The 72,089-nt window shown below is 43.6% G+C and overlaps 3 protein-coding genes across 3 annotated transcripts in view; 1 reads left to right on the top strand and 2 right to left on the bottom strand.

The window, feature by feature from the left end:
* Positions 1-9,036, top strand: part of lsamp (limbic system associated membrane protein) — a 261,334-nt gene extending 252,298 nt beyond the window's left edge. The window contains exons 5-6 of the mRNA XM_072690944.1: positions 4,460-4,608; positions 6,808-9,036. Coding sequence (XP_072547045.1) covers positions 4,460-4,608; positions 6,808-6,905 — 247 coding nt within the window. The 3' untranslated portion in view covers positions 6,906-9,036. The remainder of the gene's footprint in view (positions 1-4,459; positions 4,609-6,807) is intronic.
* Positions 9,037-14,203: 5,167 nt separating this feature from the next.
* On the bottom strand, positions 14,204-36,795 carry gap43 (growth associated protein 43). Its single transcript, XM_072690820.1, has 3 exons — positions 36,341-36,795; positions 19,857-20,460; positions 14,204-15,197 (listed from the first exon to the last, which is right to left on the bottom strand). Exons 1-3 carry the CDS (start codon positions 36,368-36,370, stop codon positions 15,118-15,120), a joined length of 714 nt encoding a protein of 237 aa, XP_072546921.1. The 5' UTR covers positions 36,371-36,795; the 3' UTR covers positions 14,204-15,117.
* A 12,090-nt stretch (positions 36,796-48,885) lies between these two features.
* mpzl3 (myelin protein zero-like 3) lies at positions 48,886-70,998 on the bottom strand. The gene is made up of 6 exons (XM_072691406.1): positions 70,880-70,998; positions 63,870-64,042; positions 54,726-54,939; positions 53,055-53,220; positions 52,755-52,824; positions 48,886-51,989 (listed from the first exon to the last, which is right to left on the bottom strand). Exons 1-6 carry the CDS (start codon positions 70,950-70,952, stop codon positions 51,918-51,920), a joined length of 768 nt encoding a protein of 255 aa, XP_072547507.1. The 5' UTR covers positions 70,953-70,998; the 3' UTR covers positions 48,886-51,917.
* Positions 70,999-72,089: the final 1,091 nt, after the last annotated feature.

Here is a 72,089-nt window from a genome sequence, read left to right as displayed (position 1 = left end):
ACTGAGGTAAATGCACTCACTACTGAAGTAAATACACTCACTACAGAAGTAAACACACTTAATACTGAGGTAAATACACTCACTACTGAGGTAAATACACTCACTATTGAGGTAAATACACTCACCACAGAGGTAAATACACTCACTACAGAAGTAAACACACTTAATACTGAGGTACATACACTCACTACTGAGGTACTCACTACACTCACTACACTCACTACTCACTCACTACACTCACTACTGAGGTAAACACACTCACTACTGAAGTAAACACACTCACTACTGAGGTAAATACACTCACTACAGAAGTAAACACACTTAATACTGAGGTAAATACACTCACTACTGAGGTAAATACATTCACTACTGAGGTAAACACATTCACTACTGAGGTAAACACACTCACTACAGAGGTAAATACACTCACTACTGAGGTAAATACACTCACTACAGAAGTAAACACACTCACTACAGAAGTAAACACACTTAATACTGAGGTAAATACACTCACTACTGAGGTAAATACACTCACTATTGAGGTAATACACTCACTACTGAGGTAAATGCACTCACTACTGAGGTAAATACACTCACTACAGAAGTAAACACACTTAATACTGAGGTAAATACACTCACTACTGAGGTAAATACACTCACTATTGAGGTAATACACTCACTACTGAGGTAAATGCACTCACTACTGAGGTAAATACACTCACTACAGAAGTAAACACACTTAATACTGAGGTAAATACACTCACTACTGAGGTAAATACACTCACAACAGAAGTAAACACACTCACTACTGAGGTAAATACACTCACTACAGAAGTAAACACACTTAATACTGAGGTAAATACACTCACTACTGAGGTAAATACACTCACTATTGAGGTAAATACACTCACCACAGAGGTAAATACACTTACTACTGAGGTAAATGCACTCACTACTGAGGTAAACACACTCACTACTGAAGTAAACACACTCACTACTGAGGTAAATGCACCCACTACTGAGGGAAATACACTCACTATTGAGGTAATACACTCACTACTGAGGTAAATGCACTCACTACTGAGGTAAATACACTCACTACAGAAGTAAACACACTTAATACTGAGGTAAATACACTCACTACTGAGGTAAATACACTCACTACAGAAGTAAACACACTTAATACTGAGGTAAATACACTCACTACTGAGGTAAATACACTCACTACTGAGGTAAACACACTCACTACTGAAGTAAACACACTCACTACTGAGGTAAATACACTCACTACAGAAGTAAACACACTTAATACTGAGGTAAATACACTCACTACAGAGGTAAATACACTCACTACAGAAGTAAACACACTTAATACTGAGGTAAATACACTCACTACTGAGGTAAATACACTCACTTTTGAGGTAAATACACTCACTACGGAAGTAAACACACTTAATACTGAGGTAAATACACTCACTACTGAGGTAAATACACTCACTATTGAGGTAAATACACTCACTACTGAGGTAAATGCACTCACTACTGAGGTAAATACACTCACTATTGAGGTAAATACACTCACTACAGAAGTAAACACACTCACTACTGAGGTAAATACACTCACTACAGAAGTAAACACACTTAATACTGAGGTAAATACACTCACTACAGAGGTAAATACACTCACTACAGAAGTAAACACACTTAATACTGAGGTAAATACACTCACTACTGAGGTAAATACACTCACTTTTGAGGTAAATACACTCACTACGGAAGTAAACACACTTAATACTGAGGTAAATACACTCACTACTGAGGTAAATACACTCACTATTGAGGTAAATACACTCACTACTGAGGTAAATGCACTCACTACTGAGGTAAATACACTCACTATTGAGGTAAATACACTCACTACAGAAGTAAACACACTCACTACTGAGGTAAATACACTCACTACAGAAGTAAACACACTTAATACTGAGGTAAATACACTCACTACTGAGGTAAATACACTCACAACAGAAGTAAACACACTCACTACTGAGGTAAATACACTCACTACAGAAGTAAACACACTTAATACTGAGGTAAATACACTCACTACTGAGGTAAATACACTCACTATTGAGGTAAATACACTCACCACAGAGGTAAATACACTCACTACAGAAGTAAACACACTTAATACTGAGGTACATACACTCACTACTGAGGTACTCACTACACTCACTACACTCACTACTCACTCACTACACTCACTACTGAGGTAAACACACTCACTACTGAAGTAAACACACTCACTACTGAGGTAAATACACTCACTACAGAAGTAAACACACTTAATACTGAGGTAAATACACTCACTACTGAGGTAAATACATTCACTACTGAGGTAAACACATTCACTACTGAGGTAAACACACTCACTACAGAGGTAAATACACTCACTACTGAGGTAAATACACTCACTACAGAAGTAAACACACTCACTACAGAAGTAAACACACTTAATACTGAGGTAAATACACTCACTACTGAGGTAAATACACTCACTACTGAGGTAAATACACTCACTACTGAGGTAAACACACTCACTACTGAAGTAAGCACACTCACTACTGAGGTAAATACACTTACTACAGAAGTAAACACACTTAATACTGAGGTAAATACACTCACTACTGAGGTAAATACACTCACTATTGAGGTAAATACACTCACTACTGAGGTAAATACACTCACTACAGAAGTAAACACACTTAATACTGAGGTAAATACACTCACTACTGAGGTAAATACACTCACTATTGAGGTAAATACACTCACTACAGAAGTAAACACACTCACTACTGAGGTAAATACACTCACTACAGAAGTAAACACACTTAATACTGAGGTAAATACACTCACTACTGAGGTAAATACACTCACCACAGAGGTAAATACACTTACCACAGAGGTAAATACACTCACTACTGAGGTAAATACACTCACTACTGAGGTAAATACACTCACTACAGAAGTAAACACACTTAATACTGAGGTAAATACACTCACTACTGAGGTAAATACACTCACTATTGAGGTAAATACACTCACTACAGAAGTAAACACACTTAATACTGAGGTAAATACACTCACTGCAGAAGTAAACACACTCACCACAGAAGTAAACACACTAAGCTCAGAGGTAAATACACTCACTACTGAAGTAAATACACTCACTACAGAAGTAAACACACTCACTACTGAGGTAAATACACTAAGCTCAGAGGTAAATACACATACTTTAAACATAAACACTTAATGTACACATAAATACACTTGCTATAGAAATGTAGACACTTACTATAGAGATGTTCATAGCATAGAGATAAGTACACTCACTATAGAGACGAACACACTCACCTAAGAGGTAAATACACTCAGTGTAGCATCTCTCTGCATCAGACGCTGGTTTATGAATGTCTTGTTTGTGAGGCAGCTTGTCTCACTTTAATTACAATTATCTTCTTTCTTCGTCTCGGCCTCGCTCTTAATTACAGTTCACGTCTTAATTGCGGTGTTGTTTTTAAAAACACCTCGTACAAATGCTGCTTTCTAGCGACAGCCCTTTTCACTGTGGCTTCAGCTGCTCATGAACAGTGCTGCAGATATGTTAGAGCTGAGGTTTCTCTGTGAGGGGATTTTACAGCTTCAGCTTTACGGCCAGTCGAGTGACCTTGTTGATCTCCATAAACTCACAGAACCCTCTTTACTGGCTACAAACACAGCAAACAAACAAGAAAGGCAAACAGGGACAGTGTGGGTGAATCAGTCCACCTGTGAAAGCAGCGAGGCTGAGAGACGAAATGGGACAGGGCAGGGACACTCACATACATATGACGGAAGGTGTCCATTATAGAGATTAGCTGCTCCACAGTGGTCCGTCCATGTACCTCTGTGTACCACCCTCTGGCACCAATGGTCGTGGGGAACAGCGTTATGCCACTGGGAGACACTCGATGTTCGAGGTTAGGTTACCTTCACTAGCAGTTACCGAGACGCTACCACCCTTTTTTGACGTCAGCCAAATTGCATAATTTGCCCATGTTGATGGTTTTGCACCTTGCTACAACTGACTGGTGTGCTCGCTTATTTATATACATGCAGCCGCCTCGGACCGAGTCCATTCATTTATTCATTCCAAACAAGGAGTGGTCATAATGTTCTGATATGACCATGACAGTGGGCGAAGGGAGGCAGTGTCTCGGAAATGAGATGTGAAGGTGGACCGAGAATGGACACTTCTTGCACACTGAGTGGTTCCCCACAGGCCACAACGTCTCACTAGGGTGGTCCGAGCCAAGGGTGGTTATTCCCACTATTAGGTGGGTGGTCATATTGTTCTGATATGACTGTGGATATAAAATTACCCATAATCACCTCTCTTTGTCTCTCTCTCTCTCGTCAGGCTGTCTAATATGCAGGGCGTTAGTATTCAGATCATCGGCACTCGTACTCTCTTGCTGGTTGCGAACGTCACGGAAGAAGACTACGGAAACTACACCTGCGTGGCCACCAACCGACTGGGAATACACAACGCTAGCGTGTTTCTTTACAGTAAGTAATCACACACACACACACACAGTGTGGATAACACACAGGTCAGAACACTGAAAATTGTGTATTTGGAGCATTTATTGGCGCCACCTAGTGGCTTCTTTGCAATATTTCACCTTTGGGTACTTGCACACCTGCCTTGTTTGGTCCGGACTTTCTGACTTTTTCGTTTGGTCCGAACTAAAATAGCAGGTGTGAAAGGTGGCGCGAACATCGGCCAAAAGCAAAGGACCAAAGTTTTAAGAGTGTGAAAACACGGTTTTTAGGATGGTTTGGACTTTCGGACCAGTTACAGGAAGTTGAGGCAGGCTGTCGTCATTTGAAAAGGTGCCCCAGGAAAGACCCGCCGAACTGACAGCACGCTGACACACTACGAGCCAATCAGTGTCAAATATAGGAAGATCAGCCATGTGGGTGACGACACCAGGACCTTGGTCCGGACTTAACACTACGTCTACTCTCTGTTTTGGACCACGACTGATCTGATTCTTTACTAATTGATGCCCAGGACAGGAACTAATCCTCTATTGACCAGAAGCGACTGGGACGGTTTGCAGTAAAGTAAAGATAATAAAGTTATAATTATTACAAAAAACCTTTGGTGCATTTCATATGTTGGCCACCAGATGTCAGTATGTACCAATAAATGACTGCACATACACACTTACACATCCAGTACTCATTGGACATACAGTGCATTGGAGTGGACAGTACCCTGGTGATAAAAGAACTGAGCTAACAACTGGCAATGGTCGTTTACCAATTAGCACAATGTGGAGTATTTCTGTATTTCTGAACACCTCCACATTAAAGGAGAGTGTGTGATGATTTAGCCAGGTGGTTAGCATCATGCTAACTGCTGTACAGAAACATATAACTGAAGATGCACACTTCAGATATCAACATTGTCTTGGTTGATTGACTGGGTTGGGGGGGTGGGTAGTGCGGTGACCATGGTGGTCCTACTCCAGGGTAGTCCGTCTGGCATCAGATGCTCTTAAACAAATTTTTGCTGCTCTAATGCTAGATAGCATTTTACTTCTACCAATAGCCCCACTTGATTAGCTAGCCATAGCCATGCCTTCTGACAGTAACCTAGTCCTTAGTAGTAATAATAATAATTATTATTATTGTTATTATTATTCATCCATAGTCTTTCACATAGCCCCACTTCCTGATGATTAGCTTGCCATAGCCACACTTTCTGATGACTAGCTGGGACTAGGTACCCTTACCTCCTGTTAGCTAAGCTAAAACGTTTAGCCATAGCGCTGCTTTTGGATAGCTACCCTTAGGGTTCGAAGTTTTAGCAAGAGCCTCACTTCCTAATGATTAGCTTGCCATAGCCATGCCTTGTGATGACTACTTACTAGCAACCTCATCTCCTGCGAGCTGAACTAAAACGTCTAGCCATGGCCCTGCTTTTGGATAGCCACCCCTACCACCACATTCAGGGCTAGTACTTAGCCCCACTTCCTGACGATTAGCTTGCCGTATCCACACTTTCTGATGACTAGCTGGGTCTAGGTACCCCTACCTCCTGTTAGCTAAGCTAAAACGTCTAACCATGGCCCTGCTTCTGGATAGCCACCCCTACCACCACATTCAGGATCCTGATGATTAGCAATCCTGATGATTAGCTTGCCGTAGCCACTCCATGTGATGACTCCTGTTTGCTGAGCTAAAACATCAAGCCATGACCCTGCTTCCAGTAAGCAGTCAGGGCTAGTATTCAGAGCAATTGTCCCACTTTCTAATAACTAGCTTACCATAGCCGTGCCTTGTGATGACTACTGACTAGCTGAGCTAAAAACCTCTAGCCATAGTCCTGCTTCTGGACAGCTACCCATAACACCACTTCCAGGGCTAGCAGGGCTACAATTTCTAGCAATAGCCCCACTTCCCCATGATTTACTTTCCGTCGCCGCTTCTTCTGATGAGTAGCAATCGTAATCCTGCCTCCAGGCCTGGCTGAACTAGAACCTCTGGCAGTAGCTCTGCTTCCTGAAGATTAGCTAGCCAGAGGACAGCTTCCAGAGAGATTGCTGTAGACCAAAAACACATGGTAAGAGTTAACTAAACAAGCCCCCAGCTTGACAGGGGGGACCACCACAGTCACCTCAGGGGAAAAAACAACTAGCGAATCTGATTATTTTGCTTAACTAATTCTTACCTCTCTTTATTTCCTCTTCCCTCAAGGACCTGGTACCGGACGGGACATCAACGGCTCGGCATGCGTTTCCCAGTCCGTGTGGCTCCTCGTCCTGTCCTTCCTCCTGCCTCTACTCAAGTGTTAATACTCAGCGCTGCACTCGTTCACCACCACACCTCCTTCTATATCTTCTCCATTTCTGCTCTCTCTCTCTCTCTCTTTCTCTTTCCCTCTCTATCTCTCTCTCTCTCTCCCAGACTGTTCGCATTCCCATCCAGAACGAACCGTGCCTCCATGCACGCCAAACTAGGTACACTTACAATTCACGACAGAGGAACGGGACGGGGCTATTAGCGTCGAACAAGTACGAAACAAAAGAAAAGGAATACCCGAGAGGAAGTGCAAAGAAGACCGTGCTCTTCATAGGATATGATAATTATCTTCAATACTCCTCAAATCCTCCTGGTTTTCCACTGTCCTGGAATTTCCTTTCCTTTCCTTTCCTTTGTTTGGTTTCGCTCGTCTTTCTCTCCCACCATCTCGAGAACAAGCAGAGCAGAGAACTTGCACATTAGCGAGAGTTCAAATCTTCGACTCTTAGCCGCGGCGCTCAACAATCATCCAGATATCCCGACATAGCTACTGAACGCTAATTTTGATATTGTAATCCCGAATCCTAATCCCGAAGTGTCCTCGGCTTTTTTGCCAGACGTGTAACTTAAGCAGCGCTAATTTCAAAAATCAATCAATCAATCAATAAATGGATAAACAAACATGGCCGTTTCTCAGCAGGAAGACCTACTGTATAAGCTACAGCAACCAGCCAGCGCTAAGCATCACCAAATGGAAAATAGCCAGATATTAGCCAGTTCTTCAACGTTTTGAGCAACGTAGACCTCGTAGAGGACTTATCATCACTATTTACAAGACAGACGCCAAACCGTACCGCATTAGTCCGCTAGCCTGCTAAACCTGTAGCTGGAAGCGCCAAAACAGTCCCAAGTGGGTGTTAGCTTAGCTTAGCCTCGCGTGAGTACCACACTCGCTCAGTTCACCATGCTAACTTATGAGGCTCAGCCCTCAAATTTTCATCGAAGGCGATGTTTGGGCTAAAGCACCAGTCAGGAATGGAAAAGCCAAACTGCAGGACAATTTGTGGAATTAGCATTCTGCTAATTTGCAGGAACGTTTCCCCCATACTCAAAAAATGTAGCCGATTAGCCTAGACAGTGCGTACACGTGGGATTTGGGCGGTAGCACTAGGTTTAGCAGCCGGAAATTGTTACCTATAAGCTGTCCATTTAACAGTAGGTCACCTAAGCAAGCCTATTTGCCATTGATTAATCCGTAAATTGTATTATTTTTGACGCTGGAGCATCTTTAATCTGTGGGAATGCTAGCACTAGTGTAATGAGGCTAAAAACAAAAACTAAATATTCTATTCCAAGTCATTTTGGAGTATTTCTATTGGTCCGTTCATCAGGAAATTCTGACTCTGAATCATATGATGTCAAAAAGTGAAAAAATTGCTAAGTTGTAGCTAGCTAGGTTCTCCTCAGATGAGCTAATGAGCTAACAGACGCCGGTCTTGGCCATGATTTCTTTACTCCTCCGTGGAAAACCTAGTGCTAACGTCAGTTTATAGAGAGTCTAGTTAGCAAAATAGCTGCCTTCTGAGGTAAGCTCTTAAGAACGTGCTAACTCTAGCTAGGTTGCTTGGTGTAAACTAATTAGCTAGCTAGCTAGCTACATACTTTCACACAAATATGAGCAAAACTCACATTTTACAGCCCTTTTTAAACATAAAATCAGTGTTCCACTGAGTCACAGTCCTCACAGTCTGAGGAAAGCAGTTAGCCGTTAGTTAGCAAGCTGCATTATTAGCCGCAGCCTAACACGTCTCGGATAATTGACTACTTTTGCTGTGAGGGGAGAGTTATTATATAGTAAACTGGGTACAATTACATGTTTTGTCCAAATCTGATTTAAAAAATGGGGGTTTAGAGGTTTGCTAACACACCTTCTTGCTAACATAGCTGGCCTGCTGTTGTCAAAGTCAAAGCTGGTGAACCTGGTAGCTGGTGCTAACGTGAGCAGTTTAGCAGGATGAGCTAACTCCTGATGAAGGGAGTTGCACGGATTCTAGGCGAACTATCAAACTTTCAAAATAAAAGTCTTTCAAATCTCTGGTCGCTCTACCTTTGGGAAGGGCGGCTCGTGCCGTGGGATGCTAACAGGATTTTTTTTTTTTTTTTTTTTGGGGGGGGGGGGGGGGTTGTTGTGTTTTTATCCACAAGTGGAAACGAAACAGTTGGCTGTCTTTGTCACTTCACTTTTAACAAACGTTCCCGACTGTAATACCTGCACCAGATTAACAGGTGTTCTAAGCAAGGCGGGCTTGGTTTCTTGGTCACTAACTTTTAACTGTGAAAAACTCTACTCCCATCCGCTCCCAGTCGTCATCCGCCATTCGTGGACTATGTACCATACGGCTAAATCTGTGTGTGACTTTTAGACTGAAATGTATGACACCAATGAATGCTTTGCTTGATGTTTTTTATTTTATTTTATTATTTTTTAATGAATTCATTTTCTCTATTTTCCTCCTCTTTCCCGTGTATTTGTTTGGACGGAAATCTCAGAAAGCGGATTGTTTTTGTTTGTTTGCTTGTTTGTTGTTGTTATTTTATCCGTTTATTCATCCATTTCGATTAATGTTGTATATATCTACTTGAATCCATTGTCCTTAAATATATATATATATATATTAAAAATAATAATAATAATAATGATAATGATAATAATATATTACGTCCATGTTTCTTAATAGGCTAGTGAATTTGTTGAGGATTAACTTGTAGCTATCTATCATTGGCGCCTCCGGGGGTGCCCTGTAAGTGTTAAAAAAAATATAATAAAAATAGGGTACAAAACTAAAGATTTTTAATATCGATAATTTAACACTATTATGACCTGTTGGACAACCGATAGATCGTCGGCCCCTTCCTGTTGTCCTTTTTTTATATAGAATGTAATAACCTCCATTATGGAGATGTTAGCATTGAAATGGGAATACCTATATGCTTATTGCCAAAACACAAAACACAAGTTCAGAAAAGTTCAAGACCTTTTTCTCTCCTTTGATCTGGATTTATGTTTGGTATCATGTTTCAACGCGAGTATATGCTTTTAACATGCGTATTCGGTCACGGACGGCGTCCAGTAGGCCAGCCGTTTAGCGCAGCCTTGCCTGGCTTTGGTCCCACCCACACCCAAAGCCTCTTGGGTCGACTGACCATGCCGTCAGCCTGCCCGCATTCTCCACCAGTGTCCTGATGCCTTGTTACACCCTCCTACTCACCTCCTGCTTTGTGTGTGTGTGATGAGAATGGACCACTTCTTGGACCGTCACACTTTAGAGTAGGCTAGGCTATGTGCTAAGCTGGTCAGAACACGAAGGGCTAGCGTTCCCCTTTAGACTAATATCCCTACAAGAGGCCCAGGTTTCGTCGGAACCACTGTCGCTCGGTCTGGAGTAGCAATCAGATCCTCCTGCTCTAAAATGTGACCGCGGGGCGTATCGTAGCCGAATCCCTGGTGAATGCCAATATGTAAACCTGCGTACATGTGTGGGTGTGTTTTGTTTGATTGTACGTTAAGACACTCACACAAGCTGTAAAAGCTCCTGCCCATGGCTGTGTGTGTTTCAAGCCAGGACGCCCAGCTAACCAGAGTTGCTTCATGTATAGCTTTCCATTTTCCTGTCGCTCATTTGATCGATTCCTAATTTCTTGTGAGCCAAGGAGGCTTCAGGAGGACTTTCCGTTCTTTTTCCATCCGTGTCCGTGAACCTTATTCGGCTGTTGAGCGCTCCTGGAAATGGGAACGTCGTCCATCGGACTTCTCATGTCAGTAGTAAATTCCAAGAAGTTTCCGCACCCTCATTTCAATGCAATGAACATTTTATAATGGCTTTGGTTTACTCTAAGATTACTGCAATCAATTTCTAAAAATCGTACGTACTGTAAAGTACCCATGAAATGTTCGGAAAATGAAATAAAGTCATTTGAATTTGACGTGCTGTGTTTGATTGAATGTTAGCTGAAGATGAAACAAGGTAAACCACTATGAAGACTGTTATTACTGTTATTGTAAAATACAGAGCAAAGGGAAGGTCGTCGTGGAACGAACCATGAAAATTCCGGTCATGCTGCTAGCCGCCATCGGCAGTCGGCGACCGGACAGAGCACAGTTAGCCTCGGCACTAATGCTGGCTGGTTTTGGCGTCTACTGGCAAGGTATGCGACGCTTTCCTCCGAACGGGTTGGCTGCCAGGTGACGTTGCATCGGTGGCAGGTCGGAAAATAAGGTGCTGGCTGGCTGTGCACGTGTCGGAGGAGGCATGTTTCGGTCTTCACCCTCCCAGTGTCAGGAGCATTGCATGTGATAGAGGTAGCATATGTATAGGTTGGGTAATTGGCGATTCAAAATGGGGAGACAATTGGTAAAATAAGAGAAAAGGGGTTCTAAATGGTTCTGAAAAAGGGGTTCTTGGACCCTTTTTGGTGCTATGAAGTATTTTTTTAATCGAAAAGGTCAATAAAGAACCATGTATAAGTGTTTTTTCTCATGGAGAATTATGATGAAAAAAGAACTGGAAAGAACTATTTTTTAATCGAGTCAAGAACCCTTGGTTCTCCGGCTCTGAAATGATTAATTAATTAAAGTTTTTAGGATTTTTGTACAAATAAATAAAACAAATATATTTCTGAATATTAACCATGATGACACTTGGTAACAATAAACCAGCATGTTGGATCAGCATCCTCTTCCACACCTTCTGACACTTGTTGCCAAGGTTGCCAAGAATAATAAAACCAGCCCATAATAGTCAGAGAGACTCCTCACCACCAAGGGCTTTCACAATCAAAACCTTGGTGTACATCATTTGGCTTGGTTGCCAAAAGCGAATATAATGAAAGCAAGTGGGGTCCTAGAACAGAGCCTTGTGGTACACCACAAGTTTTATTGCTACATTCATGAATTAGCGAATAGCAATCACACAGGCAGGACTTTAACCTAAAGAGCGGCATTCTTCTGGCCCTAATGAACCCGTCTGGTGGAGTGTTTGTGATTCATGGTGTCAGATGATGCCAAGCTAGAGGTCAAGAGGCTCTTTCAGTAGTGTTGTTCAATTGTGTAGTCATTTAACATGGCCCAACTCCTCAATATACTTAATGTATGTGATTCTAATGGATGTTTAAACTTTCAGAAGGATCTTGGAGGTAGTGGGTAGATTTGAGATTGCCCTCTTATTGGACCCAGTTTCTGTCTTTTTCATATCGATCATGGTTCTCTATACAAATGTATGATTATTAAAATTGTACAAACCCTTCAAAACCTGCAGACCCTACCTGCTTAGTCCAGACTTTGGTGAAGTTCAGGTCCTCCAGCGTCTTCTGTGAAATCATGGGTATTAACAGGAGGTTCGACAAAGGCTTTGCACATTGCTGTGAGGAGAATTTCATTGCATGCAGCCTCATTAGAACATCACTGAGGTCAGGTACTGGTGTTGCATGATTAGGTTGGATGATCTGGCGCCCCAACTCATCCGAAAGGTATTGGCTGGAGCTTCACCTTTTCTGGGAGGGCTTTGTACCCCTCACCACACTCAGGTTTGGGCTTTTGGGTGCTTATCAGAGTTACACCCAAGCTCTGCCGAATAAACAATTTTCTACGCTGTGAGCAGCAATTCTGAGAGCTACCTCTTGATGGCAGCAGAGGCAAAGAAACCGTGCTGCCATCGGCGTGCAATTATACAAGCGGCCAATGTTCTTAGCAGGGAGCCTTGCTTTTCTGGGGGGGTTTGGATGGCAGTGATTTGAAGCATCAGAAGGGCAAAATATATATATATATATATATATATATATATATATATATATACATATATATATATATATATATATATATATATATATATATATATACATATATATATATATATATATATAGGTGTGTCAAAAGTTTGGACACACCTGCTTCAATGTGTCGCAGTCATCATCTTAAAAACATCTGACTTTTGACCCTGGGGAGGGTTCAAGTAGGCCTAAGTGGTAAGCTGACCTGAAAGGAGATGATTGGGTCATACAGGCCTACATGAAACCCTCCAGCCACGACAGCCTAACTACCCCTGTATCCCCAGGGTCAAAAGTCAGATGTTTTTAAAATGACCTATATATATGTTTTGCCAGGATCAGACGTATTTAGGACGATAGTCAGCACGCATTCAACCATGTGTGTATATATGTGTGTGTGTGTGCATACACTGTTCAGCCATAACATTAGTACCACTTACCTAATATTGAGAAGGTCGCCTCGCCACAACAACTCTGACCATTCGAGGTACAGACTCCACAAGACCGTTGGTCCCCAGTGTCAGATCAGACGTATTTAAGACGATCGTCAGCACACATTTGACCAGGTGTGTCCAAACTTTTGACCGGTTTGGTATATATAGACCTCTGAAGGTCTAAAGGTGTCCTTTGGCACCAAGACTCACATTAGCAGCAGATCCTTTGAGTCCTGTAAGTTAGGAGGCGGGGCCTCCATGGATCGCGTCGATGAGCCTTCAGTATATATATATATGTGTGTGTGTGTGTATGATAATATATGATAATATATATATATGTAGTCTTATGCAAAAGTTTGGGTAACCTTGGTCAACCTTGGTCCATGTATTACTGACACATTTACATTCTACAGTATAAAGGTATATAATGGTAATATAATGGTATATGTATATGTGTGTATATATATATATATATATATATATATATATATATATATGTGTGTGTGTGTGTGTGTGTGTATGTAGTCTTATGCAAAAGTTTGGGTAACCTTGGTCAACCTTGGTCTATGTATTACTGACACACATTTACACTGTACGTGAAATAGTTTGGGTATAATGTATAATGGTATATAATGGTAATATATATATATGTAGTCGTATGCAAAAGTTTGGGTAACCTTGGTCAACCTTGGTCCATGTATTACTGACACACATTTACATTCTACAGTATAAAGGTATATAATGGTAATATATATATATATATATTTGATGTGCTGTACACATATATGTGTGTGCGTTTGTGTGTGTGTATGTATGTAGTCTTCTGCAAACGTTTGTATAACCTTGGTCTATGTATTACTGACACACATTTACACTGTAAGTAAAATAGTTTGGGTATAATGTATAATGGTATATAATGGTCATAATAATTAACATTATAATTATCATTATATACACTTATACATTATACCCAACCTAACTATTTTACCCCACTAACATAATTTTTTATTCTTGATCACGCTGAAAATTAACACACTTCACACACATCCCTGACAACACACACACCCCCACACACACACACACGAGTACACGTGTTGTGATGATAATTGGCACATTTCTTTATTTCGAAAACAGACACTGAAACTTTTTTTTTCCACAATTGAACTCCTTTTTAGATTCAAACTCGACATTGCACTCACGTGAACATAGGAAAGAGGCTGAGTTTCACTCTTTATTTCTTTTTTCTTTTCTTTTTTTGTTTAACTCTTCTTCTTATTATTATTATTCTAAGTTGTTGGTTTTGACTTTTTCTCTTTTCATTTTTAACATCAGCGCAGGAATAAATCTCCAATTTGATATCAAACTGTCATAACAACACCAAGGACATCGAAAAAAGAAGCCACACGTTTTGGTTACCGTGACTGCGAGAAGGTTCCCCTCTCAGGAGGAATTCCCATGCAAGGAGTCGGATGGGTTCAAGCTATCCATGAAATGCTGGCCAAAACAATGCATCAACATAGAAACACTGGGAGGGAATAATACGCCTCCCCGGTAAATAGCAGTGCACTACTACTATGGTCAATGGAAAAGGTGTGTGTTTGTCTCTATGTGTGTGTGTGTGTGTTTGTGTGTTTATATGTGTGTGTGTGTGTGAGAGAGAGAGAATAACTCTGAATAAATGCAAACCAGGGTCAAACAGGTCGGCTGGGAGTAAGAAAGTGTGTCGTCTGTCCTTTGGTGAAGTTGATGAAAGTACGGGGTTCGGACTCTCGCGTGTTGAAGCAGCACCAGATCACTTCACTGCTAGCTTGAGCCGCAAGTTGCATATGGAAACTCCCCCCCAACCCCGGCCCGCCCTCCCCTCCCACCACCCCGAAGATGTAAGAAAAATCATTGCCACACGAGAAAATAGGACAAACAAATAAAAACTGACCGTCTCACAATCAGAGGTCAAAGAGCAACCTTTCCTAATTATTTGTTACCATTTTACAACTCTGTCTCCGTCGTCTTAAGCGTTCTCGTCCTTCTCCTCTTCCTTGCCCGCTTCCGAAACAGCGCCGTCCGCCGCTCCGGAGTCGTCTGCAGCATCTGCGGACCCCGAAAAAGACGGGACAAGGTTAGGTTACGACGCGCTTACGAGCCACCTGACGAACAAACTGGAGGCACGTTAGCAATCAAGCAAGCTAACCATATTAGCACTGATGCTAACAGACCACGTTAGCGATTAACGCTGCCTGAGCAAATTACCGATAAGTCTGACTGACCACGTTAGCCGCAATGCTAAGCAAATTACCGATAAGTCTGACTGACCATGTTAGCCACAAGCTAAGCAAATTACCGATAAGTCTGACTGACCACGTTAGCCGCAATGCTAAGCAAATTACCGATAAGTCTGACTGACCACGTTAGACGCAATGCTAAGCAAATTATCAATAAGTCTGACTGACCACGTTAGACGCAATGCTAAGCAAATTACAGATAAGTCTGACTGACCACGTTAGTCGCAATGCTAAGCAAATTACCGATAAGTCTGACTGACCACGTTAGCCGCAAGCTAAGGAAATTACGTATAAGTCTGACTGACCACGTTAGTCGCAATGCTAAGCAAATTATCAATAAGTCTGACTGACCACGTTAGACGCAATGCTAAGCAAATTACGTATAAGTCTGACTGACCACGTTAGACGCAATGCTAAGCAAATTACCGATAAGTCTGACTGACCATGTTAGCCGCAATGCTAAGCAAATTATCAATAAGTCTGACTGACCACGTTAGACGCAATGCTAAGCAAATTACAGATAAGTCTGACTGACCACGTTAGACGCAATGCTAAGCAAATTACTGATAAGTCTAACTGACCACGTTAGTTGCAATGCTAAGGAAATTACCGATAAGTCTGACTGACCACGTTAGCCGCAATGCTAAGCAAATTACCGATAAGTCTGACTGATCACGTTAGCCGCAATGCTAAGCAAATTACCGATAAGTCTGACTGACCACGTTAGTCGCAATGCTAAGCAAATTACCGATAAGTCTGACTGACCATGTTAGATGCAATGCTAAGCAAATTACCGATAAGTCTGACTGACCACGTTAGCCGTAATGCTAAGCTCAAGACTAAATTAGCAGTTTGCTAGCGAAGTCCAGGACGGCTTCCCTGTGGTCTGCGCGAGGAGCTGGACTCGTTGGTGTGGTCGGTGATGGACGAAAGGATGGACGCAAGTTTGGGGCGTGGTCGTAACTCCGCTAAGAGTAACTGACCGTGCTACCAATGCTAACAGGTGAGCATTGCAGGTGAGTGAGCAAATTAGCAGCAACGTCAATTTAGCAAATCGAAAAAGTTGCTAACTGGCTAAATTAGCAATAATGACTGTCTAAGCTAATGGCTACAATGCTAAATGACCAAATTCGATATTCGATATTTACCGAACAAATACCGATATTTAGCTCACAAATAATATAATATAAAAAATAAAGCTTGGCGAACAAGTTAGCAATAACGTTAACTAAACATGTTGTATAGCAAACGCGCTAACTGGCCTAACTGGCTATAACATTACCTTGGCATCAGTGAAAGCTAGTCAAATTTTATTAATAATATTTATTAATAACGTTTAACGACCAAATTAGCAAAAAACTCTTGCCAAAATAGACCAACAAAAAAAACATTAGTGATAATCTGAAGTGGTCAAATTAGCAACTATGCTAAGTGACAAGATTATCAGAGAGGCTAATGAACCAAAATAGCAATGAAGCTAAATTAGCAAATTAGCAATAATGCTCTAAGCTGGTCTTTGATGGTCAAGCTGGCTTAAGAGCTGGTCACCAAGGCGAAAACGTATATACCCTATACTGGTAGATTTTATTTTGGTCAGGCATGGTCACTGCTGATCGCCTGGCTTGGTGACCAGCGTAGCCAACTGGTCACGTTGTTCATCCAGCTTAGTGATGATGATGATGATGATGGTCAGGCTGGTCAAGCATGGTCGAGCTGTTTAACTCTCGACGCCCCTAATTCATCTACTAGCATAATGAACCTGACCAAGCTAGCTGGACAACCGGTATGACCAGGCCAGACTTGTCTTCAAGCACTCGTTTATCACTAACAGCCTCAATGACCAGTCCACTTCACGTGAGGTCTGAGTGGTCGAAGTTTCTTGGCTGCGATTTCACTAATGGCGGGGGGTCGTATGTCAGGCGATTGGTCAATGAAGCGACGGTAAACGCTGTCCTTCATGGTTGCTAAGTGTTGTTGCAGAATCTGAGAGAACATCTATAAAGCCTGATTGTGGTCAAGGCGTGCACTTTAGATTGAATCGGGGAGCCCGCATCAGTATAGATCTCTGACCAAACCGCCGCGCACTTAAAGCAGGAACTATAAGATCTAGAGGGAAGAAATCGATCGGCTAATTCAGTTAGACCCAAGCTCATCCTCTTCTCCCTTCAGGAATCATCCATGCGCTACAACAACCGTTCCTGAAGCCTCGGGCTAATTACCGCCGAGCTGAAACGCAGCTCTAGCCCTCCAGCTCGGCCGTATCAAGGCTGAAGAAGCTTCTTCCTTCTTTCCCACCTCAAAGGCGACGGCCATTAACAGCGTTCCTCTGCGCTAGCGATTCGGTTTCGGCTGATGAAGGTTTTTGATGCTGCTGTCCTCTCTCGCAATTAGAAAGCGCTAATGAAGTCTTCCTCCCCTTCCTTTCACACTTTTTAACGGCCTGAAGCCACTGACGTGTTGAAGTTTCATTCAACTGACCAAATTAGCTACGCTGATCAAATTACACTAACTGACCAGATTAGCTACGCACACCAAGCTACGCTACGCTAACTGTCCAAGTTAGCAACACAACTGACCAAATTAGCTATGCTGACCAAACTACACTAACTGATCAAACTACACTAACTGATCAAACTACACTAACTGACCAAATTAGCTACGCTAACTGTCCAAGTTAGCAACACAACTGACCAAATTAGCTATGCTGACCAAACTACACTAACTGATCAAACTACACTAACTAATCAAACTACACTAACTGACCAAATTAGCTACGCTAACTGTCCAAGTTAGCAACACAACTGACTAAATTAGCTGCGCTAACTGTCCAAGTTAGCAACACAACTGACCAAAATAACTATGCTGACCAAACTACTCTAACTGACCAAATCAGCTACACTAACTGACCAAATTAGCTGCGCTAACTGTCCAAGTTAGCAACACAACTGACCAAAATAACTATGCTGACCAAACTACTCTAACTGACCAAATTAGCTACACTAACTGACCAAATTAGCTATGCTAACTGTCCAAGTTAGCAACACAACTGACCAAGTTAGCAACACAACTGACCAAATTAGCTACGCTAACTGTCCAAGTTAGCAACACAACTGACCAAATAGCTACGCTGACCAAACTACATTCCCTGACCACATTAGCTACACCAACTGTGCAAGTTAGCAACACAACGGACCAAACTAGCAACAATGCTAAAGTACTAAGTTAACTAACCAAAACAAATGTAGACAAATGTAGTATTGCTATAATATAATAATAAATGTAATGATTATTTGGTCTGCATGTAAAACTTAGCATGTTGATATATATATATATATACACACACAACACGGCAAGTTTTATACATATTATATATATATATATATATATATATTTAGATTTTTTTTTAAATATATATTTAGATTTAGATTTTTATATATATATACACACACAACACGCCAAGTTTTATACATATATATATATATATATATATATATATATATTTAGATTTTTTTTTAAATATATATTTAGATTTAGATTTTTATATATATATACACACACAACACGCCAAGTTTTATACATATATATATATATATATATATATTTAGATTTTTTTTTAAATATATATTTAGATTTAGATTTATATATATATATACACACACAACACGCCAAGTTTTATACATATATATATATATATATATATATATATATTTAGATTTTTTTTTAAATATATATTTAGATTTAGATTTATATATATATATACACACACAACACGCCAAGTTTTATACATATATATATATATATATATATATATTTAGATTTTTTTAAAAATATATATTTAGATTTAGATTTTTATATATATATACACACACACAACACGGCAAGTTTTATACATATTTTATATATATATTATTATAAATATATATATATATATATATATATATATATATATATATATATATATATAATTTTTATTAGTTATTTGGTCTACATTATATATAGTATTATATATATTTAAATTATGTAAATAAATATAAAATATATATACATACATACATGCAGACCAAATAACTAATAAATATATATATATATATATATATATATATATATATATATATATATATAATTTTTATTAGTTATTTGGTCTACATTATATATAGTATTATATATATTTAAATTATGTAAATAAATATAAAATATATATACATACATACATGCAGACCAAATAACTAATAAATATATATATATATATATATATATATATATATATATATATATATATATTTTTTTATAATAATATATATATATATATAAAATATGTATTAAACTTGGCGTGTTGTGTGTGTATATATATATATATCAACACGCTAAGTTTTACATGCAGACCAAATAACTAATAATTACTTATATTTTTAATTAAATATATATAACTTTTTTATCGTTTATTGTCCTGCTGTCTTTCCTGACGCACCTTGTTTGTCTTGTGTTTGGTTTGCTTCCTCACAATCAGCTGTCTCGCTAGCATCGGCAGGCACGTCGGCTTGTTTGGCTTCCGCCTTCTCCTCTTCCTCCTTCTTGTCAGCATTTACATTCTCGTCGGCCTCAGCGGCCTCAGCGGCGGCGGGTGCTTCTCCGGGTTTCTCCGCTTCCTTGGCCTCCTCTTTGGCCTCCTGCTTGGCAGGCGCTTCTGAGGGGGAGGTGGCCGCCGGGGCTTCGGCCTTGGCTTCGTCGGCCGCGGCTGGAGAGTTGGCGGGTGGCTCAGCCACGGGGCTTTTGGCCTTCTCCTCGCCGGCCTCCTCAGCTGGCTTCTCCGCGGCAGGAGAGGCGGCTTCCTCCTTCTTCTTCTCCTCCTCGCCCTCCCCTTCCTTGGGCGCCTCCGCGGCTGCCTCGGCAGCTTCCGCCGACTCCTCGGGGACGGCTGGACTGTCCTCCTCCTTGTCGTCGTCCTTCATTTTTTTCCGGATTATGTGTCCCCGGAAGCTGGCCTGGATCTTGGTGGCCGCCTTGTGGGCTTTGTCTTCTGGTTTGGTGCCATCTTGCTTGATCTCCTGGTCCGCCTCTTCATTCTTCTCCACCTGAGGGACAAAGAACCAGGGTTATGGTCAGAGCACACTGACTCAACGTTCTCCGACAAACTGGTCTGAAGGCCTGAGCGCACCTGGTCTGAAGGTTCTCCCTTCCTCTGTACCCTGTTCTAGAGTGTTCTCAACCATCCTGGTAGTGTACGTTTCTTGAGGAACTTTGGACTATATCCAATTAACTACAACTGTGAGGAAGTTGTGGGTGTAGTCCAAAGTAGCGCACTATATAGTGAATGAGGAACAGTGTAGTGCACTATGTAGTGTATGAGGAACAGTGTAGTGTACTATATAGTGTATGAGGAACCGTTTAGCGCACTATTTAGTGAATGAGGAACAGTTTAGTGCACTATGTAGTGAATGAGGAACAGTGTAGTGCACTATGTAGTGTATGAGGAACCGTTTAGTGCACTATTTAGTGAATGAGGAACAGTTTAGTGCACTATGTAGTGAATGAGGAACAGTTTAGTGTACTATATAGTGAGTGAGGAACAGTTTTGTGCATTATATAGAGAATGAGGAACAGTTTAATGCACCATATCGTGTATGAGGAAGAGTTTAGTGCACTATATAGTGAGGAGCAGTTTAGTGCACTATATAGTGAGTGAGGAAGAGTTTAGTGCACTATATAGTGAGTGAGGAAGTTTTGTGCACTATATAGAGAATGAGGAACAGTGTAGTGCACTATGTAGTGTATGAGGAACCGTTTAGTGCACTATTTAGTGAATGAGGAACAGTTTAGTGAACTATATAGTGAGTAAGGAACAGTTTAGTGCACTATGTAGTGAATGAGAAACAGTTTAGTGCACTATATAGAGAATAAGGAACCGTTTAGTGCACTATTTGGTGAATGAGGAACAGTTTAGTGCACTATTTAGCGAATGAGGCAGTTTTGAAAATAGTCTGAAATAGTGTACTATAAAGTGAATGAGGAACAGTTTAGTGCACTACTTAGTGAATAAGGTCGTCTGGATATAGTCTAAAGTAGTGCACTATATAGAGAATGAGGAACAGTTTAGTGTACTATATAGTGAGTAAGGAACCGTTTAGTGCACTACATAGTGTATGAGGAAGAGTCTAGTGCACTATATAGTGAGTGAGGAACAGTTTCGTGCACTATATTGTGTATGAGGAAGAGTTTAGTGCACTATATAGTGAGTGAGGAAGAGTTTCGTGCACTATATAGAGAATGAGGAAGAGTTTAGTGCACCATATCGTGTATGAGGAAGAGTCTAGTGCACTATATAGTGAGTGAGGAACAGTTTCGTGCACTATATTGTGTATGAGGAAGAGTTTAGTGCACTATATAGTGAGTGAGGAAGAGTTTCGTGCACTATATAGAGAATGAGGAAGAGTTTAGTGCACCATATCGTGTATGAGGAAGAGTTTAGTGCACTATATAGTGAGTGAGGAAGAGTTTTGTGCACTATATAGTGAGTGAGGAAGAGTTTCGTGCACTATATAGTGAGTGAGGAAGAGTTCGGGGTCTAGTCTTCAGCAGGGGAGCGTCTGGAACGCGGTGGTCGTGACTGCTGAAGCAGCACAGCGGTGTCTCTGTAGCCGTAGCCAAAACGCCGCTGCTTCTCCAAAGCACTGTAATCATCCAGCAGCTCCAGCAAAGACACCACACTGCGTTGTAAACACTGTGGCGGAGCTGCTCGCTCTGCGGGAAGCCATGTTTGTCTGACAGACTTTAAGCAGGCAGGAAAGCTGCAGCTGTTAGCTACATGATTAGCGGCCCATGCAGCAGCTCCGCGGCTCTGCGGCACGGTCCACGCTAGCAATATTTAGCATGTCATGAGGTTGGAAAGCTTTAAAATGTGATCCTTAATTAATGAAGCAGCTTAGAGTTCGAGTCTACAGCTCACTAACGCCAGCATGACTGCTAATGACTCTGAATTGATTGAATTGGAACCAGGCGCCTGAAGAGTTTAATCCCTTAAATAGTTCCCTCACAGAATGTCTTCATACCGGACGGTGGAGGGATACAAGCGGGGTGTTGAGTGGCACTAGTGACCAGTGAGTGCACTGTATAGCGAATGAGGCAGTTTTGGGTATAGTCCAAAGTAGTGCCCTATATAGTGAACAAGGATAGTATACTATATAGTGAATAACTTACGGTGTCACAAAGTAGTGCCCTATATAGTGAATAAGGATAGTGTCCTATATAGTGAATAAGAAAAGTATACTATATAGTGAATAACTCACAGCTTCACAAAGTAGTGCACTATATAGTGAATAAGGATAGTGTCCTATTTAGTGAAGAGCTCAAAGCATCACAAAGTTGTGCACTATATAGTGAATAAGGATAGTGTCCTATATAGTGAATACCTAAAGACATCACAAAGTAGTGCACTATATAGTGAATAAGGATAGCATACTATATACTGAAAATAACTGACGCATCACAAAGTAGTGCACTATATAGTGAATAAGGATAGCATACTATATACTGAAAATAACTGATGCATCACAAAGTAGTGCACTATATAGTGAATAAGAATAGTGTCCTATTTAGTGAATAAGGATAGTATCCTATTTAGTGAATAACTCACAGTGTCACAAAGTAATGCATAGTGTAGTGAATAAGGAGTGCACAGTAGTGAATAAGGAGAGCACAGTATATAGTGATTAAGGATAGTGCACTACATAGTGAATAACTCACAGGGTCACAATTTCTCCAACACTATATAACTCTCTAGCACTATGGGACAGATAATAAGGATAATCGTGGACAAATTAGTGCACTACATAGTGAACAGGACACAGATCCAGACATAGCCTATTATGACACCCTAGACAGTGAATATGGCATACTAGTGAATAGGGATAGTGCACTATATCTAAAGTGAACAAGACACTTAAAAATAATGCACTATATAGTGCATAGGGCACAGTCTTGATTGTGTACTGTAGTGAATAGGGATTTGAACTTGGATTAGTGCACTTGGATCTAGTGAACAGGCCTCAGATTCAGACATGGCCCGCTGTCTGATTTCTCTATTAGCTTGCTGGTTCCTCATGGATGACTGGGCCAATGAGGCCTTGGCTCGGTGCTTAACAAGCCACCTCAATTGTAGCTCCTGAACGAGCTGTGAGGTTGTGGGGCCAGTGGCCAGGAACTCTGCCCTCCCCGTATGCTCCTGCATGGCTCCGCGCCCACGCTTTCCAAGAATTTATCGATCACTGGCATCGAAAGCCGCCCGCGGTCCATCACCTCCACACATGGGCTTTTATCTGCAATCGTTCTCTCGGAGTAAACAACTTTAGGAGCGACACTGCCACAGCTGCACCAGAGGAGCACCAAGAGCTCTAGATCATATGTTCTGAACCGCTAGTTAACCTAAAAGGGCCGCTAACGAAACTTCGCTAATCTGAAGATCCAGGTTCTGCTGACTGAGGAGGTTCTTGGAGCCCGATGCTAATGGACAGTCCCCCCAGCTTCTAGCGTTCACACATACAACCTCTCCTTCTGTCCTCGCTCGCCGGTGCCAGGAACAACAGAGAGGCCAAACGGCGGCAGCGGAACTCTTACACGAACGCCGGACGTTCGAGACCCGCGGCTCAAAAGTAGCAATGGCTAACTGGGCTTCCTGATATATAGCCTGCTTGCCCACCGTGCTTCTGGCAGTGCTTCCGGGGACCGTGGTCCGAAACAGACGGCAGACGGCGGGCTGTTCATTCTAAAACTCCATAACTCAGCCGGGCCGTCCACTGCTGGACAGAGGCCAGGCCCGATAAAACGAGCTTTACAGCCTGAAGAGGCGTGCGTTAGGATAAACGACTGGGGCAGCAGGTTCAGAGGGTTCGGGGGTTCAGGAGTAGCACTAATTCTCTACAGTAAGGGCTACGCAATTCAGTGCAATTATGCTGCTGTGACAGCGTAGCACAAGTCAGGCGTGTGCTAACAATACCCATGCTAACACTTGCATAGCACGCCAATGCTAACCATCTTGATGCTCGCATATTGTCACCGGAAAGACAAGTGGCCAGATCTCCCCCTCCCCCTCAGGTCGTGAGATTACTTTGTGGCCTCAAAAGATTATTTTGTGGCCAATAGAATCTTCATTTATGACACATAATCATATACTGAGGCCACAAAATTACAAAATTATGGCCACAAGCTAATATATTGGGACCCGAAAGAATATATCGAGGCCACAAGATAATATATTGAGGCCACAAGATAGTATATTGAGACCCCAAAGAATATATTAAGGCCACAAGATAATATATTGAGGGCACTAGATAATATATCGAGGGCACTAGATAATATATTGAGGCCACTAGATAATATATTTAAGTCCACAATGTATGTTGAAGCCACAAAATAATATATCGAGACCCCAAAGAATTTATCGAGGCCACAAAATAATATATTTGAGGTCACAAGTAAATATATTGAGACCCCAAAGAATATGTTGAGGCCACAAGATAATATATTGAGTCCACACAATAATATATTGAGAAAATGTTGAAGCCACAAGGTAATATGTTGAGACCACAAGATATTACATAATATCTCGAGGCCTCAATATATTATTTTATGGCCACTAGAAACTTAATATAAAAAATATATTATCTTGTGGCCACATCTTATTAAAAACAACCACCATGTCTCATTATTGGTGCTATAGATCTATAGTCCATGTGGCTAATCTTTTTTTTTTTTTGCCATTACCATGCTCACATACAGAAACGTAGCAGCATTAGCACGCTAACCTGCTTTGAAACAATACACACTCCACGTGGAAGCTACGTCCTAAGAAGTGATCAAAGTGTTTTTGTGAGAAAATGACCGGAGTTGACCGATATTTCATGGAGTGGTGGAGCAGAAAGGTGAGAGAGGTGAGTGGTGTATTTGTTTACCTGTTAGCGCTCGGATTCCTCGGCCAAATTCCCGCACGATACCGTTGTTATTTTACTACTCACATGCCTCTAATGAAAAAAATAATAAAATGAACAACAAAATAAACAACAAACGCAACTCAAGCAATAATGTAAATGGAAACACAAATGACTTGAACAACAATACGTTTTTTTTTTGTTTGTTTTTTTCCTGTGGAAATGAAATGTTAATCAAACCATAGCAAAGAAATACAAATAAGGAGATTATCCAAGCACACACACTGAAGAACGAAATTAGGCGTATGGATGCTGTGCGGAAATAATGAGGTGAATCTGAATAAAATTAGAATAAATTACAGTGAGAGAGCTTCTGGTGAGGGGAAATGATTAAATGATTGAATAAAATAAAAAATCTGAAGTATATATCATGTATATGAAAGCATGGATGATTTCAAATAAGCAGGGTTTCACATATTTTATGAAAATTATATATATATTCAATTTATATATATATGGGGTAAAAACTGTGCTTACCCACAAATAAAAAAACTACTATATACTATATTAAGCATATAAAGATATATAAAGTATATATACAAATATATATATATATATATATATATATGTGTGTGTGTATTTAGTCTACAATGAGCATCATATAAAGTCACTAATTAATTATGAATTATTGAAAATATGTATTATGTAAATGAAAGGCTGGAGGATTTCAAATAAGCAGGGTTTTGCATATTTTATATATCTGATATATATTTCATGTACATATATGGGAAGAAATTCATATAAATAAATAAAAATAATAATAAAAAAATTTAACTATAATATACTAATGATATACTAACAAGCATCATATAGTGTGCTACATATAAAGTGGTATATGCTATATATTTTATGTATATATGGGAAGAAATACTATACTATATGTATGTATGTATATACATATATATGCTTATGTGAAATTATCCATACACTACAGTATACTACTATCATCTACAATGAGCATCATATAAAGTCACAAATTCATTATGAATTATATATTTTATATACCTGCTATATATTTAATGTATATATGGAAAATAATACTATACTAAATATATACAAATATAAATATAATGTATGTATAAATATATATATATATATGTGCTTATTTGAAATGATTCATTCTTTTGTACTGTGTAGTACCATAGTCTGATGAGCCTCACATAAAGTCACTAATTAATGGTGAATTAATGAGAGGCCTGGCGGACTGTTATCCATCTGGGAGCGCAAACCAAAGGTGCAAAAAATCCAGTCATTCTCACAAACTGGATTTGTGAACCGATATGCAAATAAGGCTTTTATATAACTGTAGTTATGACCTCTATGACCCATTTTACGTATCCATACATAACCGACTCTGACTAGGCCCCACTGGGTCCCAGCTTCGTCTTCAGAAAGGAGAGCATCGCTCACACACACACACACACACACACACACACACACACACACACACAAACACACACTCCGAGTTACACTCGAACAGTTCACTCGCAGAATGCAGACTCAGGTCCTGAAATGAGGCCAGATTCTCGTGTTGCCCTCCCGGTTATTGGATTCTTACCAGTAATGGGCTGCAGGAGCCGTATAAGGTGACTGAACATCGGCAGTTCATGAAAGCAATGGGAAGATAATAGAGGCGCTCTCCCCGTTAAAGGAACACTCCGGCGGTTTTCTGATCTGATCCCGAGCCCAAACATCTCTATCGCAGTGGTGAAAAACACAGGGCCTGGTCCTTGTACCCCGGCAATAACGGAAAGTGCTGCTCGGGTAATGCGGTTATAACACAAGTCAATGGGCAGATGCTGAAGCAAGGAAAAATATTGTTATATTATATTATGATATATTTATATCACTGTCACTGTCACGAGGGGACTTTGTAAATCCATTTTTGCCATTTTTAACTTTTTTCACATAATGTGTGTGGTGTCACAACTTCATCTTAACGAATGGACCAATAGAAAAGCTCCTAAACAACTTGGGATAAACGTTTTCCACTGAACATTAATAATAACTGGGAAAAGCCAGTATTGCATTTATATGAATTTTAGAGTCAAGATCTGTTTGATCTTATCCAGTGTCTACATGTAAATAGTCATTTTATATAATTAAATAAATAAAGTCAGATTATATATTAAACCTGTACATTTTAAACAGTATCATAATGTATGTATAGAGTGAGTACGGTGGATATAGTGTATGTACGGTGTATATACAGTATGTATAGTGTATGAATTGTGCATATATAGTGAGTGTAAAGAGTATGTAGTGTGTATAGTGCATGTATATAGTGAATGTATAGTGTTTGTAGTGTATAGTGTATATTATATAGTATAGTGTGTATATATATGTATGTATAGTGTGTGTATTGTGTATGTATAGTGGGTGTACAGTGTGTATATATAGTGTGTGTGTGTTGTGTATATATACTGTTTGTATTGTGTGTGTATATATAGTGTATGTGTAGTGTGTGTATATATAGTGTGTATAGTGTATAGTGTGTGTATTGTGTATATATAGTGAAAGTATTTTGTGTACATATAGTGTGTGTATTGTGTATATATAGTGTGTGTATTTTGTGTATATATAGTGTATGTATTTTGTGTATATATAGTGGATGTATTGTGTATATATAGTGGGTGTATTGTGTATATATAGTGTATGTGTGGTGGGTTTATAGTGTGTATATATAGTGTATGTATAGTGTGTGTATATTGTATCTATAGTGTGTGTATTTTGTGTATATATAGTGTGTATTTTGTGTATATATAGTGTGTGTATTGTGTATATACAGTGTATGTGTGGTGGGTTTATAGTGTGTATATAGTGTATGTATAGTGTGTGTATTGTGTATGTATAGTGTGTGTATTTTGTGTATATATAGTGGGTGTATTTTGTGTATATATAGTGTGTATAGTGTATATAGTGTGTGTATTGTGTATATATAGTGAAAGTATTTTGTGTATATATAGTGTGTGTATTTTGTGTATATATAGTGGGTGTATTGTGTATATATAGTGTATGTGTGGTGGGTTTATAGTGTGTGTATATTGTATCTATAGTGTGTGTATTTTGTGTATATAGTGTGTATAGTATAGTATAAGTTAATGTGTGTGTATATACTGTATTTTTATTATGTACATATACATATACTTGTGTTTTTACTATTGTGAATTTTTATATATACATTTATTTTCCTTTTCTTTTCTAAGTACAAGGAAGCGTATCAAAATAAAGGTCTTTGGGAACTGATTGTATAATACGGACACGTCAGACAGACTTATTCCTTTAAGTCTGTTTCTGATTATATGGTAGTTACGGCTCCTCTCAGGGCTACAAGCTATCGTAGATCAATGGCTAATCAATAGAGTCATCCCAGCGGCTATTAGATCCAGTCACATTTTCATACTCTCCCGGGTGTGGTAAACATTTCAGCCATTAGAGCTCACTGACATCTTCATCTTCGTCTTCAGGGCAGACCTTGACGGCAGCGCTAACCGACTGGCTAAGTCCCTCAGTGCCGACTTGGGGCTGCTTTCCCACACAGAGCCAGGTACGCTGAGGTAAAATTGATCATAATTGGATCAGGTAACAGCGTAACGTGATTAGATTGCGTGCGGCAAGCGGCTAATAGGAGTAATCCCCCCTTTTAATGACACCTGTTGCTCAGGCAGATGGCTAACGCTACATAGACGCCTGCTAGCGCTGCGGCCGTCCGGTAACAGGTGAGGTCTCGTAGCTGCCGTTGCGGAATGACTCATTTCTCATGAGTCACGCTCATCATCATCATCATCATCATAGTCCCCGATCAGCCCGAGACCATGACATCACCCGTGCATTACGCCAGCGGACCCACCGTCTCTGAGGTAAATGCTATTAGAGCCTTTGTTCCGCGGCGGATTAAAGAAAAAGGATCAAACTGAGGTAAAAAGGAAGCGGGATGATGCGAGAAATGAGCGGCGCGAGAGCAGACGGCTGAGAGGGCTGCCAATATTTCATTCGTTTGAATTTTCCCTCGAGATTTGGTCACATTTTCCGATTAAGGCGTGGCATTAAATAGCATGCTAAGCTGCTAGCCCACCCCTGGCTTTGTAATTCAGTCTGAAAGGATGAGTAACACACGCCTCCTGAACCTCAGGCATGAAATCATCACCATTAGTGAGGTCAGGTCATTTTTCAACAACACAGCCGCTGTCCAGTGGTCATATGCATGCTAGAAAGTGACCTGTTCTCATTGGCTCCTGTCTATCTGCCGTATTTGTGGCTATCTAGGCCTACATCCATCCTCTCTGTGCTGCTAAAAACAAACCTGGAACCATTCCAGGGCTCCGAACCTGCAATTCTGGGGCAGGTTTCCTGCCTAGCGCTCTGACGGCCTTCGCCTGCAGCCAGTCTGACATGACAGTGAACTGGTCGACCTGAGGAGGTTTCTGGAAGTGACCTTGTTGCCCCTGTCAGAAGAGCGTAACGCTCTAAATGTAGGTATTGTGATATACACTGAGGAGGCGGAGCTACAGTCTCTCATTAGGGTGAATATATATTAATAACGCTCTAAATGTAGGTATTGTGATATACACTGAGGAGGCGGAGCTACAGTCTCTCATTAGGGTGAATATTAATAACGCTCTAAATGTAGGTACTGTGATATACACTGAGGAGGCGGAGCTACAGTCTCTCATTAGAGTGAATATATATTAATAACGCTCTAAATGTAGGTATTGTGATATACACTGAGGAGGCGGAGCTACAGTCTCTCATTAGGGTGAATATATATTAATAACGCTCTAAATGTAGGTATTGTGATATACACTGAGGAGGCGGAGCTACAGTCTCTCATTAGGGTGAATATTAATAACGCTCTAAATGTAGGTACTGTGATATACACTGAGGAGGCGGAGCTACAGTCTCTCATTAGAGTGAATATATATTAATAACGCTCTAAATGTAGGTATTGTGATATACACTGAGGAGGCGGAGCTACAGTCTCTCATTAGAGTGAATATATATTAATAACGCTCTAAATGTAGGTATTGTGATATACACTGAGGAGGCGGAGCTACAGTCTCTCATTAGAGTGAATATATATTAATAACGCTCTAAATGTAGGTATTGTGATATACACTGAGGAGGCGGAGCTACAGTCTCATTAGGGTGAATATTAATAATGCTCTAAATATAGGTATTGTGATATACACTGAGGAGGCGGAGCTACAGTCTCTCATTAGAGTGAATATATATTAATAACGCTCTAAATGTAGGTATTGTGATATACACTGAGGAGGCGGAGCTACAGTCTCTCATTAGGGTGAATATATATTAATAACGCTCTAAATGTAGGTATTTGTAATATACACTGAGGAGGCGGAGCTACAGTCTCTCATTAGAGTGAATATTAATAACGCTCTAAATGTAGGTATTGTGATATACACTGAGGAGGCGGAGCAACAGTCTTTCATTAGGGTGAATATATATTAATAACGCTCTAAATGTAGGTATTTGTAATATACACTGAGGAGGCGGAGCTACAGTCTCTCATTAGGGTGAATATTAATAACGCTCTAAATGTAGGTATTGTGATATACACTGAGGAGGCGGAGCTACAGTCTCTCATTAGGGTGAATATATATTAATAACGCTCTAAATGTAGGTATTGTGATATACACTGAGGAGGCGGAGCTACAGTCTCTTATTAGGGTGAATATTAATAACGCTCTAAATGTAGGTATTGTGATATACACTGAGGAGGCGGAGCTACAGTCTCTCATTAGAGTGAATATATATTAATAACGCTCTAAATGTAGGTATTGTGATATACACTGAGGAGGCGGAGCTACAGTCTCTTATTAGGGTGAATATTAATAACGCTCTAAATATAGGTATTGTGATATACACTGAGGAGGAGGAGCTACAGTCTCTCATTAGGGTGAATATTAATAACGCTCTAAATGTAGGTATTGTGATATACACTGAGGAGGCGGAGCTACAGTCTCTCATTAGGGTGAATATTAATAACGCTCTAAATATAGGTATTGTGATATACACTGAGGAGGCGGAGCTACAGTCTCTCATTAGAGTGAATATATATTAATAACGCTCTAAATATAGGTATTGTGATATACACTGAGGAGGCGGAGCTACAGTCTTTCATTAGGGTGAATATATATTAATAACGCTCTAAATGTAGGAATTTGTAATATACACTGAGGAGGCGGAGCATGGAAAGGTCAATCCGAGTAGCAGTGGAACACTGGAGCGCTTTTGAATCGAGGCACAATTTGCCCTAATGGAGGCGCCGGCCTCAAATCAATGGGCCGAGACAGGCAGCAGTGTATGAAGACTGACAGAGCGACTGTCCGGCTCCGATCAGTCCAGGCCTGTTAGAGAGAAGCGTGTCCAATCAAAATGATTGACAGATAACACATCGTTCGGAGCGACTTCATCGGCGCGCGGCCATAACTCAACCGGACGTTTGCGAGGCGGCCGCGGCGGAGGTGTTTAAAGTGGGGGCAGGACTTTAAGGTTAACGCTGAATATATTTGCCCCTCCTCCACGCGAGCACTCAGTCACGGCCTTGACTGTATCAGCAGCTCCTTCAGTGGCACAGTAACGGCATTAACCCTCAGAGGTCGCAGTTAGCGCCAGCGCTAACACAAGCACGCCCTCCTTATATATGAATCACTTGGGGCTTGTGGCTCATTGACAGAAGCGCTACTTCACAAGTGCAGCCACACCTCCTGCTGACTAGCTAATAGTAGCTCCGCCTCCTTTCTAGCAATAGCCATTATCCTGGTTTCTGATGACTAGCTAGCCACAGCCCTGCCCTGATGATTAGCTAGGCATGGGTCTACTTTATGATCATTAGTTAGCCACATGCCTGCCTTCTGAAGAAACGTAGCAATGGTTTCTCGTTGGGATGATTAGCTAGCCATGGCACCGCCTATTGAGGATTAGCCTGGCCTATTGATGATTGGCTAGCTATAGCCTCGCCTATTGATGATTAGTCTTGCCTACTGATGATTAGCCTGGCCTATTGATGATTAGCCTTGCCTATTGATGATTAGTCTTGCCTATTGATGATTAGTTAGCCATAGCCCCGCCTATTGATGATTAGCCTCGCCTATTGATGATTAGTTAGCCATAGCCCCGCCTATTGATGATTAGCCTCGCCTATTGATGAGTAACTAGCCATAGCCTCGCCTTAAAATGATTAGCTAGCCAAAGCCCTGCCTTTAATAGCCATGGCAACACCTTATGACAGGTAACCATGATCCCACCTTGTGATGATTAGCTAGCCAAAGCCCTGCCTTTAATAGCCATGGCAACACCTTATGACAGGTAGCCATGATCCCACCTTGTGATGATTAGCTAGCCATGGCCATGCCTATTGATGATTAGCCTTGCCTATTGATGATTAGTTAGCCATAGCCCTGCCTATAGATGATTAGCCTTGCCTATTGATGATTAGTTAGCCATAGCCCCGCCTATTGATGATTAGCCTCGCCTATTGATGATTAGTTAGCCATAGCCCCGCCTATAGATGATTAGCCCCGCCTATTGATGATTAGCCTCGCCTATTGATGATTAGCCTCGCCTATTGATGAGTAACTAGCCATAGTCTCGCCTATTGGTGATTAACTAGCCATAGCCCTGCCTTAAAATGATTAACTAGCCAAAGCCCTGCCTTTAATAGCCATGGCAACACCTTATGACAGGTAGCCATGATCCCACCTTGTGATGATTAGCTAGTCATAGCCATGCCTTCTTTTGACTAGTTAGCCATAGTTCTACCATCTGATGATACTTAGCCATGTCTGAACGAGAACAGGAGGGAAAAATGAAGCACATGAAAAATGTAGGATTTGGTTCATTAAAATATCACATATTAATGACACATTTGGAGTATCCTAATTAATAATTCATTAATAATTCATTAAAACACCAGCCACGGTCCTTCTCGCTACAGATTATGACGAATAAAGCGCCATCAAATAAACTGCTCTCAACATCAGCGTGATTCCCCTCCCCACCAAGGCCTCGATCAACCGGTGGTCCAAAGGATGACTCATAGAGACGCCCAGTGAGCCGAATCTCCAGCCCCCCCCAGCAAGCACAAACTGACCGCCGAGTACGAGCCGGCTTAGGTGGACCGATGCAGCCGATTAGCTGTTTCCCCACGTCCACACCTACTCCCGCGGTCTGAAAAAGGCGGCAGCTCATGCAGTCAGTGTGTGAATCTGGGACACTGCAGGTGCCTGTGTAGGTGTCTGCTGTCGCCTCGCCGCCTTTCCATGCGTGAAGTCGTAGCCGCGGGTTTTATGGCCCGTGTCCAATAAGCCGCATGTGTGTTTTATGGCCCCGTCCTGGTGTAATAGGGCCCGCGGCCACACCCCGGTGGGAGATCCGGCCTTAAATCCTGCCTTAATCTCCTTCCCCGCCCGTACTCGGACAAACCACGCCTCCCGAGCCACCCCGCAAGCCTCTGAGGACTGGGCAGTGGACCAGGTTTAGCTCATAGGAGCCCCACCTCTGACCTGGGAGTGGCCAGCGACGGCCTGGACTAGTGGACTTCACCTCCTGGGCTAGCTGAGCTCAGGCTGGCTAACAGTAGTCCCACCTTCCAAGCTGGAATGGGCTAGTGGCCATAGCCCCGCCTTCTGGTAGTAATTAGCCGCTATCCCAGCTTCCGGCAAGGGTCCACTCTATGAAGATTAGCTAGCCACAGTCTAGCCTTGGACTCAAGCGGTCATGGCCACACCTTGTGACAGCTAGCCATGGCCTCGCCTTATGAAGATGAGCTAGCCATAGACCCACCTTGTGATAATTAGCTAGTCACAGTCCTGCTATGGACCTTTCAATGGCTAACTAGCCAAACATCCTGCCTTCTGGTGACGAGATGGCCATAGCCCCCCACCTTCTAAGCTAACTGAGGTACAATTTCTAGCAGTAGCCCTTCCTTGACAATAATTAGCCATACCCCCACCACCTCCATCTCTTGCTGATTTGCTAACTTAGACCCACCTTAAGATGATTAGCTAGCCATAGCCCTGCCTTCCAACGACACCTAGCCATCATAGGCCCGGGTCCTTATGAGCAGCTGGGCATGGACCCACATGTAGATGGCTAACTAGCCATGGCCCTGCTTTCTGAAGATACCCAGCCATACTTGCTAGCCACAGCCCCGCCTAGCAGCGGCCCGGCGGTTACAGCAGTAGCCCAGCGGTAACCAGTGGCCATTCCTCTTTCACTGGGATTGATCGGCAAGGCTTGTCTCATTACGGGTGGTGGTGGTGGTCCACACCTCCCCCACCTCCACCCGATTCCTTTGGGAATTTCTGGTCGAGGGGGAAGACAGAAAGCGGAAGAGAGGCGGAAAGAATCATTAGCACCCCCACCATCACCACCACCACCACCACCCCACCCACCCATCTCTCAGGACAGGCATGAAGAACCCTGAGAGAACCTTCAGATGTTCAGCAGATCAGGGCTGCATGGGTCTCGCGCTCTATCTCTACCTCTCTCGCCCTCACTCTCTCTCTCTCTCTCTGCGGTGAATCCTCCTGAGCTCGTGCCACGCCCTTTTTTCCCCCTCTCTCTCTCTCTCTTTATCGCGCGCTCCCTTTTTTCCCTCTCGCGCAGCTCCACGCCTGGATTTTGCCGGACGCTCACGTCACGTGCAGCCCAGCGCGCGCCTCGCCTCGCCTCGCCTTGCCTCGCCTCTCGCGCTGAGCAGCCGGCTTCATCTCTCCGAGAACAAAAGACCCCCCCCCTCCCCACCCCTTCCTCCCTCCTCCTCCTCCTCCTCCTCTTCCTCACCCCCCCCCCCCTCTTTTGCCACCTGCACCTCGTGACCTCACCGTTGCTCTACTTTTCCGGCGCGTCGATCGTCACGCCGGTTTCGCGCGAGACTGCGTGCCTGCCTGCCTGCCTGCATGCATGCATCGGGTGCGAGCTAGCGAGAGAGAGAGAGCGTGCGTGTGCGTGTGCGTGCGTGTGCGTGTGTGCACGCGCGTGCTTGGGGTGTTGGTGTGGCGTGGCATCGCATCGCAGCGCAGCGGGACGAAAGAAGCAGCCTCGCGCACCTCCGTTTTTTTGCACGGTTGTGCAAAAGCAAGAAAAAGAGAGGAGGGACACTCGCGCTTGATTATGCATGCAAATAAAAGACGGCGCGAGACGAAACAAGACGCAAAAACCCCTCTGGACCGACCCACCCTCACTCACTTACATGCACGAAAAAAAAAAAAAAAAAGTAGTCTTGCAGCCTTGCAGAAATCCCTAGTTTTTGCTCACGAGGTTCTTATTGGCACCCTTTTAAATCGCCAATGCATGTGCACGCTCCGTGCAACTGCCACTTGGGTGCAGCCAGACTGGGTGCACCCCACCCTTTTTTTTTTTTTTCCCTTCTCACTCTCTCTCGCGCGCACTCTTGCACAAACTTGCAACCCAAGTGCATGCATTTGGCAAATGCATGCACTTGCATTGCCTTTGAAAGCAAACCTGCACAGTAGAATAGTGCACGCTTCGCCACCGCCTATACAAAGACATAAACATCACACGTGCAGACGCCGTAAAGGAGCCACCACAATGGCACCTGGAACGACGCTGGCTCTCCTCTCAGGCAGGTGCACGCCCGATTCCCTGCTCCGGCTTTTTTTGGTTTTTCCGGACGCCTTCAGACATGCCACCATGCTGAAAAGTGCTGGAAGCTGCTCCAGGCTCCCTGTACTGTCAGCAGCTTAATTACATTAGCAAGGCGTGTCAGGAGGCTCCTGCTCCCCCCCACCCCCCCCTCAACCCCATCCCTCCACCACCACTACCACCAGCACCACCAATACCACCACCTGAAGGCTGGCCGGGTGACCCGGAGTAGTCCTGAGCCACCCAGTCTTGCACCCCCAGGTCACAAATCGAGGCTATCTAGGAAAAAAAGAGGAAGACAGAAAGACAGCGAGAGACTCTGGGAATATTTGGGAATATTTACCGGCTTCGTTCTTCTTATGCAGCACAGCATCCTTGGACTATCCCTTCTTTCCTTTTTTTTTTTTCTTTTCCTTTTCCTCCTTTTTCCGCCTTCTTTGCCTCTTCCTCTTTTCCTTTGCACCTCTCTCTCTCTCTCTCTCTCTCTCTCGCTCACACACTCACTCACACACCCGGCTGTATCAACAGCTGAGGCGTCTGATGCTTTTACTCATTCCACTTGGCCCACACACACGCGAGTGCACTCTCTCTCTCTCTTTCTCTCTCTCTCTCTTCCTCTCTCGCCCTCTCTCTCTCTCCTCTCTCCTCTCTCTCTCTCCTCTCTCTCTCTCTCTCTTCCACACACACACACACACACACTCCGCCGGTAGTCCGCTGTGAGACACGCCGCCTAACAATGACTACTAAAGCCGCCCTATAAACCCCTCCTATCTCTCTCTCTCTCTCTCTCTCTCTCTCCTCTCTACCTCCCTCGCACGCTCATGAACCCACCCATTGTAGCCCACCCCCCTCCTCCTCCTCCTCCTCCTCTTCTTCTTTCTGCCTCTTCCACAAGCTTCTTTAAGGCTCTAACCCCACCCTTCCCTGCCGTTTCGTAGGCTATGAATGACTGAATATGTCCAATATGCCCATAGACTATGCTCCTACACCCCCCCCCCACCCCCCAAACCACCACCCTCCAAGGCTACCACCACCACCACCACCACCATTACCAGCATCCATCTTTTTTTTTTTTCTTGCATCCCCTCCCGCGGTCCAGGGCGGTGGCCTTGTCGGCTGCTAGCAGGGTCTCACTGAGGTCCTCTTATGGATGTACTAAAGTATATATATATATATATGTAATGTATGTATTAATATATACACACACACACACACACACACACATGTATCTGGGCGTGTATACTGTATATTGTGGGTTCCCAGCCTGCAGGGTTGGGAGGGGGTTCAGCAGCGTTAAAGCCCTGCCTTGTATTTTCCGAGTGCTGTTCACATGGTAACGCCGCCATGTGTGAAAGCCCGAGGGTGCGGATCAGGCCTGCGTGATAGTGGACAGGCTTACCATTGCAATCGTCATGGCGATACTTTTTACAATATGCAACACGGTTGCCGTGGTTTTGGCTTTTTTTTTTTTTTTTTTTTTTTTTTTTAATTCACAGGGTTGCCAGGTTGGTAGTTTCCACCGTTCGGTGGGGTCATCGTATTTAAGGTGGTCCTGATGCTGAACAGCTGGAAACCAAGGCAACCCGGGCAACAGACAGGCGCCGGATCTCCGGATCAGATCAGAAAAATAGGGCCGGTACAGCCTACAGTGATTGGTTAGACAGCTTAAGGCCAATACTACACACTCACTCACACACGTACTCAGCTGGTTGACCCCCTCCTCCTCCATCACCACCTCCACCCCCCCCCCCCCCCTCCACCCCCCGCCTCATCAACCAGCTGCCAGAGTCGCAATAAAAAAAGAAGATGCCCCAGGCCTGGAGCTTCCTCCTTAGGTAAAGGGCCTGTTCAGCCCAATTCCGTAAATGTCCGGGATCCTAGAACCCGCCAGACGTTCTAGAGCGCTCCCGCCGCCACTGCCGCCGCTGCCGCCCACAAGAACCCCCCAACCTGCATGATGCAAGAACCTAGTCATCCTCGTCAGCATGAACGGCAGCCCCTCACTCCAGGCTTCTCGCGCTCTCCACACTTTCAAAGACGTGCCCCCTGAAAGGACCCCCTGTCTTCTGGAGCTCCCGGAGATCCGGCATTCTCTAAGCCCTCAGAACGCAACAGGCCTTTTCTCTGAGTGCGCCTTGTGTATGGAAATGAGCTGCGTTCTGACTGGCTGCCCCACGTTGCCCATGGCTGAAGAAGCAACCGTTCAGAAGAAAGTGCCGGATCTCCAGCGAGCTAGCTGTTAGCTAGCACTAGCTAACGTAAACCTTTGGGTACGAGGTTCCGCGTTCTGCTCTTTAGCGTCATTAGCTAACTGCCCTGCCACAGTTTCCAACGTATTAACAGGCTCGGGCCCACAGTTGATCGTCTTCCTCTAGTGTTTACCGAAAAGGGGGGTGGCAAAACAGCCCATTTTAAGCGTCCAGCCAGGTTAGGGACACCCCTGTCCAATTACATGTCTTGAAGATGGACGGATGTCCATTTGAGAAACTGCTTTAGGGTTTCCTAAAGCATCTTAGCAGTTACCAACTGTAGCCTGGTCTGAACTGCAGGATAATCGGGCCGATCATGAGGCCCATTTGCTCCTCCCACCAATCCCAAAAAGTCTCTCAATTTCAAGGGTATCGTAAGTGAGGATCTTCCCAGATTATCCTGTAGTCCTCCGATCTTCTCTAGTCCTCCGATCTTCTCCAGGAGCAGTCGGGCCATTAATCAAAGTCAAAGTGTGGCGTGCAGCCCAGGCATTAGCAACCAATCTAGCTAGCTAACTAGCTAAGCTCCTCAAAGAAGAGGAGCAGCTTCCATATTACTAAAATGAATGAATCCATCAATTAATTGCAGTAGATCTTGTTAGGAGATGCTAGGCTAATGTTGTTAGCAAAGGGTACGTCCCAACTGAGCACTACACACTAATACTGTACGATCTAGGCTATATGCTAACCCTAATAGTGTGGGTTTGGCGGGGTAGTACAGAAAAAATATTAGCGTGATGAAGCGTTGCTATGCCAACATGCCTCGCTGCAGGTTTTCGCTACATTTCGCTACATTTTTTTCCCAGACATTTGCATTGCATTGTGGGATAATAGCATCCATCGTAAGCCAACTTTGCCTACTGGTTAGTACTACTAAGATAACAGCGTCAATCGAGACACAGCAGCCAATGAATACACACACCTAGACTCCGCCTATCCAGCCTGTACAGCACTGTAGCGCCGCCCAGTTCACACTGAGATTGGGGGCCCAATTTTAGCGATCTTTTTAGGCGAACTGTCATCCGTGCACCTCGCAGCTTGATTTAGGGGGCGTGTTGGTGTGTCTTTGCCATGCAATTGCTATAGCATCGGGCTGCACGTGCCTGTGTTGACAATGCACTGCCAAGATAGCAGCGAACGTCTGACTGTTGACGTCTGCCTAGGCAGTTTTCAGTCTGTGGAGCTCCTGCCGTGTTTTTTGTTGCCAAGATACGTAGCAATACGTACCCCAGAAACTGACCTGAACACGCCTCATTTCGAGACCACCGTGCCTATCAGCGTAGGGCCCAGACTGCTAAAATATGAGCTCATTTACATATACCACAGATCTTAAAGGCACAGTAACAAAAACAATGATCGCGATGGCTTTTTTGTTCACTGATATGATGGCAAATCTTCCGGCAGCCCTTTTTATACGGCGCAAATGGCAGACCGGAGACGCCGCTGGCTGGTGGACCTGATTATTATCTCATCACGAAGACTGAGAAACAAACGTGGGCTCCTGACAGAAGAGATTATGAGATCGTATCAGTGTGTTGGGTTTGTAATGAGCGCTGTTCCTGCCCGCGGTTCCACGTTCTAATCGCTCTTGATTAGCGCCGCTGTCTCCTCCTGCAGTCTGGAGTTCGCCCTGTACGGATGGCCTGTGTATACGTACGTAGACACAGTCCATTTAGAGGTCCATGCCCGCCCCTGGTCTGGAATGGACTCGGCCGATTGGATCAGCTCCACCTCCCAATAGGAGCACTTTCAAACTGGATGCTTTGCCTTTCTTACCAGCGTATTCTTACCGCTTTGCCATCGGCAGCCGGAGTCAGAGAGGGCACAATTGGCCGTGCTCTGTCCCCTCATTACTCTAAAGGCATGTTGGACGCGAGCCACCACAGGCGTCTGTTAGCTGGGGTGGGGGTGTTAGGGACTCGGAACCCAGGACATGGCAATGCTGCATCAGCAGTTGTAAAAGAGGCGGAGCCTGGCTTCACATGTATCAGAGGAGACATCGGGAGTGTCGGGAGCATCGGGAGCATCGCTAGTGCTGGGACAAAAAATCTGACCAACAAATGGGTCAAATATTAAATAATAAATGTATAATTTATGAAGAACATATTAATGACCTTTTTGAACTCAGGCAGTCCTAGGACAGTAGAGATGGGGGTCTTGTCACCTGCGCTAGACAATCGAACACACTTCGCTTGATCAGCACAACACACCACTGTCATGTTGTCCTTGGGGGAGGGCGAGGCGTGTGAATTGTGCGAGCGCTGGTGGACGCTAATAGCCCTGGACAGACATGACCACAGCCTTCTGCTGGTCGATGGCTGATCCCTTCTGCGGCGCAGCGAGGCTTTGGTGATGCTATACGCCCTGGGGGTGGGGGGGGGATGGGGGATGCTGATGCTTCATGAAATGCAGTTCTAAACTGATACTTTTCTAAAGTGCCCTCACTTCCTCTCGTTATACTTTTGCGACAGTTGCTGTCGTCGGATGTGTCCAGTTTTCGGGCGGGTATTTACACGTTCATAGTGCTGAGCCCACCCCCACCCCACCAGTATCAGGAGCATTGGGTAATTGGTGATCCAAAGTGGGGAGAAAATGGGTAAAAAACAAAAACAAATTTGAAATAAAACTAAAGTAGAATAATATTAAAATAATAAAACATAAATAATATAAGTAAAATATTTTTAATACACACTATTCTATATATACTAGTATATATATGTATATATCATCTAAAATATATTACTATATAAATTAGTAATATGATTTATATAATAATAATATATACATACTATTATTATCTAAAATACTACTAATAATAATAATAATAATAATAATGATACATAGGCCAACCCTATTTATAGATAATTAACTCATTTCTACATGAATTTAGTAGATTTTTATTTTTAAAGCCCAGCAGTAAAGGGTGAGTTAAAAAATATGAAATAAAACAAAAAAGGTCAACAACTTAATTAATATAATACATAAAATAATTATATATTTTTATTATACATCATTCTAAGTATATATGATTTAAAATATTATATTACTACATAAATATATAATATAATTTATATATATTATCTAAAATACTACTACTACTAATAATAATAATAATAAAAATGCAACATCGGCCAACCTTATTTATAGATAATTAACCAATTTCTATATGAATTCAGTAGATTTTATTTTTAAAGCCCAGCAGTAAAGGATGGGTTCTTTGGAGGCCTGATTGTTCATTCAGGCACTACCTACAGGAGTCCACAGCACCCAGGTTCAGCCCGGTTTCTCCTGGAGACGTTTCTCCTGCAGGGCATTGAGTTCATTGCTCAAAATAAATAAACCGCGGGTTCGTGTCCAAGAAAGTGGAAAACCACACTTTTCCATTCCACTTAATGAACTCCACTGTTGAAACCTGGCCAGCATTCATAATCATCTTTTCCAAATCAGGGTTTCGAACCACAGGGGAGCATAAATTACAGCCTGGCTCACTTTGCAGAATTCACATCCAACACAACAGCCAGTTAAAGGGTCATACTGTATACAAATGTATCTGAATACCAATCAGCCATAACATTAAAACCCCCCGACTGGGTGATGTGTTGGAATCAGCGAGGTCCTGTGGGATGTTCCAGGTCTGCGGTAGTCAGGGCTCCACGGAAGGGCAACCGGGAAACCGGCATCTGGGTCAGCGACACCCAAGGGTGCTGCTTGATGCTCATGGAGGCCCCACTTGAGGATGCCTCAACAGGTCGGTGCTGTCGGCGCTGTTCTGGCGGTACCCAGGGGGACCTGGCTTGAATGGGACTTCTCTGTAGGTCACCTTTGCACTATTGGATCCTGTGGACAATTGAGTCTTTACATGCTGTTGAGCAGCTACAGTCAAGACAGCGGGACGTGGGGGGGACGGGGTGTCAATAATGGGGTCAGGAGGTTACCGCTCTGCGCCAATTTTGCTGTCATGAATTAAAGATGATTAAGGGCGGGGCACTCGGCTTCCCAGAGGCTTCCGTTGAAGGGTCATTTATCCATAATACGAGGGTTTCGAGCGAGACAGGGTGATCAAGTGGGCGTCAGGACACTCGCTGATGAAACAGGCCGGAGATTAAAAAACCAAGCAGCTCTTGACGCGAGGACGAGGACCGCACTAGTCCGGACGAGAAATCTAGCGATGAATCATTTACTGTATTCCAGCGCTGAGGCGTACGTACGACTGTGGGTCTTTGGGATGAATATTCATGACCACCTGCAAGGTGTCCAGTGGCTCAGGTAAACAACAAGACCGGCGGTAATGAAGACGAAATCGTACGAACTGCCGGCGAGCTGCCAGCAGGCACAGGGGTGGAACGTAGGCTGGCTGGCTGGGTGGGTTCTAGGTGGGAATGGGTTTCTACTAGAACCTAGTTGACCTTCTCAAATGAGTCACATCGCTACAGCCCACCCTCATCTTCCATTGGTCCCATCTAGGCCCCTGTACGCAGTCCACAACCCACCTCCACCACTAGCTAATCACATCCACCAATAAAACCGGACCGTGCTGCCTTTCAAAGACTGCTAAACATGCGACATGTCCAGAAGTATCCGGACACTACTTTTACTTCTACTTTTACTGAAACGGGACACTCTGGAGTGCCTAACGCCGAGAGTGAGCTAGAGGGGTGGCTATTGGAGTGGCAGAACGAATCATCCAACATCGTTTGCCTGACCTAACAGATGGTCATGTGAGGCAGGATGCAATCAGGTGCTGGACCGTCCTCGGCACAGCAGTGACATGGACATGGCGTCCGCTTGTAGCCCCACCCTGCTGGTGTTAAGCATGTGTTAACACATGAGTTCCCTGAACCTTCATCATTGCTCAGTTGCTGAACACAGAGCCTTGGGCAGAGGACTCACTTTCAACCCAGCAGTGACACCGACATGCTGGACACACTCGTTCCAGTGCCGTGAATGGACCCACCAATAATACCTGGACAACAGTGGTCCTGCAGTCTGAAACTGACCAATAACAAAAGAGGCTAATGAACCGTCTGGCTACGGATGGTGCTACACAGTATAGCACTCTGGTGCTAACTAACCAATATATAGGTGGGCTGACCTCGATGACCTACAGTTTTACAGGTACTGGTGAAAACAGGGCCCATTACCAACCCTGTGGTACCCAACTGACACATGTGCTACCAGCCACCGCCTCTTTTCAACCTGCCAACCGGCTACCCGGCTCTGATAAGAGAGAGAGAGAGAGAGAGAGAGAGAGAGAGAGAGCGCCATCTGCCTACCCGGAGAGAGCAAGGCCAATTGTGCTCACTCCGGCTCCGGCTGCCGATGGCAGGCTGCACGATCCGGGATTCCATTGGACCACTCAGAGTCCTGATAGCATTAATTAAACAAGGGAACTGATAAAAACTAATATATATATATATATATATATATATATATATATATATATATATATATATATAAAAAACATAATAAACAAACCCGCAAAGAATTATGGGTAGCTCGACCACAAGTGCTACACTATTTGCACTATTTTGCAAATTTAAGCAAAACTGTATTGAACAACTTTGTCGTTTGCCAGAATCCGGGCCTGTAAAATCAGTATCGTTTGGGTTCTACTATTAATTTGCATATTCATTTTTATATTAATAAACTAGGATAAGATCAAACCAATGAAATGGGTGTAATTGAGCAATCACAACAGCCCTAGACTGTTGCTATGATGCCGGCGAGCCAGGCTCTCTGATTACCATCCACAAGAAGGAAGGCTTATTGATGAATTGACCGCGAGCCGGGCTTTAAGGTCCCACACAGCAAAGCTGTTCACCTGCGGGCCTGCTGTTCTCTCGGTGCAGCGCTGGCATTTCAGGGAACAAAGCTTGCCAACACTCGGCTCACGGTCTATAGTTAGCAGTCATCCAGCGGGGGGATTCATCGCTCTGCGCGTACTCAGTCTCCCAGCCTGTCACCGCATCTCGCTCTCACATTTCTGTGGCTACAAGTGCCTCGCCTGTTGCCGTAAGTAGGCCTTCTCACAGTGTGAAGCCCAGTGACGACGCTAGTCCTGCGATTACGCCAATCTAGTGCTGCTTGTTGGCTGACGCAAGCAAGGCATGTGCTATTCAAGCCCACGCTAGACAAAGAAAGTTTTGCTGTCTGGCAGAATGAGCGTGTGGATCATGTAAACATTATATAGAGCATTATGGCGCCCCCTACGCTTCAGTATGTGACCGTTTATCTGCATTTCCAGATAATCCATCCATCCATCATCCATCCATCCACCTAACCATCCATTCATTCATCCATCTATTCTCCTGATTCTCCCTAACCATTCCTCCATTCATCCATAGATCCCTCAAGCCATCCATTCATCCATCCACCCATTCTTTTATCCATCCACCCATTCCCCTACCCTTCCATTCATACATTGCTCTAACCATCCACCCACCCATCTATCCAGTCCTCTAACCACCCATCCCTCCATCCATCCATTCCCCTAACCATTCCTTCAACATCCATTCATCCCTCAAGCCATCCATCCACCCATTTCCCTAATCATCCATCCATCCACCCATTCTTTCATCCATCCTCCCATTCCCTTTGCCATTCCTCTATCCATCTATCCATTCTCGTAAACTTTCATCCATCCATTGCTCTAACCATTCACCCACCCATCCTTCCATCCACCCATTCCTCTAACCACCCATCCCTCCATCCATCCGTTTCCATAATCATCCATCCATCCATTCCCCTAACCATTCCTCCAACATCCATTCATCCCTCAAGCCATCCATCCACCCGTTTCCCTAATCATCCATCCACCCATTCTCTTTGCCATTCCTCTATTCATCTATCCATTCCCGTAAACTTTCATCCATCCATTGCTCTAACCATCCACCCTCCCATCCATCCATTCCACTAACCACCCATCCTTCCATCCACCCATTACTCTTACCACCCATCCTTCCATCCACCCATTACTCTTACCACCCATCCTTCCATCCACCCATTACTCTAACCACCCATCCTTCCATCCACCCATTACTCTAACCACCCATCCTTCCATCCACCCATTACTCTAACCACCCATCCTTCCATCCACCCATTCCTGCATATCAATAAATGTGGTTATAGGTATAATTGTTGGTTGAAGCCCCACTCTGCTGATTCAACCCTTTCAGAGACATGTGTGTGTGTGTGTGTGTGTAGAGTGTGAGTGAGCAGATGCCTTCAGCCTGCATCGTTCGCCCTAAAAGGACCGGCTCTCCTCCGCTCCCCGACCGCGGCCCAGGCAACTGTTGCCACGGCAACCACGCTGAGACGGCATCCTCCGACTCCAGCTGACTGTAAGCGCTCCTCCTTCCCCTCCTCCACCTTTCTCTCTCTCTCTCTCTCTCTCTCTCTCTCTCTCTCGCTCGCTCTCTCTCTCTCCATACGTACATCCATCCATCCATCTCTCTCTCTCTCTCTCTCTCTCTCTGTCTGTATTGCGCGCGTGTTCCCAGGACCCCATGGACACCATCAAATCCGCTGCATCTTCGCCCATACTCTCTCTCCATGGCAACAGGCCAGACCGGCATTCTCTCAACTGCATGACTAAGACATGGAGAGAAACTTAGCACAAACAAGAGCCTGCAATCAGAGAGAGAGAGAGAGAGAGAGAGAGAGAGAGAGAGAGAGAGAGAGAGAGAGAGAGCGGGCGAGAGAGGGGTTAAAACCCTGAGGAAAGGAAACACAAACTGGCTGTAACACAATGGAGAGGCGCCTGGTTGTGATGATAAACTGTGTGGATTCAGACGTGGCCTTTGCCCCTCAATAAGGCTGCTTTAGGCACCAACACACACACACACACACACACAGACACACTTCTGATTATATTCTCCTCATACGTGTACACACACACACACACACACACACACACACACACACACACACACACAGTCATTTCCTGGAAGTCTGTGTGACTACACAGAGCTTAAGCTGATCACACTCAGAAGGCAAATCAGCAAATGATTGACCAGCCGCTGGAAAACTGTACTGTGCTCATGAAGAGAATGGGTGGATGGATTGATGGAGGTATGGATAAATGGATGGAGAGAATGATGGAGGAATGGTTAAATGGATGGAGAGATGGATAGATGGATGGAGAAATGGATAGAGGAATGGATAGATGGATGGAGGAATGGATAGATGGATGGACGAATGGACAGACGGATGGAGGACTTGATAGATGGATGGAGAAATGGATAGATGAAATAGATAGATGGATGGAGGAATGGATAGATGGATGGATAGAGGAATGGATGGATGGAGGAATGGATAGATGGATGGATAGAGGAATGGGTAGATGGATGGAGAGATGGATAGACGGATGGAGGACTTGATAGATGGATGGATGGAGGAATGGATAGATGAATGGATGGAGGAATGGATAGATGAAATAGATAGATGGATGGAGGAATGGATAGATGGATGGATAGAGGAATGGGTAGATGGATGGATGGAGGAATGGATAGAGGAATGGGTAGATGAATGGAGAGATGGATAGACGGATGGAGGACTTGATAGATGGATGGAGAAATGGATAGATGGATGGATGGAGGAATGGATAGATGAAATAGATAGATGGATGGAGCAATGGATAGGTGGATGGATAGAGGAGTGGGTAGATAGATGGAGGAATGGATAGGTGGATGGAGGACTTGATAGATGGATGGAGAAATGAATAGATAGATCGATGGAGGAATGGATAGATGAAATAGATAGATGGATGGAGGAATGGATAGATGGAGGGATCAATGGATCGGTGGAGGAATGTATAGATGGACGGTCAGCTGGTCAGCAAATGAAACACAATCTGACATTATTATACTTATCATTATTATTATTAATAAAACAGCCTCTGAGACTCAGACCAGCCAGAAGCATCGTTGTAGCGAGCAGGTGAAGAACCCGTGGGACCCTCAGCGAGGTGGGACACGGGTAACCCGTCCTCTCCCACTGATGACTAACCCAGCCGTCAATACTGCAGCTATTCTGAGTCCCAGGTCGTGATTCTCCGTCACTGCAGCCGATGGAGGAAAAGTACAACCTGGCCTCGTCTCCTCTTTCCCAGCAGCGGAGCCTGAACTACACGTCATCATCTCTGCGTGACGGAGCTGAGGCATACAATCAAACTCGCCTCCTCTCACAGCCAGCGGAGCGTTAACAGGCCCGGATTCTACATTTCTCTGCACTCACGAACCGACCGAGCATGCTAAGCTAAGCATTTTCCAACCGCTATTTATCCAATTCCGCAGGGGTCACTGTCCCTTTAAGACATGTAAATGAGCTTCATTCTGATTGGCTGTCTTGTCAGAACGGCATGTAACTTCAGCTAGAAGGTCATAATTCGATCATGGACAAGTGAAATCCGTGAACAGGCTCTGGGACTCCCACTTACAGATGGCTGTGGCATCACTGGGGATTGCACTCACAACCTCCAGAGGATTGAACCAACGCTTAGACAGTTGCACCACCCCGGAGCCCTAGGTTTTACAGTAGTTCTAAGAAGGTCCATTGAAGACTCGGAAGACTCGTGTGGGTTCACATGGATTTATTTGTGCTGTAGTCATAGCAACCTCCGTGCAGTGAGCGTATGCCATGCATTTAAACCCCTTGACCTCCTGCTCTGGCCTGCGGTACCTGGGGTGAATTTCCGACCGGTGTCAGATGTGCCATTTTGCTGTTGGAGGCTTTACCGTCGAGGGCCATTAGCGGAGGTAAACCGCAGCGTCCACAGATGGAGGCATTACCCTCGTATCCCTGAGGAGTAGGCAAGTAGATACAACCGGCGGGAAGAAGACACCACACACACATACGTACAGGAGAGGCTGGGGAGGGTCATAACATGGGCTAAGTTAAAACACCCTCCAGCTTCACCAATCAGAAATAAGCTCCAGGGGTGATGTCACATGATATCATACACACTTCCTAAAAAGCTCACAGACGTATTAATGAAATAACGTCAGTGTGTGTGAAACTACCTCCACCATGTTTGGAAGCTGTGTAGGTATTGTGATATACACTGAGGAGGAGGAGCTACAGTCTCTCATTAGGGTGAATATTAATAACACTCTAAATGTAGATATTGTGATATACACTGAGGAGGCGGAGCTACAGTCTCTCATTAGAGTGAATATTAATAACGCTCTAAATGTAGGTATTGTGATATACACTAAGGAGGCGGAGCTACAGTCTCTCATTAGGGTTAATATTAATGACGCTCTAAATGTAGGTATTGTGATATACACTGAGGAGGCGGAGCTACAGTCTCTCATTAGGGTGAATATATATTAATAACGTTTTAAATGTAGGTATTGTGATATACACTGAGGAGGCGGAGCTACAGTCTCTCATTAGGGTGAATATATATTAATAACGCTCTAAATGTAGGTACTGTGATATACACTGAGGAGGCGGAGCTACAGTCTCTCATTAGGGAGAATATTAATAACACTCTAAATGTAGGTATTGTGATATACACTGAGGAGGAGGAGCTACAGTCTCTCATTAGGATTGCACTAAATTTTAAGCAGCATAGACAACCTATCCAAATGTTGTGATGGGTCAATTCCCGGGAACACATTACTAGCATTAACTCAGTATTAGCATTTTTATTAGCATTAACAGACATAATGTGTATATACAAATAAAAGTGTATATACAAATTGTATTTGGTCATCTCTATATTAAGACAAAGAATAGGCTCGTTATGTAACATCCATTTTTCAACACATTCTTTTTTAAATATGGACAAACTTTAAAGCAAACACACAGGAAATGACCACTTTGTTGTACGCATCAAATCATGGAAATGACTCCTTTCTTGTATTACAGTCAGTAAACTTGGCCTACGATTATAGGTTGGTTGTATGAGCTCACCGGCTCCACAAACAACAGTAAGACTGATTGGTTTACTTACATTAGAAAAAAATAAAGAAAGCAAAAGTAATCTATACATCGACAACTTCGTATCTCAAAATGTTTTTTTTTCTGAAAACCTCCACTTGTTCTTTGGATTACGGTCAAATTTCAGGATGCACAGACCAACAGAAATGGGCTAAATACACTTAGAAATAAGTATTCTATATTATTGTAGATAATTAGCGAGAAGTAGCATTAATTAATTAATTTATTTATTTAACTCTTATTAACTTTTTTCCTAATAATTTGAAAACTCCACTTGTTCTTTGCATTGTGGTCAAACTTCAAGAAGCACAGACCAACAGAAATGGTCTAAAAATATTTGGAAATTAGTGTTCTATATTCTTTTGAATAGCCGCCAGCTAACGAAGAATTAGCGAAGTAAATCCCGCAAATTGATTCATGCTGTTGTTGTTGTTATTGCAGGGTTATTAGCCATATTAGCACATTTAAGCCTAGTCCTTATGCCTTCAAGGCTAATCCAAGGACAATGTGCAGTAAATATCTTCCATTTATAAAGCGCTAACATCAGCTAACTTGTATCTCCGTTTTTGCAATCCGTATTTAATTTTTGTTTTGTTTTTTACTTTTTTTCCTAATAATCGTTCTTTGCATTGTGGTCAAATTTCAAGAAACCTAAATACATTTGGAAAAAATTATTTGATATTATTTTAAATAGCGGCCAGCTAGCTTAGAATTAGCGAAGTAGGGTCACGCTAATTAATTCATGCTGTTGTTCTTGTCGTTATTGCTGTTATTAGCCATATTAGCACATTTAGGCCTAGCCCTTATGGCTTTAAGGCTAATTCAAAGACAATGTGCAGTAAATATTTTTCATGCATTATTTACAATTGATTAATTTATTTATTTATTGGTTCATTTGAAAACTCCTGTTGTTCTTTGCCTTGTGGTCAAATTTCCAAAAGCAGTTTTTTTCCCCTCTCCTATACAGTTGTACTATTTTGGAGATACTGGGTTTTGCTCCAAGGCTATCAATAAACTCACGACAATTAAACATAATCCTGTGTAGTCTCATTTCAGACCTCATATAGTAACTAAAACAAGCCCGGACTCTAGGAGGCCTTGGCGTCTCGTTCCGAATACGACAGCTTGAAAACATCTGTACAAACAAGTTCATAAACGGTAATAATTTAAATTCACGACATAGAAAAAAAAAAAAACACGTAACAACAGATCCTTCTAATAGCTCCTGACGCCCAGTTCAGAAAGCAGGGCAAAGAAACACAACCGTCCTGAAGAATGAAATGTTAAACAAAGTCGGTCAGAGTGGGTCCGGTGTTCAGAGCGCCATCTGGTGTCCTCAAGGCGCCATTATATAACCGCCATTCGCAGAGCGCCAAAACATCCGCTATCTCAGTTTATCGTGTCCGTGATGATCGACGGCATAATACAAATGCATTAGAAAGCTGTGGAACGTCCCTTTAAGCCTAAAGAACGTTTAGCGTAGCTTAGCGACCAGACCTCGGTTCTGCATTTTCTACCAAAGTACAGCTACAACATTGAGTTTTGCGGCCCCAGGCACGTATCAACACCACATGTTAATCTGAGGGCGATGAATAGCTGAATGTACGTTAGATTAGCATCTGACGCTTGAGGTTTGCTAACCATTAGCATGTGTGCTGGACTTTACACATACTGAAGATGCTAATATTGCTGGATAACACTGGTCAAGGTCAAGCTAAAGCTAACTGACTCACGCTATTGCCATTGCTGTGTTATTAGCTGGATTAGCCATATTAGCCATATTACATCTCACATTTAAGCCTTGCTTGTTAGCCTTTAATGCTAATTCAAGGACACTTGTGCAGCAGATATCACAGATGATGTAATTCGTACAGCGCTAAAACATCCGCTAGCTCGTTTTATCGTAAGTGCCACACAGCAGAGGATGCCAGACCTATCTTGGACCTATCATGATCTTCTTGGTTTTGGTGTCCCGTTGACTCTGTAAAAGCTAAAGCAGATATTTATAGGCGTACTAAAGGCCTTTCTAGAGCGTCCTACCAGAAGATTAGGACCACCTGACCAATTGGGCACCAGTGTTATGCCATTGAGAGGCTCTCAGTGTGTGAGAATACTATTCCTGATATGCCCCCAGTACGGCGGCTCTAGAACTTCCCGCGAAGTTAGTGGTTTCCGAGGTGCTACCACCTGTCGCCCACTGTCATGGTCATATCAGAACTTTATGACCAGCCCTTGGATTGTGTACTTACTGGGGGAATGGTGGCAGTATCTCGGAAACCACTGTAGAACAGACTTCTCGCACAGTGAGAGCCTCCCGATGGCATAACAGTGTTGCCCCAATGGGCTATTGATGACTCTGGCGAGTGGTCCAGAGCAATCAACCCTCCACTCTTACCTCATGCTAATGTAGCTAGCAAGTAATGGAAGTCAACGGGAAGCCAACTGGAAGTCAATGAAGGCATTTGGCCTCCAGGCCAAGGTTTGGAGGACCCCTACTTTAGGTTTGGGATAATCAAATGTGGTTCTCCTACAGCAACCCTTCATTTTCAGGAGTGACCACTAGAGCATGAATGGAGATAACCAAAGTAGAAGATATAACTATGAAGAAGGACAGGTGAAGACGACCGAACTCCAACCGAAAACAGGCAAGTTAGGTCCAGTTTCTGTTTCTTTTCCAGGCTTCTGTCCACACGTCTTGTCAGGGGGCGAGCTAGAGTCCAGCAGGAGCTAACACTGGGACTCGGCCAGGGGTTCCATGTGGTGTTTTGCGTCCTGAAGGTAATATTCCTCCTCAGGTTCCTAAAGCAGCACAGAAACAGAGCAAAGGCACAGGTAAGGTCACTACACGCTGACCACCATGCAAAAATAAACACTGGTCAGGTCTGAATGACAGACGGCCTTCGGCGCCTTTTACAACTTTGCATGCTAGAGGAGATCTAGGGCTGTAGGCTTGGGCTCTAGCTAGCATCAGGAGGCTGTGAGTTCAATTCCCTGGTGATGCCACAGCCATCCGTGGTGGCTGGGAGTCACGCTTTCTCTCATTGGGTGGCTACTACGACCCTTGGAGCTTCTTCTTAACATATCTCGGAGGAAGCCTTGCTATGCTAGCCTTCACCCTCCCAGGGTGCTAGCATAGCGCTCTAGCTTGTGGGTGGGCAGCGGAAATGACCAAAGTTGCTGGACGTTGGTAAACCAGAAACATTAACCTAGCTGAGATACGCCTGACCCATCGTCAGGGTGGTTGCCATGCCATAAACGACTGCAGGAGAAAGTTTGGGTGACCCATAAAAGTTTGCCGAAAGCCTTTTCATCTGAAACACCGCTGTCGGTCAGCGGGACATCGTCAGGTACGTGTGCTGGAGCTAGAGGTGGAAAGCTATACGGTGTTATATCGGAAGGAGCCCACCCACACATATCTGAGATTAGGCTGGGATGCCTGAGCGGACATTCTCCACTGGACGTCCTTATTAAACCAAGATTAAGACCAGTGAACAGTGAAGCCCAACAGTGAGAGATCTGCGCTCATGACTTGAGGAACTTCACACAGAATGTGAGATACTTCACCAGGCAGTAGAGCTCGTAGCATGTGAGAGTTTTCTGCTTGGCCGGAGGATGCTTGTATCCGTAGTCGTCCCTGCAGGGAATCAAACACACCAGCTATCAGAATAGCCACCTAGCAGCTGAGTGAACAGCTAGTGTACGTCCTGCTCTATGACATGTGGGCAATACATGTAATACTAAAACATGGAAGACACTTACTTATCTAGAACACTAGCTGTTCTCTACATTACCTTTCATTACCTTTGGGCCAATGGTCCAACAGTGATATTATATACTGTGTGTGTGTGTGTGTGTGTTGCTTACCCATCAGTGACCTCTATAGCTGAGTGGTGGCTGAGGCTGTAGCTTTTCTGTGCAGGTGAGCAGCACGGACACAGCATTTGTGCTAACAGCATCAGAGCCGTCAGCCCTGACGGCACCAGAATAAGCAACAGCAGCAGAGCAACGTCCGAGAAACGAAGACTCAGCTCTGAGAGAGAGTGAAAGACAGAGATATTTATTTAGCATCCACTATGAATTATTCAGTTTCTCCTATTAATTATTTACCATCTGCTATGAATTATTCAGTATAATTTATGAATTATTCAGTATCCACTATGAATCATTTAGTATCTACTATGAATTATTCAGTATCCACTATGAATTATTCAGTATCCACTATGAATTATTCAGTATCCACTATGAATCATTTAGTATCTACTATGAATTATTCAGTATCCACTATGAATCATTTAGTATCCACTATGAATCATTTAGTATCCACTATGAATTATTCAGTATCCACTATGAATCATTTAGTATCCACTATGATTTATTCAGTATCCACTATGATTTATTCAGTATCCACTATGAATCATTTAGTATCTACTATGAATCATTTAGTATCCACTATGAATCATTTAGTATCCACTATGAATTATTCAGTATCCACTATGAATTTTTCAGTATCCACTATGAATTTTTCAGTATCCACTATGAATCATTTAGTATCTACTATGAATTATTCAGTATCCAGTATCCACTATGAATTATTCAGTTTCTCCTATTAATTATTTAGCATCTGCTATGAATCATTCAGTATCCACTATGAATTATTCAGTATCCAGTATCCACTATGAATTATTCAGTATCCAGTATCCACTATGAATTATTCAGTATCCAGTATCCACTATGAATCATTTAGTATCCACTATAAATTATTCAATATCCACTATGAATCATTCAGTATCTACTATGAATTATTCAGTATCCACTATGAATTATGTAGTACCCACTATGAATTATTTGGTTTCTCCTATGAATTATTCAGTATCCACTATGAATTATTCAGTTTCTCCTATTAATTATTTAGCATCATTTATTAATTATTCAGTAGCAACTAGAAATGATGTAGTACCCACTATGAATTATTCGGTTTCTCCAATGAATTATTCAGTATCCACTATGAATTAGTTAGTATTATTCAGTAACTGTGATGAATTATTTGTAATGTATTGTAATTAAAGTATTCAGCATACACTATGAATTGTTTAGAATTTATTAAGAATTATTCAGTGTCCTCTATGAATTATCTACTATAACGTATCTAGTATCCACTATGAATTGTTCAGGATTGTTTCTTTCATAGTGGATACTAAATAATTAATATGAGACTCTATTCAGTATCCACTGTGAACTGTTTAGAATCTGTTATGAATGATTTGATATTCACTATGAATTATATCCACTACAATAACTACTAGGAAATATTCTGTGTGCACTATGAATTATTCAGAATCTACTGTGAATTTCTCTAGAATCCACTACGAATTCAGTATTAAGTGTGACTTCAGTAGCTACTATGAATGAATTATGACTTTCACAGTTATTAATAAACACAAAAACCTAATGGTTACTTTTTCTGCCTTTAATGAACACCTGTGGTTTAGGCCAAACGGTCACTTTAATTCAGACCCTGCTGGGGGTGCGACTCACTCTTGGGTGTGACGGTGAGGACGGTCTGGGAGGGAAGGCCATGGACGTCGTGAGGCGGATTGCGGACGATGCAGCTGTATGTGCCGTTGTCGCTGAGGGAGGCGTTGAGGAGCTGGATCGATGCGTCCCCCGCTGAGGGGCTGCCCAGCCATTTTACACGGCCTTTAAAATAGCCATCGTCTGGAGGGTACGCCACCATGGAGAAGTGAAAAAACTGGAGAGACAGAAATGATACACATTACTGTACCACATCAGAGGAGCACCGCTGTACTGTGCAGCGACTCCTGCTCAAATCTCACAACATTTACTGTCAGTTTTCCTCTCTTTAGTAAACAGGCGCTTTTGCTACTGTCCCTTTAAGACAGACACAATAATCATCTCTGATCTGATACAAAGCTATAAATTACTGTTTCCACTATGAATTATTCAGTTTTTACTACAAAATTATTGAATATCCTCTATGAATTATTCAGTTTTCACTATGAATTATTCAATATGCACTATGCATTATTCAGTTTTCACTATGAATTATTCAATATGCACTATGAATTATTCAGTTTTTACTACGCATTATTCAATTTCCACTATGAATTATTCAATAGCCACCATAAAGTATTCAGTGTCTACTATAAATTAGTAACCATCCATTATGAATTATTAAGGTTTTACTATACATTATTCAATATCCACTATGAATTACAGTTTTCACTATGATTTATTCAATATCCACTATGAATTTCTCAGTTTTCACTATGAATCATTCAGTATCCACTATGAATTATTCAGTTTTTGCTATGAATTATTCAGTATCCACTTTGAATTTTTCAGTTTTCGCTATGAATCATTCAGTATCCTCTATGAATTATTCAGTATCCTCTATGAATTATTCAGTATCCACCATATTCATAAGTATTCAGTGTCTACTATAAATTAGTAACCATCCATTATGAATTATTTAAGTTTCACTATACTTTATTCAGTATACATTACGAATGATTTAGTTTTCACAATGCATTATTCAATATCCACTATGAATTATTCAATATCCACTATGAATTATTCAATATCCACTATGAATTATTCAATATCCACTATGAATTTTTCAGTTTTCAGAATGAATCATTCAGTATCCACTATAAATCATTCAGTATCCACTATGAATCATTCAATATGCACTACGGATTATTCAGTTTTAACTATGCATTATTCAATATCCACTACGGATTATTCAGTATACACTATGAATTATTCATTTTGAGTTATATGTACTATAAATTACTTAATTTCCACTATAAACTATTTAGCATCCGCTATGAATTATTCCATTTTCACTACGAATGATTTAGTTTCCACCATAAAGTATTCAGTATCCACTATGAATCGTTCAATTTATTATGAGTTATTCACAGTTCTATGTTAAACAGGCTGGTTTTGCTACTTGTTTCTTTAAGACAGACACGATAATGATCTCTGATCTGATTGGCTGCATTCTGCAATTGGATGAATAAGTGGATAGCTGTAAATGTGAACACGGAATTGGACCGAAGGGGGATGTTTTGAGACTTCGACCATGTGTCACCTTTAAAAAACGCAGCTCATCCTCTTCCACAATCTACATCCTTTACTTTACAAGCTGCCTTCAGCAGCAGACGGGTGGCCGTAAAGGGAGAAAGGACGAGGCGGACAGATGGACGGACGGACGGGGACTGGGACGGAGACAGTGGGACACAGTTGAACCGTTCAGTAATTGCTCGATGACATTTAATAACAGCTGAAGTGAAATGCTTGCCCGGGGAGCCGAAGACGGACGGAGTGCCAGAGCTTTACGGCTGTGTGAGCGCTTATCTGATGGACTACCTGCACACTGGGGACTGACAGAGAGCGAGCGAGCGAGGGGGAGAGACAGAAGGCCAGGGGTGTGGCAAGATTAAACTGTAGGGAAGGGCTGAGCAGACACTGCAGTTCCTGACTTGGCCACTCGGGGGAGTTTAGCCTTCGTCACACTTGAGCCTTGAAGAGCTAATCGCTGCTTTGACATTTAGCTTCTTTAACTGATGGGTTTGATTGGCATTTTCACAAAAGGGCTCCAAATATCGACTTGCACACCGAATATACCACTAATTCGTCCACAGGGGGCGCTGTAGTAAAGGTCTAAACCTGACATTTTCACACAGTCCAAGACTAACAAGCTAACTACAAAGGTAACTACACAGCTCTGCCCAACACTGTGAGGGACAATGCATTAGCTACCTAGCTAACTACAGAGCTAACAAGCTTGTGTAACACTGTGAAGGACAATACTATTAGCTAACTAGCTAACACTACAAAGCTAACTACACAGCCTGTGGAACAATGTGAAGGACAATGCATTAGCTAACTAGCTAACTACAGAGCTAACTAGCCTCTGTAACACTGTGAAGGACGGTGGCCATCCTGTGTAACACTGTGAAGGACGGTGGCCATCCTGTGTAACACTGTGAAGGACGGTGGCCATCCTGTGTAACACTGTGAAGGACGGTGGCCATCCTGTGTAACACTGTGAAGGACGGTGGCCATCCTGTGTAACACTGTGAAGGACGATGGCCATCCTGTGTAACACTGTGAAGGACGGTGGCCATCCTGTGTAACACTGTGAAGGACGGTGGCCATCCTGTGTAACACTGTGAAGGACGGTGGCCATCCTGTGTAACACTGTGAAGGACGGTGGCCATCCTGTGTAACACTGTGAAGGACGGTGGCCATCCTGTGTAACACTGTGAAGGACGGTGGCCATCCTGTGTAACACTGTGAAGGACGATGGCCATCCTGTGTAACACTGTGAAGGACGGTGGCCATCCTGTGTAACACTGTGAAGGACGGTGGCCATCCTGTGTAACACTGTGAAGGACGGTGGCCATCCTGTGTAACACTGTGAAGGACGGTGGCCATCCTGTGTAACACTGTGAAGGACGGTGGCCATCCTGTGTAACACTGTGAAGGACGGTAGCTATCCTGTGTAACACTGTGAAGGACGATGGCCATCCTGTGTAACACTGTGAAGGACGATGGCCATCCTGTGTAACACTGTGAAGGACGGTAGCTATCCTGTGTAACACTGTGAAGGACGGTAGCTATCCTGTGTAACACTGAAGGACAATAACATTAGCTAATTAGCTAACTACAGAGTTAACTAGCCTGTGTAACACTGTGAAGGACAATAACATTAGCTAATTATCTAACTAGCCTGTGTAACACTTAAGGACGATAGCTATCCTGTGTAACACTGAAGGACAATAACATTAGCTAATTAGCTAACTAGCCTGTGTAACACTGTGAAGGACGATAGCTATCATTTGTAACACTGAAGGACAATAACATTAGCTAATTATCCAACTACAGAGCTAACTAGCCTTTGTAACACCGTGAAGAACAATACATTAGCTAACTAGCTAACTACAGAGCTAACAGGTTTGTGTAACACTGTGAAGGACGATAAAGTTAGCTAACTAGCTAACACTACAAAACTAACTACACAGCCTGTGGGACAATGTGAAGAGCAAGAACATTAGCTAACTAGCTAACTACAAAGGTAACTACACAGCTCTGCCTAACACTGTGAGGGACAATGCATTAGCTACCTAGCTAACATTAGAGAGCTAACTACACAGCTCTGCCAAACATTGAGAAATACAGGCTAACAGAGGCAAGACCACACCCCTGGATTAGAGCTGTGTGTGTGTGTGTGTGTGTGTGTGTGTGTGTGTGTGTTCTCTTCTACACTCTCAGCAGTTCTTGCACTGTCGTCAATAAATTAGCTCAATGTCAAAATGTCACGGATGAAGTCAGTGATGATGTCACGGGTGAGGTCACTGAGGACGCCGTGGAATCTCGGAAGCCAGCGGTCGTCAGATTTGGGAAACGGAGTCGGCGGCTAACTGACCCGCCCCCCGTCCCTCTCCTCTGCTGCTGCGAGGTTAGATCAGACCTCACAGAAAGCCACGGCACTGCCTCCCCCATGCTTAACATCTGCTATCAGGTTCCTTTCTGGGTTCTTCTGTCCACAGAACGTTCTCCTAGCCGGTCTTCCGGCTTATCCAGGTGCTGGCCACCACCAGTCAGCAGCCACGGGCTCCTTCCAGAGCCTTAAGCCGTAGACCCCGCATCTGCCAGCGTTTGGATGTGAAGGGCCTCAGGACCTCATCAACATGGCTAAGGTGAATGATGGCAGCCGGTGCAGTAGTGACGCTAACGAATGGTAGCGACGTTGGGCGAGGACGGTGGCTGACGTGGTAGTAATGCTAATAGTGAGGCTAGCCGCCAGAAAAGCTAGGCCAGTCTAGGCTAGGCGAACAAGAGGCAGCTCCATAATGGTGCAGAACTGCAGGAGAAGAACACCTCTCCAACTGTTAAACATGGTGGCGGATGGATCGTGCTTTGCGTTGCAGCCAGTGGCACATTTCACGCACTGGAGGGCAGCAAACGTCACACTGATGAAAAAAACAAAAAGAGCTGAGGGCTGCGGCGGCGCCATGGTAGGCGGAGCCTTTTCAGGCTCCAGGATCGAACATAAACAAACAGCAGCAGTCAAAAGTTTGGATACAGCTGGCTGGACGTGTGCTAGTCAGCATCTTCAAAACGTCTGTTCAGAGAAAAAAAAAGAAAAAGAGGACACTGGTGGACACACTGGTGGACACACTGGTGGACACACTGGTGGACACACTGGTGGACACACTGGTGGACACACTGGTGGACACACTGGTGGACACACTGGTTAGGATGCTGTGGCTAGAGGGGGGGGGGGGGGTTCAAGCAGACCCCAAGTTGTAGGTTAAACTCAAAGGAGATAATTCAGGTCATATAGGCTATTATTGAGGCTGGACCCGAGGCGCTGGACCCGAGGCGCTGGACCCGAGGCGCTGGACCCGAGGCGCTGGACCCGAGGCGGTTGGGATTTGCAACACAGCGTTTTATTGGAGGGTCTCGTGACCTTTCCCAGCCTGGAGAGCCTGGATAACTATTTCCAGGGTCCTCGGAAATCGCCTTCCCTCGAGGCACTTCATTAAACCTGTGGGGCAACGGTGAAGACCCAAGATTACGGCCTTAGAAACACGGGTGGGGCTCCTTAACTCGCACCCGAGTGCAATCCTCCTGACCAGATCACCTGACTTCAATTACACCCTTTAAGCAAACTCGTAAGATGCGCGCGAGAGAGACATACCTTAAATGACCCGAGAAGGGCGAGAGACACTGAGACAGAGAGTGCGAGAGAGAGAGAGACAGATGAATTTGTCCTTCTTATACGGCTACGCTATGACATCATCATTCCACCGAGAGCTAATTATGGAGAGTGGCTGTTTGAGAAAGTGCGATGACTTCACTCACTCACTCGCGCACACACACACACACACACACACACACACTTTTAAACTCACTGACTCCGTCACACTCTTACTCTCTCTCTCTCTCTCTAACACACTTGACCTCACACACTTTTTATAAGTGTGGCTTAGACGTGTCCATGCATACGTTCACCACACACACACACACACACACACACACACACACACACACACCTACCTCCCTGAGCACCAGATCGTCCTCTCTCTCTCTTTTAATATTACACCTAACCTGCATTCTCCAGCTATTCATTTACGCACAGGCCTTCCATGTCTCTCTCTCTCTCTCTCTCTCTCTCTCGCGCAGTTTTAAATGCGATGCTATTGAGCTCCGTCACTCACACCTTACCGCCTCTCGGCCCCCCGGATCAATAGAGTCTAATGAATATTTAAAGCGGTGGCCGCTCCGTGCCAGCCGACCACTTCGGCACGGCTGTGGATTTATGGGCTGGGCCCGGAACGCTGGACGCTAAATCCTGAGTGAAAATGATTAGACTGAAATGATTCAAATAGAAGAAAGAATTGATAAAAAAAAGAAATCTGCAACAGCAGCTAAACAAAGATTCCAATCAGCAAAGCTAACCTCCACCGAAATCGCTGCTGGCACTGCACCGGTCTAATACTTGGTTAGTCAGATGTGCCCCCCTACGCTTCCTGTAGTGTATTACAGTCTGTCAGAATGAGCGTGTGGATCATATGAACATTATAGAGCATTATAGAGCACCCCCTACGCTTCCTGTAGCGTATTACAGTCTGTCAGAATGAGCGTGTGGATCATATGAACATTATAGAGCATTATAGAGCGCCCCCTATGCTTCCTGTAGTGTATTACAGTCTGTCAGAATGAGCGTGTGGATCATATGAACATTATAGAGCATTATAGAGCGCCCCCTACGCTTCCTGTAGTGTATTACAGTCTGTCAGAATGAGCGTGTGGATCATATGAACATTATAGAGCATTATAGAGCGCCCCCTACGCTTCCTGTAGTGTATTACAGTCTGTCAGAATGAGCGTGTGGATCATATGAACATTATAGAGCATTATAGAGCGCCCCCTACGCTTCCTGTAGTGTATTACAGTCTGTCAGAATGAGCGTGTGGATCGTATGAACATTATAGAGCATTATAGAGCGCCCCCTACGCTTCCTGTAGCGTATTACAGTGTCAGAATGAGCGTGTGGATCATATGAACGTTATAGAGCATTATAGAGCGCCCCCTACGCTTCCTGTAGTGTATTACAGTCTGTCAGAATGAGCGTGTGGATCATATGAACATTATAGAGCATTATAGAGCGCCCCCTACGCTTCCTGTAGTGTATTACAGTCTGTCAGAATGAGTGTGTGGATCATATGAACGTTATAGATCATTATACAGCGCCCCCTACACTTCCTGTAGCGTATTACAGTCTGTCAGAATGGCGTCAAGGTGGCTAATTTCTTAATGAATTCCCTGCCTTGGCCCTTGTCAGAGCACGTCTCCTCAGCTTTTTATCATTAGTTAAAGCCCTGAAGGACGCGTAACAGGAACGCATGGACCTGTCGTGAGTGTGTGTGAATGTGTGTTTGTGGAGTCCCGGGTTCTCGTGTTGAGAGCGTGTTGAGAGCTCTTGGCCGAATGGAAGGGGCAAGCCTGACCACATCCTGAGATCCTAACCCTCACTCTTCAGACCGCTTACCTCACGTGAATTATTTACTAAAGTGATATGACTCCATATGAACCCATATGAGCGATGATTCGCTCCGAGATGACTCAGCTCTTCTCAGAATAAAAAGCACAGTAGGGGAATTGCACACTAACGTAATCTCTGACTACTGGATTTGCTGTCAGCACCGCAGTGATTGCAAAGTCAACTTTGATGAGTATGAAAAATGTCTGAAAAGTTGCTACAACTTTCAGTTAAATCCAAGCACTTTTAATTCAACTGTTTCCCTTTTTTCAAATGATCCACACACTGATTCTGACTGTAATACACTGCAGGAAGCGTAGGGGGCGCTCTATAATGCTCTATTATGTTCATATGATCCACACGCTCATTCTGACTGACTGTTATACACTACAGAAAGCGTAGGGGGCGCTCTATAATGTTCATATGATCCACACACTTATTCTGACAGACTGTAATACACTACAGGAAGCGTAGGGGGCGCTCTATAATGCTCTATAATGTTCATATGATCCACACGCTCATTCTGACTGACTGTTATACACTACAGAAAGCGTAGGGGGCGCTCTATAATGTTCATATGATCCACACGCTCATTCTGACTGACTGTAATACACTACAGGAAGCGTAGGGGGCGCTCTATAATGCTCTATTATGTTCATATGATCCACACGCTCATTCTGACTGACTGTTATACACTACAGAAAGCGTAGGGGGCGCTCTATAATGTTCATATGATCCACACACTTATTCTGACAGACTGTAATACACTACAGGAAGCGTAGGGGGCGCTCTATAATGCTCTATAATGTTCATATGATCCACACGCTCATTCTGACTGACTGTTATACACTACAGAAAGCGTAGGGGGCGCTCTATAATGTTCATATGATCCACACGCTCATTCTGACTGACTGTAATACACTACAGGAAGCGTAGGGGGCGCTCTATAATGCTCTATAATGTTCATATGATCCACACACTTATTCTGACAGACTGTAATACACTACAGGAAGCGTAGGGGGCGCTCTATAATGTTCATATGATCCACACACTCATTCTGACTGTAATACACTACAGGAAGCGTAGGGGGCGCTCTATAATGCTCTATAATGTTCATATGATCCACACGCTCATTCTGACTGACTGTTATACACTACAGAAAGCGTAGGGGGCGCTCTATAATGTTCATATGATCCACACACTTATTCTGACAGACTGTAATACACTACAGGAAGCGTAGGGGGCGCTCTATAATGCTCTATAATGTTCATATGATCCACACACTTATTCTGACTGTAATACACTACAGAAAGCGTAGGGGGCGCTCTATAATGTTCATATGATCCACACACTCATTCTGACTGTAATACACTACAGAAAGCGTAGGGGGCGCTCTATAATGTTCATATGATCCACACGCTCATTCTGACAGACTGTAGTACACTACAGGAAGCGTAGGGGGCGCTCTATAATGTTCATATGATCCACACGCTCATTCTGACAGACTGTAATACACTACAGGAAGCGTAGGGGGCGCTCTATAATGTTCATATGATCCACACGCTCATTCTGACAGACTGTAATACACTACAGGAAGCGTAGGGGGTGCTCTATAATGCTCTATAATGTTCATATGATCCACACGCTCATTCTGACAGACTGTAATACACTACAGGAAGCGTAGGGGGTGCTCTATAATGCTCTATAATGTTCATATGATCCACACGCTCATTCTGACAGACTGTAATACACTACAGGAAGCGTAGGGGGCGCTCTATAATGTTCATATGATCCACACGCTCATTCTGACAGACTGTAGTACACTACAGGAAGCATAGGGGGCGCTCTATAATGCTCTATAATGTTCAAATGATCCACACACTGATTCTGACTGTAATACACTACAGGAAGCGTAGGGGGCGCTCTATAATGTTCATATGATCCACACGCTCATTCTGACGGACTGTAATACACTACAGGAACAGTAGGGGGTGCTCTATAATGTTCATATGATCAGGGAAATGTGAGAGATACCAGAAGAGGGTGGTGCAATGATTTGAGTGTTCAGACCCTTATTAAGTGGGGGTCACAACGAAACTCACAGTGTGGGCCAGGCCGCCACTCTGGGGTCTGAAGTTCCAGTCGACCGACAGGAGGCTGGTGGGGCGACTGGTGGAGGAGAAGGAGCAGGACAGGGTGACCGTGTCTCCACGTACAGCTTGAATCTCCTCTGGAGCGCTGACTTTTATACAGCATACCGGACTCACTTGCAGCACTGTTGAGAAGAAGAAAAAGCCGATGAGTCCAGAGTAATTACAGTACAATTACAAGTACAAATGTAATCACACAGTTATGATGGTAGTCACTCCCGCTACACAACCTCCGAAGGTGGTATCTGCTCCAAGGCATTCCAGCAAGTCCTGGCTTTAAGCCCTGGAAGTCGTGAGGAGGAGCCTCTACAGATGGGACTCCTTGTCCCAGCGGCTCCAACAGGTGACCGGCGGTGCTCAGGTTCTCGGAAGGCATTTTTTGACCATAAAGACTAAAGCAAAAAGTAACTCCCTCAAAAGTTTCTGAGAGGGTGTTTTCTGCTATTCAGCCTCTGACGGAGAACCATATGCACAGAGCAGAAGTTCCAGTCAAGGTTTCCTAACAGAAAACAGAGACGTGGCCTGAAAGAATAGCAAGCAGAGTCACCTACGCCCATAACGTCCTTGAAACCCTTTTGATGAGCCAGCTGTCCCCACGGCAACAGTTCCACGGTATTCATATCTGTAGCACAGTCATCATGTCGCAATGCCGCCGGCAGAAGGATCCAAACATCGCAGCGCCCCGGCACACACTCCCAACTCCCAGTTTCACACCATTACATCACACTGCTTGTGAGGGTGACCAAGTCAAAGCCAGTCCCAGTCGAGCTAGACATGTACGAGAAGTCACGTGACGCCACACGAGACGTGCCATCAGCTGCAATTTGGAAATTCTACAAAGGTCAGGTTCGATAGCAACAGTCAAACAGGCAGAGTTACAGTAGTCTGTTAGACTAGTGGCAACTACCTGCAAGACCGCAGACCAAGCTCCAGGCTAGGCTAGAGGTTGCGCTTGCTAACATGATTGGGGACGTAGCTAACCCCATGACCCTTTAAAGAGTTTACGCTAGCTAATGTAAGTGTCAGAAATCATCATACAAGCAAGCATCTCATAGTCTGAGGTTATTTTTTTCTTAAGTCTTCTCAAAGTCTGAGCGTTTACTTGTTAGCTACTTTAGCCTTGCAGCTCCAGTGCAAAACGTCTTGACCCTTAAAGAGAGTTCACGCTAGCTAATGTGATAGCTAACGGGACATAGCTAACCCTACAACCCTTTTTAAAAAGTTGTCGCTAGCTAACGTGAATGGGGATGTATCTATTTGAGTTTAGAGTCTGAAAACACCGTCACCGTCAAGTTTGAGGCTGGAGTCTGTGGTGAGTCTTCTCAAAGTCTGAGCGTTTACTTGTTAGTTACATTAGCTACATTAGCCTTGCAGCTCCAGTGCAACCTTCCTGACCCTTTAAGGGAGTATATGCTAGCTAAAGTGACTGTGGATGTAGCTAGCCCCATGACCCTTTAAAGAAGCCTTGCAGCTCCAGTGCAAAACGCCAGGACTCTTGGCCTACTGACTACAGAAACCGGTTCTTTAAATCTGGGAGAGCTTTTTGGACATTTCCCCGAACAAATATCAATGTTTTAACTTCTACTAGCATCTAAGAGCCTCTCAATGCCACCGTATGGGCAGACCAAACAGGCCTCAACAGGCTTGTATGAGTGTGTGCAGCCATTTGTTCTGATGCCAGAGTTGCCAGAGTTGCTCCAACCGCCAGTTCCACCGCTATGACTTCCACCGCGGCGTTACGGCAGTACTGTCTGACTGGCTGCTAGAAATCACAACGCTTAGCAGATTTCAGGACATGCCGAGGAGGATGCTGGTATCTCACATCCTGTAGGAGACCAACATCCACTAGATCTTTTTTCTGACAGACTTTCCCATCGCACACCCGGGTATCTCCCAGATCTGTCCTCCGTGTGATCACAGCGCCTGGGTTTAATCTTTTCTTGTGTTCTAACTGCACAACTCTGGTGCAGCACAGATCTGTGATGGGTTTTGCTTTCTTGACTTTGAGTCTTGGTTTTTTTTCAGTGGTTCTTCCTTAGATCTTTAGGGGGTTTCTCCTTGAGTCTTGGCTCTTCTCAGTGGTTCTTCCTCATGCTCCTAGTGTGTTTCTCCTTTGGAGTCTTGGTTTCTCCCAGTCGGTTTTCCCTAAGATCTTTAGGGGGGTTCTCATTTTGAGTATTGGTTTCTCCCAGTGGTTCTGCCCCAAGATCTTTAGGGGGTTTCTCATTTTGAGTCTTGGTTCCTCCCTGTGTTCTTCCTCAAGATCTTTAGGGGGGTTCTCCTTTTGAGTCTTGGTTTCTCCCAGTGGTTCATCCTTAGATCTTTAGGGGGGTTCTCATTTTGAGTCTTGGTTCCTCCCTGTGTTCTTCCTCAAGATCTTTAGGGGGGTTCTCCTTTTGAGTCTTGGTTTCTCCCAGTGGTTCATCCTTAGATCTTTAGGGGGGTTCTCATTTTGAGTCTTGGTTCCTCCCTGTGTTCTTCCTCAAGATCTTTAGGGGGTTTCTCATTTTGAGTCTTGGTTCCTCCCCAAGATCTTGGGGGGGGGGGGGTCTCCTTGAGTCTTGGTTTCTCCCAGTCATTCTTCCCCAAGATCTTTAGGGGGGTTCTCCTTTTGAGTCTTGGTTCCTCCTAGTGATTGTTCCTTAGATCTTTAAGGGGTTTCTCCTTTTGAGTCTTGGTTTCTCCCAGTGGTTCTTCCTTATATCTTTAGGAGGTTTTTCATTTTGAGTCTTGGTTCTTCCCCAAGATCTTTGGGGGGGGGGTCTCCTTGAGTCTTGGTTTCTCCCAGTCATTCTTCCCCAAGATCCTTAGGGGGGGTTCTCCTTTTGAGTCTTGGTTCCTCCTAGTGATTGTTCCTTAGATCTTTAGGGGGGTTCTCCTTTTGAGTCTTGGTTTCTCCCAGTGGTTCTTCCTTAGATCTTTAGGGGGTTTCTCATTCTAAGTCTTGGATCCTCTTAGTGGTTTTTCCTCATGCCCTTAGTCCTTTAGGTTCCTTCCTCTCGGTGGCTTGCTCTCATCGTCTCAGGGAGGTTCTCTTTTTGAGTCTCTAAGATAATTTGAGTGTCGTGGTTCCTCTCACTGAAGAGGTTCCTGTTTGGTCATCGTCCCTAGACACTGATTACTTGCCAGCACTATAAGCACACATACACTCACACACACCCCTCAGCTCAAAGACTAATTTAAACCTGAGTACACCCAGGCAGCGCTCCAGCGAACATGTCACATTCAGAAGCCCTCAGAAGTCCGCGGGGAAGCTAAAGACTAATCAGACAGACTCCGATGACAGGAAGACAGAGTGAGGCGGCACGGCGGCGCTAGATGAGGAGCGAGCTGAAGAGGACACGGATCCTCACTGGATTTCTTCAGCGTGGGGGAGGAATGAGTTCAAACGAACACTCGAGTCCACCGAGCACTGTGTAAACACACAGCCAATATCCGCAGTGATGAAAGACGCTGTCGGCCAAGGCTGCCCAGAGCAGCACGGCGTCTTCCTCACTGCAGGCGTCATGGAGGCAAACAGGAATGTCCGATAAACAGCAAAATAACAATATTACCATAAGCCGATAATTATGATGAATATCTGGTCTTGCTCATGCATGCAGTGACACGTGCAGGCTGTCCGATCCATCCGCCTTAACCTCAAAACCTCTCCCAGGTGAGGTGAGTAACACTGACGATCTGGTTCCAGTGGCACCTGTCAAGAGGTAGGATCTACATATTAGGCAGCAGGTGAGGGAACTCCTCGAAGGGAGGCGGCAGGTGAGGGAACTCCTCGAAGGGGGGCGGCAGGTGAGGGAACTCCTCGAAGGGGGGCGGCAGGTGAGGGAACTCCTCGAAGGGGGGCGGCAGGTGAGGGAACTCCTCGAAGGGGGGCGGCAGGTGAGGGAACCCCTCGAGGGGGCGGCAAGTGCGGGAACCCCTCGAGGGGGCGGCAAGTGCGGGAACCCCTCGAGGGGGCGGCAAGTGCGGGAACCCCTCGAGGGGGCGGCAAGTGCGGGAACTCCTCAAGTTGGTGATGGTGTTCAGAGGTCATCCAAGGTACTGATAGGTCTTAGGTTTAGAGTCTACGAACGCTCTTTGTTGGCAGCGATGAGGAGGCCGACACCCTGAACGACCGTACGGCTATGTGGCAGTGCATGGAACCAAAAAGGTCACGGGGCCCGCTGAATTACAGTCGTTAAGGTCTACAGAGGGATTTCTCAGATAGATGTGAAGTCAATGAAGTGCCGGATCTCCAGCTCCACCGCACCGGCTAACACCGCCTCTCTACCCACCTGAAAAGAGAGAGCACACCGGCTGCTGATGGCAAAGCAGCAGGGCTCGTAAACCAGGCTACTGTTGTTTAACGGCATGATCGACTTACACACCGCCACACCACCCAAAGCCCAAAGCTCGCAGGAGTAATTAAGGAACGAGCACCGGAGCTCCAAAGGGACCCCACCACCCACCCGCCTCAGGGAACTTGCGCAGGAATGTTGAGGAATATGCCCACCACACGCAACCAGATCACCTCGCGCTGCCTTAATAAGCACGCGGATATAATGGCTGGGAAATAAGCCGAGGCTCGTTGTGGGAAATGTAGGCCAGGCCGGAAGAATGACAGCTCGTCCTCAGGCACAGCGCTCATTTCATCTCGCTACTGTCAGGGTTTCGCGTCAACAGGGAAAGACCAACAACTCTCCAGCAAGAGCCGAAAAAGGTGTTAAAAATAGACCTCTCAATCACGTCAACTCCGCCGCTCCGCGCTGCCTCCGAACGCTGGTTGTACACACTCCTATGCCACAGCCTGCCTCGGTTTCAGTCACGGTTCAGGCCGTGAAAAGGAGGGAACCTGATCTGCCTCAGGTAAAGAAAGAGCAGATAGAGGAGCCACTCGTTCGTAGCTCCCCCTACCACTAGCAAAGCGGCATGGCTCAGGGTTTGAACTCTGGACCCCATAGTGGGCCGTAGGGGCAGGGCATTAGGCTGCTGAGCCAGCCGCCTCGCTGGGCTGAGTGGGTGATCGGTGTTCACGGTGAAAGACACCACATACAGTGCCCATGGTCATTTTGGACCAGTTCCAGATATTTGCAGCAGACCCATTACAGCCCATTTAAAAGCACGTCCCAGATGTTTTACACATGTTCCAGCTAACCCAGGCCTGTTTTTAGATGTTCTAGACATGTTTCAGCTCATTTCGGACTATTTCCATTTAGACCTGTTCCAGATGTTTCAGACCTTAGACATGTCCCAGCTTTAGATGTTTCAGCTCCCTTCAAACCTATACCAGAAGTCATATTCCAGCTCATTTTAGACCAGTTCCAGATGTTTTTAGACCCATTTTAGCTCATTTCCAGCGGTTTAGTTTAAATGTTTCAACTCATCTTAGACTTGACCTGTTTTCTGAGCTGTTTTAAGTGCTTTAGCTTTCTTTAGACCTATTCCAGATGTTCTAAGTCATATTCCAGCTAATTTTAGGCCTCTCAAGAGGTTTTTCCATGTTACAGCTCGTTTTGGGCCAATTCCAGATGTTTTTAGACCAATTCCAGCTCATTTCCAGCAGTGGTTTAGATGTTTCAGCTCATCTGAGACATGTTCCAGATGTTTTTAGACCTGTTTCAGAGCAGTTCTAGCTGTGTTCCTATATGCGCTAGATCATTTCAGACCTGTTCTAGCTGTGTTCCTATACGTTCTAGCTCATTTCAGACCTGTTCTAGCTGTGTTCCTATATGTTCTAGCTCATTTCAAACCAGTTCTAGCTATTTCAGAGCAGTTCTAGCCATGTTCCTATATGTTCTAGTTATTTCAGACATGTTCTAGCTGATTTCAGGTCTGTTCTAGCTCATTTCAGACCTGGTCTAGCTGTGTTCCTATATGTTCTAGTTATTTCAGACATGTTCTAGCTGATTTCAGGTCTGTTCTAGCTGTGTTCCTTTATGTTCTAGCTTATTTCAGACTTGTTCTACCCATGTTCCTTTATATTCTAGTTCATTCCAGACCTGTTCTAGCTATTTCAGACCAGTTCTACCTATGTTCCTATATGTTCTAGATAATTTCAAACCAGTTCTAGCTATTTCAGAGCAGTTCTACCCATGTTCCTATATGTTCTAGTTATTTCAGACCTGTTCTAGCTCATTTCAGACCTGGTCTAGCTGTGTTCCTATATGTTCTAGCTGATTTCAGACCTGTTCTAGCTCATTTCAGGCCTGTTCTACCCATGTTCCTATATGTTCTAGCTCATTTCAGACCTGTTCTATCCATGTTCCTATATGTTCTAGCTGACTTCAGACATGTTCTAGCTGATTTCAGACCTGTTCTACCCATGTTCCTATATGTTCTAGCTACTTCAGACCTGTTCTAGCCATGTTCCTATATGTTCTAGCTGATTTCAGACCTGTTCTACCCATGTTCCTATATGTTCTACCCATGTTCCTATATGTTCTACCCATGTTCCTATATGTTCTACCCATGTTCCTATATGTTCTAGCTATTTCAGACCTGTTCTAGCCATGTTCCTATATGTTCTAGCCGATTTCAGACCTGTTCTAGCCATGTTCCTATATGTTCTAGCCATGTTCCTATATGTTCTAGCCATGTTCCTATATGTTCTAGCCATGTTCCTATATGTTCTAGCTATTTCAGGTCTGTTCACGAGGTTCTTCCTTTCTTACACAACTCTGTACTTTCACTTTAGAGCCAGGGGAGCAGATTCGCCTGGTTTGGGGCTTAAAAGAGCTTCTTCGCGACCCTCTCAGCCGTCTGCACTCGGGGGCAGAACCTCAGGAGGTAGAACCTCAGAGGGCAGAACCTCGGTCAGACGAACCGAGCCGCTCTCACACCAAAACACAACCCAGCTGCGCCATTTTGAGGAAACCAGCAGTGACGGGAGACAGGGGGGGGGGGGGGGGGGGGAGTTTGGGAAAGTTAGCAAACACACTCTCACACACACACACACACACACACACACACACACACACACTCACCGAGACTGGCCACCAGCAGTCCTAAACAAAGGCCGTTTCCATCAGCGGCTCGCCAGCGTCGCTTCACAGCCATGCTCGAGCCCGTTCAGACGCTCAGGTGCGCAGAGCTACCACACACTTTCCGATCAGCCGGAATGTGCGCATGCGCCCTGCGCACCTGTCTGACAGGTGTTCGGATCTGGAGGTGGGCGGAGTCAAAGGCTGCAGTGGAATATTTCCCGTCAGCTGTTCTGCTTTTCCCACTCATTTTATTTTAATCATAAAAATGTAACTTTTTAAAGATTTTAAAAAATTTGTAAGAATTTAGTTGGTTTTGTTTTATTTGAGCGCGTGTTTAAAACCTAATGAAATGTAAAAAATAAATAAATAAATAAATAAATAAATAAAAGTGTAGCAATTTTAGTTTTGGATTTTCAACCTAAAAATAAAAACAATCTAAAAATGATTAAATTATTTTCTTATATTTTAAAATCATTTTAAAAACAAATGAAATGTGTATTACAGTGATTTTTAAATATTTATTTATTTTATTTTAATTAAATGAATATAAAAAAAATAATAGTAAAAGTAACTAATCCGAAAGTGAAAATAACCTATTTGTTATGTAAATTATCTGATATTATTTTTATGAAATCAATCTGAAAGTGAAAATAAACTACAATGGAATTTATCTGAAAATATTTTTTGCTAAGAATTACATTTATTTACAAATATTTGTAAAAGTAAATTATTCTGAGATGAAATGATTGTAAAGTGAAATTGATCAAACAATGATAGCAAACAAATTTCTTTCAAAAAATCACAAAAGACAAAACTTTTGTTAACTAATTTCCCACATGTTCAAATATATTTAATATTAGCGAACATTTTAGAATTTCAGTAATGCCACAGATTTTACCTCTATCATCACCCCTTAAATTTAATTATTACTAGTAAATGTTGTTCCAAACAATAAAATGAAAAATTGAGCAAAAAAATTAATTTGTTTTTTATTTATTTATTTTTTTATTATTATTATTATTTTTTTAATTGTGCGGATGTTGTTCTTATTTAAGCAATTCAACCAAAATACAGACAGAATTGTATGATACAAAACATCCGACAACGTTTTCTGTTTGTTTCTTGTCGTAGATTTGTTCACTAATTTACACTAAAGATTTATTAAAATGTTATTAAATGACTGTTTATTTGTTTATTCGTGGTTTTGGTA

This window comes from Salminus brasiliensis, chromosome 11, assembly GCF_030463535.1.
Source record: "Salminus brasiliensis chromosome 11, fSalBra1.hap2, whole genome shotgun sequence".
In the NCBI taxonomy this organism is placed as follows: Eukaryota; Metazoa; Chordata; class Actinopteri; order Characiformes; family Bryconidae; genus Salminus; species Salminus brasiliensis.
This window is presented reverse-complemented; position numbering and strand designations above follow the sequence as displayed.

What these genes read in the sequence shown, in the direction of transcription:
- gap43 (XM_072690820.1), bottom strand. Translation starts at nt 36,370, where the DNA reads ATGCTGTGCTGCATAAGAAGAACGAAGCCG. An exon ending in GCATAAGAAGAACGAAGCCG is followed by an intron (nt 20,461 to 36,340) that starts GTAAATATTCCC and finishes TTTGTCCCTCAG; the next exon opens with GTGGAGAAGAATGAAGAGGC. An exon ending in CCAAACACAAGACAAACAAG is followed by an intron (nt 15,198 to 19,856) that starts GTGCGTCAGGAA and finishes CGGGGTCCGCAG; the next exon opens with ATGCTGCAGACGACTCCGGA.
- mpzl3 (XM_072691406.1), bottom strand. Translation starts at nt 70,952, where the DNA reads ATGGCTGTGAAGCGACGCTGGCGAGCCGCTGATGGAAACGGCCTTTGT. An exon ending in CCTCACCGTCACACCCAAGA is followed by an intron (nt 53,221 to 54,725) that starts GTGAGTCGCACC and finishes ACTCTCTCTCAG; the next exon opens with AGCTGAGTCTTCGTTTCTCG. An exon ending in GCTATAGAGGTCACTGATGG is followed by an intron (nt 52,825 to 53,054) that starts GTAAGCAACACA and finishes GATTCCCTGCAG; the next exon opens with GGACGACTACGGATACAAGC.